At 35.1% G+C, this 72,089-nt stretch overlaps 5 protein-coding genes, 2 long non-coding RNA genes and 2 pseudogenes across 8 annotated transcripts in view; all 9 read right to left on the reverse strand.

Moving 5' to 3' along the window:
• Positions 1 to 2,447: 2,447 nt before the first annotated feature.
• Positions 2,448 to 5,705, reverse strand: LOC132254546 (receptor-like serine/threonine-protein kinase SD1-8; annotated as a pseudogene).
• An 8,810-nt stretch (positions 5,706 to 14,515) lies between these two features.
• On the reverse strand, positions 14,516 to 20,993 carry LOC132254476 (uncharacterized). The gene is made up of 4 exons (XM_059740194.1): positions 20,852 to 20,993; positions 18,922 to 19,156; positions 18,374 to 18,777; positions 14,516 to 14,571 (listed from the first exon to the last, which is right to left on the reverse strand). The coding sequence occupies exons 1-4, from the start codon at positions 20,991 to 20,993 to the stop codon at positions 14,516 to 14,518; spliced, it is 837 nt and encodes a 278-aa protein (XP_059596177.1).
• A 7,178-nt stretch (positions 20,994 to 28,171) lies between these two features.
• LOC132254542 (uncharacterized) lies at positions 28,172 to 30,156 on the reverse strand. The gene is made up of 3 exons (XR_009466835.1): positions 29,771 to 30,156; positions 28,922 to 28,979; positions 28,172 to 28,240 (listed from the first exon to the last, which is right to left on the reverse strand). It is a non-coding gene; the product is annotated as an uncharacterized LOC132254542 (long non-coding RNA).
• Positions 30,157 to 34,851: 4,695 nt separating this feature from the next.
• On the reverse strand, positions 34,852 to 36,797 carry LOC132254491 (uncharacterized). The gene is made up of 3 exons (XR_009466776.1): positions 36,576 to 36,797; positions 35,697 to 35,754; positions 34,852 to 35,014 (listed from the first exon to the last, which is right to left on the reverse strand). It is a non-coding gene; the product is annotated as an uncharacterized LOC132254491 (long non-coding RNA).
• Positions 36,798 to 39,453: 2,656 nt separating this feature from the next.
• Positions 39,454 to 42,055, reverse strand: LOC100853235 (G-type lectin S-receptor-like serine/threonine-protein kinase At1g11410). The gene is made up of 7 exons (XM_010648805.3): positions 41,509 to 42,055; positions 41,283 to 41,411; positions 40,823 to 41,025; positions 40,486 to 40,696; positions 40,096 to 40,333; positions 39,868 to 40,018; positions 39,454 to 39,789 (listed from the first exon to the last, which is right to left on the reverse strand). The coding sequence occupies exons 1-7, from the start codon at positions 42,053 to 42,055 to the stop codon at positions 39,484 to 39,486; spliced, it is 1,785 nt and encodes a 594-aa protein (XP_010647107.2). The 3' UTR covers positions 39,454 to 39,483.
• Positions 42,056 to 42,106: 51 nt separating this feature from the next.
• LOC132254548 (G-type lectin S-receptor-like serine/threonine-protein kinase At1g11410) lies at positions 42,107 to 42,787 on the reverse strand. The gene has a single exon (XM_059740420.1). The coding sequence runs from the start codon at positions 42,785 to 42,787 to the stop codon at positions 42,107 to 42,109; it is 681 nt and encodes a 226-aa protein (XP_059596403.1).
• A 3,691-nt stretch (positions 42,788 to 46,478) lies between these two features.
• LOC104877339 (receptor-like serine/threonine-protein kinase SD1-8) lies at positions 46,479 to 49,718 on the reverse strand (annotated as a pseudogene).
• Positions 49,719 to 56,955: 7,237 nt separating this feature from the next.
• Positions 56,956 to 61,067, reverse strand: LOC100254695 (G-type lectin S-receptor-like serine/threonine-protein kinase At1g11410). Of its 2 annotated transcripts, XM_059740419.1 has the most exons (7): positions 59,099 to 61,067; positions 58,871 to 58,999; positions 58,411 to 58,613; positions 58,074 to 58,284; positions 57,684 to 57,921; positions 57,456 to 57,606; positions 56,956 to 57,377 (listed from the first exon to the last, which is right to left on the reverse strand). In XM_059740419.1, exons 1-7 carry the CDS (start codon positions 60,360 to 60,362, stop codon positions 57,072 to 57,074), a joined length of 2,502 nt encoding a protein of 833 aa, XP_059596402.1. In that variant the 5' UTR covers positions 60,363 to 61,067; the 3' UTR covers positions 56,956 to 57,071. The 2 variants fall into 2 exon arrangements, with proteins under 2 accessions (XP_059596402.1, XP_010646737.2); XM_010648435.3 differs by lacking the exon at positions 56,956 to 57,377 and having other exon boundaries at positions 57,481 to 57,628.
• Positions 61,068 to 71,828: 10,761 nt separating this feature from the next.
• Positions 71,829 to 72,089, reverse strand: part of LOC100855362 (G-type lectin S-receptor-like serine/threonine-protein kinase RKS1) — a 4,379-nt gene continuing 4,118 nt past the window's right edge. The window contains exon 5 of the mRNA XM_019218331.2: positions 71,829 to 72,089. This exon is cut by the window's right edge and continues 158 nt beyond it. Coding sequence (XP_019073876.2) covers positions 71,951 to 72,089 — 139 coding nt within the window. The 3' untranslated portion in view covers positions 71,829 to 71,950.

Consider the following 72,089-nt stretch of genomic DNA (forward strand, 5'->3'; position numbering starts at 1 on the left):
GCTCATGTACTAAACATCCATCTACTGACTTCCGTGTTACCGATGATGAGCGCTGGTGGAAGAGACAGAGCAATTATACAACACAAACCAACAAGGCATACCATGAAGGAACGAGTGGAGCAAATGACAAAAGCTTTAGACAGAGTTGCATTTGTACTATCTCCACACCACATTTATGAATGGGACAAAGTTGAAGTTGTATTAAACGTATCATAGCATTGATCAGTTCAAAATTGCACCTACCCAACGGTTAACCTTCAATTTTGATGCAACTTGCGAGTGGCGGCTACGTTACGGAGCTTAATGATAATAAATAAGGTTCAAAAGTGAAAATGATATCTACATAAAACTGAATCGATTTAAGATATTTGAAGGGTGGAAGAAGACATTACTTAAAAAGGTGGTTGGCAATGGCCAATTGCTCAAATTGTTCAAGTTCCCATGGGAAGATAAGGCTGGCACTAGCGTACTCGATGCCAAGTCAAGGGAAAGAAATTTTATTGACCACATCGACGTATACTACGTAATCACATGTTGAGTTGGTCAAGTTAATGTTATTTTATGTTTTCACCTGTTTTTAGGACCTCCAAAAAACATAAGACCACAATTAAATCCTTCAATGTTAAATGTCAATATTGCTTTTCAATTGTGCAAGCCTATCGTCACGTATGTTACGTTTTGGAAATGGAAAAGTGTGGTTTCGTAAGTGTATCGGATATTTGGATAAATACTTTGAGTAAATAATGCGAGTAACCAAAAAAATGAGTAACTATCCCATTTCCTCACCAAATTGGGGAGCTTTATTCGCTAAAAAATGAGAATTCGAGTTCATACTCATCACGAGAAGGAATATTTCTTTGTTATTAAGAACATTTTCCAAGATAATCCATGTGTCAAAGATCGACAAAACTATAGATATATGAAGTAATTCGTGGAAAAAGACCATTGAAAAAATAAAGAATACCAAAACAATAAGCATTTAATAGTAAATCGGATAATAAAAACTAAATTTTAAAAATTCTAAATTTAATACATTTCTTTAGAAATAATTAAATTTTGTAATTTTATGTTGAGATATTTTTTATTCACATAAATATTAATTTTTAATAATATAAATATTAAATCCACTAAATATTAGAAATAATGACTTCTAGCATATAGTCCTTTTACTCATGTTCTTTGGTGCCCTAGGTTGTATGTAGTATAAATGTTTGAGAAGTTTATGAAATTTTTTATTGAAATATGTCTTGAGTGTTAACGGGCATAAAACACATATTGACTTCAAATCCTATAAGTTTAAGCTTTTAGGAAAATTAGTTGTGCAACATAATAACAGAGTTCGGTTTCTTTCAATCTCTATATGTTGGATATGAATCCAGATAATATACTCATGCAACATATATTCGTAGTAATAACACAATAGAGAAATTATTGACTTATGTTCAAACTTCTCTATTTTGATATCATCTATTATGTCTGAGATTTTCCATTTGTAAAGAAGTTCATTTTAAAACATGAGGGAAAGTTTGAAAAACGAATAAGAGTTAAAAATGGCTTAAGGGTAATCTTGAAAATTTTGCAAATGATTAGCTCAAAATACCATCATTGCATTTGTGTTTTAATTTATACAAACACCCAATAAGTACTATGTTTGTTTTCCTCCAAAAGTTTGAATTGAATTTTGACAAATTTCCTAAGTGAAAACCATTGATATTGATATTTCAATCAAGCATAAGAATACTAATGCAAATACCCATTTCCAAATTAGAATTGGTCACCTAAAAACCCTACTGAGGAGATCAATTAAGCTTTCAATGGAGTGATTATGTTTAATCAATCGTTCGACTTTGTTCCATCTTTGAGCATACATTTATGTATTTAGAAGCCTTGCAAAACCTGATGGGTCAGTTTATGGAAAAAAAAAAAAGTAATCATTTTATTTGTCATCCACATAAGCATATATAAAAAGTGATTTATAAAAATAAAGAAATTTAATGATATTGTGTGCACAATTTCTTGTCATGATAAATAAATTTACATATGAGAGCTTGAGCATTTAGCGTGCATCCATAGTTATTGTTACCTTATTTACAGAATTGACTCCTACACTAGATGAGTTTGCACCATTATGACATGTTTTCATAACAAATGTAGGTTGATTAGGAGGAGGAAGAGTAGAGTTGTTACCCAACATGAAAATAACTGTCAACATGGTAAGTCGATCTATTGTAGATTCTTGGACACATAAGAGTCCAATTTGGATGCATCTCAATACTTCATTTGCATGATTTTACTTTTCTAGTGATGGATCTACTATATCCAAGGCCTTGTCTTCTCTCCATAGGCTCCAAACCTAATTTTTTTTCTTCACTATTAGCTAGCTTATATAAGTAAATAAAATAAGGAAAAATAGAGCAACAAAGGTTCAATTTACTCACATATCCAACTAAGTTGAAAGAAGGACTATCATAATAATAAGCTGTATTTCTTCTCCCAGTAATAATCTCTAGTAGCAAAACCCCAAAGCTATATACATCAGACTTGATTGAAAATAGTCCTTCCATTGCATACTCAGGTGACATATAACCACTGTATCAACAAATGAGAAAAATTATTAAGATTTAATCATGTGTTCCTTATTACTACCTTATATATAATACTCACTATGTTCCAACAACCCGATTTGTGCTTCCTTCAATTTGATTCTTGCCAAATAATCTAGCCATACCAAAATCTGAAAATTTTGGGATCATATCAATGTCTAATAGAATATTGCTTGCTTTTAGGTCTCTATGTATGATTCTTAATCTTGAGTCTTGATGAAGATATAAGGTCCCTTAAGCAATTCCAATAATGATTTCAAAGCGCTTATTCCATGCCAACATTGATTTTTTTGTTTCATCTATACAAAATATACGAAACATCAATTACTAATGAATGAATAGTTAAAATAGCTTCTCCAAGTGATTATGCAAGAACTAGAGATAAAAGAGATCAACAAAATGGTATAAGATAAGACATTGATACCAAAAATGAAAGAGTCCAAACTTTTGTTCGGCAAGTACTCATAGATTAGCATTTTCTCTTCTTTTTCAATACAACAACCTAGAAGCTTTACAAGATTCTTGTGTTGGAGTTTTGCAATTAGAGTGACTTCATTCTTAAATTCTTCTACTCCTTGTCCTGAATCCTTTGATAATCTTTTCACAGCTATTTCTTGTCCATTGGATAGTAGGCCCTAACAATCATCAATATATATATATATATATATATATATATATATATATATATATATAGATTTAACTAATTCATTGTTTAAATATAGTGAAAAAGTCAACTTAATTAATATAATGACTATCATGAAACATGCATGTAAATTATCATTGATGATGACTACCTTATAAACTGAGCCAAAACCACCTCGTCCAAGTTTGTTAGTAAAAGAGAAATTATTTGTTGCTGCAATTACAATGCTTAGATCAAAGAATTGTAATTTAGAATTTGCTCCACTTTCATCTAGATCCTTTGCTTTTGAATAGTGACTGAGCCTTATAGCTTTTGAGCTCATATTAAATGACATTTTACAATGTCTTCCTTTGCCCGCATGATTTCAGGATCACCAAAAAATTATCAATACTTAATTGTTATATTTTCTAGTACTTAAGAGTTTTTGGGTTCATTATACTATATTTTATTGTAATCCTAAAAAAGGAAGGTAAAATAGATGAAATTTTTCATTACTTCATTACCACAAACTTTTCAATACCTTTTCTTTTCTTCATTATCAACCAAGATGCAGAGATCATAGAAATCATGAAGAAAACAACCCCGACTGCGAGAACCACTATCATCCTTTTCTTATGAAAGAAAGTTTTTTTTCTTTCATTTTCTACTATAGAAAGGAGAAAAAAAATATGTAGAAAATCATCATTAATCTTAGAAGTCTTAAAACCTTTGTTCGATGTAAGGGTGATGAAAACCATATAACATGATAATAAGACTTAATAAAGGAAAGTGCTAGGGTGGCAACATCAATAGATGAGCCTCAAATTTAGAAAAACACAAAGTTAGGTTTCATTGATGGTTCACTAATACAACCTCAAGTCGAATCCAATCTAAACATTTTATATATTTTTTACATCAATATATTCGTAATTTTAAAATTCACAATTTGAATACTTTTTAAAAATGTATTAAATATATATAATAGTATTTGATATTTTACGTAACATTAGGTTAATTTTGTCTTTACTTTTTTCATATTTAATCATGAAGTCGGAACAAAAAATAAATAATCATATTTAATCATGAAGTCGGAACAAAAAATAAATAAAGTCAAGTATAAAACAAAAATAAGTCATCTTTTATAATAGTTATAAACATGATATTAAAATAATGTATACTAAAATTAATTTCTTTTATTATATATAATTATATTATATTGTTGTCATAGCATATTACGTATGTTATCTTTCTTCCTTTATAAGTACATTAGTTATCAAATTCATTTTGCAAGTACATTTAGTTGATTAAATATGTGAGTGGTGTTATAATTAATATCACAAAGTTTATTATTCATTTAATAAAAATGAATTATTTGATCCATTTGTCCTAATCTATCCTTGTATTGGCTTACAATATAAAATTATAAACTTTTTTTTTTCCTATTTGATGTAGGATATCAATTTGGAGTTAGAATATGGAAAGAAATAAGTCATTGTATTTAATTTCTTTGAATAATTTCAAGATAAGCTTGGATAATTAATTTTGTGAGTAAGTAGGAACGCATACCTAAAATAATAGCATCCACGCGAACAAATAAATCTTGGCCCCCTTGGGCTAAGGTTCTTATGTCCATTAAATCCCCGTACCAAGACAAGCACCCACTTCCTCCTGCGCTCACATTAGCGGTAGCGTATGCACGGCAGTTACAGTCATTCAAGCACTCCTTTTCACAGCCTTCCAAGTTTAAACTATCGTTGACACGTGCCGTCGATGCATCTGGTGGCTTCACTCCTACGAGTATTCGCGCCTTGGCTCCTCTCACACCCACCCGACCCGTCTCTCAAGGACCAGTCACGTAGCGACTTGGGCTCGAATCCCGCAAGGCATGTACACTCAAAGCCAGCTCCTGTATAGACGTCGCAGTTGCTGTTGGGCCCACACCGGCCGTAGTTGTCGCAGGGGTCCCTCGCCGCTGACCAGATCGCTACCAATTGGTGGTTTCGTTCGTCCAACGTGTAGCGCTGGTAGAGTCCATCACTGCCCAACTTAATGCTTGAGAAAGAAGAAGAATTCACGAGGGTGAATTCCATCGAGACCTCATCCACAGTGTTCCAAAACCGGATATCGAATATGAAGGTAGTTAACATCTCCGGCACACCCACGAATCCAAGACCGTTCCAGGGGCCCGTTCGCCAAATCCACTCAGAACCCATAGACAAGAACAGTTGAGAAGATCCACTCACATCCAACTTAAACGAGTATTCACCGGTTCCCGGGTCTTCCGGTGACTTCCAAGATGTTATGAACCGATTCAACCTAGTTCTCCGGTCAAGTCCTAGCTTCATGTGGGGAAGCATGGTGTCTGTCGCGTGGCGACTACGTGACGGAGCTTAATGATAATAAGGTTCAAAGAATCAGAAGTGACAATGATATCTACCTAAAACTGAATCGATTGAAGAGATTTGAAGGGCAGAAGAAGTCATTACTTAAAAGAGGTGGTTGGCGATGGCCAATTGCTCAAATCGTTCAAAGTTCTCCGATATTTGGTGCATTTGCTGTCTCCCACGGGAAGATAAAACTGGCACGAGCCTAGGGGATGTGAAGTCAAGGAAAGGACCCACTGATTCATATTGCTTGTAGTTGTGTGGGTTCTATTGCTCAAATTGTTGAAAGTTCTCCGATATTTGGTGCATTTGTCGTCTCCCACGGGAAGATAAGGCTGTCACGAGCCTACCCAACGGTTCAACTTCAATTTTGACGCATGGATTGAACTGGCGAGTGGTGACTTCGTGACGGAGCTTAATGATATGAAGTAAGGCTTAAAAATGACAACGATATCTACCTAAAACTGAATCGATTTAAGATACTTGAAGGGTGGAAGATGACATTACTTAAAGCGATGTTTGGCAATGGCCAATTGCTCAAATTGTTCTCCGTTATTTGATGCATTTGGCGTCTCCCATGGGAAGATAAGACTGGCACTAGCCTACTCGATGCCAAGTCAAGGAAAGGACTCACCGATTCATTGCTTGTGGGTTCTATTGAGCACAGTGATGCTTATATTGATGTATACGATGTAACGACGTTGAAAAGGTCAAGTCAATCTTATTTTATGTTTTCACCTGCTTTTAGGACCTTGAAAAAACCAAGACCACAAGGGTGTTGCTTTCGAAGTTTGCAATCCCGTCCCCGCCCATACGTAGTAATTAACCATTTCGAAAAGGAAAAGTTTGGCATTGTTTTTGTTGGTGTTTTCAAAATCTGTTTTTTTTTTTTATTTTTTAGAATAGGTAAGAGAATGTTTTTTGTTCTTTCAGTGTTGTCCATGTTTTCTAAAATCCGATTTTCAGATAACAAAAAAAATTGTATTCTCTATGTTTTAAAACTATTTTGACAATAAAAAAAAATGGGATGCTCTCCTTATTTTCAATTAATATTCTTCATTTGTTCTCTATGTGTTATCGTTTCTTTTTTGCACAATTAGGAAAAATTGGTTTCACAAAAATTCGATATTAACAGACCATTTTTGGATTTTTTTTTTGGTCATTTTTATTTCAACATTTTTTTTGGATATTTTAGGATTGTATCACCATATGATTTTTCAAATGCATTTCAAACCCAAAATCTTCACAATTTCTTGAATTTTCTAGAAACCAAACAAAACAAACAAAAACACAAAAGACCAAGAATGCAAAAATTAATAATAATAATAATAATAATAAAACCCTAACCAAGAATCTGTGCATCAACCACATCTCTTGATCTTGATCTTGGTCTTGGTAACTAATGTCGATCTAAAGAGGAATGATTGAGCCTCAAAGAATAAAGTTTGAATCTTGAAAGAGAAATGGAGAACAAGAGGAGATAGGGGAAGGGAAATAGAGGATTAGAAAGACAATAGTGGAGATAGAGGACTGAAGAAAAAAAAAATGATAAGATATTTGATCTTGATTTGTATCCAAAAAGGTATTAAAGTAGTAATATATATGAATATATATAAGTAGAATATATAAATATAATATATCTATACACTTAAAATATTAAAAATTAATAAATTTCTATAAATAAATTAATTTGATTTACTTCAAGAATGTTTTATCTTTCATATAATAATTAAATTAAATTTTAAACAAAAAATTATCATAAATATATCATTATTAGTTACATTTTTTATATCATTAAGTAGAAAAAATAGATCATGAGTTTCCAAGTATGATGCATTATTATTTGATATTATAAATTTTATCTTCATAAAATCCAATCATTGATATTTACCATATTTTAATGGGATTGTTTTCCGATTATTGAAATCAAACATAGTTAGGCAAGTTTACAAAGTAATCTTTGAAAAAAAAATTAAAGCCGATGTAAAAAGTTTTCAAAATGGAACAAATTTTTATTTTTTATGAATTGTAAATGTAAAATTATTTATATATTTGTAAAGTCAAGTTAATTGAAGAAATTTATGTTTTTTTTTTTAAAAAAAAAAAACAACTTTGAAATAAGTTTTTTTTTTTTTACTTTTTCCTAAAAACTGTTTTTATTAACTCAATCAAATATGTTTTTTTTTTAAACAAAAATTGTTTTTTATAATTTAGTTCCCAAATACATTTTTTTTTAAACCACAAAATATTATTTTTAAAAACACTTCCTAAACATACCTTTGGTTTCCCAAATATTTCAAAAAGATCACAAAATAAAAACTCATTCTTAAAAAATTCAAAATTAATACATTTTTAAAAAAAATAATTAAGATTTTATGTAATTTTCCATGAAGGCATTATTTTTAGTGTTATTTAATTAAAAGGGTGATGGACAACTCAAATTTGAAAATTTAACCCTTTATAATTTTTTAACCTCATTTTAATAAAAATACTTTCACTTTTTTCTTATAAAAATAATTGTTTCTTTTAAAATTACGTGTAAATGCTTAAAATGAATAGAGATATTATTTGAAAAATATGTTACTTTTCAAGTAAAACTATGAAAATTGTTAAATTTATAAATATGATCATTATTTTATCCTGATTAATCCTTTTTTTTTTAATAAATTATTTTTTAAAAGGTTTTATTTTGTGGTTATTTCCGAATGTGTGTACGAAAGGAAATGGGATTGAATTGATTGAATTGATTATGCCTCTTTAAAACAAAGAACCATCGGTGGAATTGGCTTGCATTATATGGCCCCACACTATGGGATGGATGTGCATGAAGGGCCTCAAAAGAATGCATCATCCGCCCCAATTTGCTGAAGCCCAATCCAAGCCTCGAGCCTGGAGGTACCATCTCTGTATACATTTTGCTCCTCATTTCTGATGTGGAATTCTCTTCCACAAAGATTAGAAAAATCATAAATCCAAAAGCACACCACCAGGACTTAGAACTCTGGTAAAGCTGCTCTTAGTTTCATAAAATGCATATTACTTATATATACTAGTTTATAAAATAAAATTTATTATTATTGAGTTTTTGAGTTTTTCCTAATATTTTTATGATTTTTTTATTAATTTTCATCCCCTGATATTTTATGTAAAAATATTCATCGACATTTCCTCGATATATTTAATGTATCTATAAAATCTAAGTATTAATATATCTTTAATTATTAATAATTTTATTCTTACTTATATGAATATTACCATGACAAATATTTCTATCGTTGTATGAATGACTTATAATAGATTAAAATAAAATTAACTTCTCATTCATAAAACATATTAAGTAATAAAATTAAAAAATTTAAAATTAATAATATGTAAATAAAAAATTAATGAAACGCGAATGAATTAATAATAAATTTTGTTAATAATTAGATATTATAATTTTATTATAATAAAATAAAAAAATATTAACATATTTACATTTTATTTTTAACATGAAACTATTAAATAAAGACACAATCATAAAATATTTTAAAAAATTTAATTGTCTCTATATCATTTTATTTTTTATAATTAGTTTTAAATTTAATAATATATAAATTAAATATTTATAATATGATACTTGCTGTCACGCCCCAAGACCCACTCCAAGGGCGTGACGGTCATTTCACACCTCAAACCCGAAGGCTTAAAGTATAATCTGACCCAAACAGTCATATTGTAACTGGATGTTACCAATTACCAAATACCTGCTCAGAGTAGCGGAAACAAAATTTAAAATCCTCAAAATTCAATTTCCAAATAACTTCCAAATATCATGTGGACCCGCGTTTTTCACGTGCGCCCCCACTTGATCGGCAAGACTCGCTTTTTATTTGTGAAAAATTAATTTTTGGAAAAAAGTTGGAGTCGCCACTTATTTTATTTTTATTTTAAAGGGAAAATAAAACAAGAAAGAAAAACCCTAAAAAAGTGACTCCATAATTTTTGGAAAAGCATGTCTTTGAAAACCCAAGTCTTGGTTCGGGGATCAGGTTACTTATTGGGAAGGTACCTCTAAAAGGTAGCACCCCTCTAAGCCCTATGAAGGTCTCTACTAACTAAGTTAAGGGGAATGTGGCAATTAATTGATTAACTAAAGGTACCTAGGTTGACTAAGGTGATCATAAAAAAATGGCATGTCTAACAAGAAAATCTGATTACAAGATAGAGTCGAAGTGCGTACCTGAACGGCTTCTCAAGCGCCATCATAAAACATAAAAGTTAGTGTAAAATTGTAGCACACAACATATGTTTTATCCAAGATAATAAAACAAGCATCAAATATGCATCAAGGCAATCAGGCATGTCATCAAGCAAGGGCATGGTACACAAAGATATGGATATTCATGGAATATCGAAAGTGGGGAGATGGAGAGTGTACCTGGATAGCAAGCTAATACTCCTCTATGGGAAGCAAAGTTAGCTCAATAACTAATTCAAAATAATCTCATATATAACTCAAAGAGGAAGCACAATCAATCAATTATCAAACAAACACTATCGAAGAGAATATCATGAATGTCGGGCTCCCACCAAGGCCCTAATTAATTTTGCATGAATTGATTCCATAAATTCCATGATTTGGAATTATGAAGTTTGTTCATGCTTGAGAAAATCGAGAAAAATCAAGAAAATCATGAAAAATAGTTGAAAATGGTGAAAATGCATGCCGGAAGGGAAAATGGCAGCAAATAGTATGTTAAAAATCTGGATTTTAGTGACTAGAAGGGCTCTAAAGATTGATTTCTCAAAGCTGGAAATGTTTAATTGAGAAAAAGATTCAAAGATTCAATTTAAAATAGTGAATTCCTAATCAAAGAAACAAAAGGAGGAGGTGTGTGTAGCAAGGTAGGTATGATGGAGGGGAGTTGGGAGGTTTGGCTGTGACTGCATTGCTGGTGATTGCAGGTGTTGCTGTTATTCTCTCTAAATTTTTCCTTTCTACTCTGGTTGCATGCATTCCAGCACCATACGTCGCTGCATTCCCGGGCCTTTTCCGATTCCTTGAAATTCCTTATATGCGGACTTACTTCCAAGAGCTTTGGCATTAATTCCCCATATGAATCTCTGAAATTTGCTGAGAAATTTAGTCTTTCTGGACTGCCATTTCTGATAACTAGAGCACTTCATATTCATCTGTTAGCAGCCTGTTTCAAACTATCCCGTTATTGCACCAAGGACTTCCCTTTTCTAACTGCAACATTTAACTTCTTTCGCGAAGAAGCTGACTTCTGCTCCTCCTGATCAAGTGGAACTTGCATCTCCTTCCTTTTCTGATCCAATGCTTCAACTTCACATAGCAAAGATTGCATCTTCTCCATATACCTATCTCTCTCCCCTTTGCTTCTTTCTTTTCTTTTCAATGTTGCTTTTTCCCGCGCTCCCCAATATACTCTCAGTGTAAATACCCTAGAATAATCGAATTCCAAGGAGCCACATCTCTAATCCCCATATGAACTCACAAATTTACGTTATGGTAACCAAACTTAGCAAGTGCAATAAACAGCCAACATACCCTTCGGACAATCTTCTCTAGATCCCATATTGTGATAGCAGTTCCAGAATTTTGAAGCGTTTGACCTCTTTTCTGAAACTCATGACTATATGCCCATGTTTTAAAGTCACCCCCATGTGAAAAGCTGATGGCCGTGTGATGGGTAGGAAGAAAAGGCAAAACAGATATGGTAGAGAGTAGAGGAAACAATGGGAAAACAGACATGGGAGATTAAAAGAAAATAAAAGCACATCTCATGATTTTTCAATAGGCTCCGGTTAGTGGGAACTGGCATGGAGTTACATGCTTCCGAAGACATTAATGACATCCAAAATCAAAACATGGCAAACAGGCAAGTAACCAATCTCAACAAAGCAAATTGTGGCCCTTTTCGTCCACACAAAAATCAACAAGACAATCAAATACTCAGGAATCGAATACACGGAAAAATCAAATATAGATAAGAATTCCAAAAGCAACGGGGTGCATACCTGGATAGCTTTGGTTGCAATGGCTCGGCTGCTGGCTATCTTTTCTCTTCCTTCTGAAGACAATTCCCAGATAAAAATCCTCTTTTTTGCTTGTTCTTTCTTCCTCTTCCTCCCTCTCTCTAGATTCCAATACGTGCTGCTCACCAAAAAAAAGAATCTCCCCCCACCTTAAAAAAAACTCCTCTTCCGAAAAGGAAAATTCTCCTATTTCTTTTCTTCTTCTCTTCCTTTTTTAAATCTTCCAATCAAAAGCAATCTTCTCAATTTCAAATTCCCCTCCAAAACCTTCCAAGGAGAGTCCCACCTTCCTTAAACTCCAATGGTAAGTTTCCTTGCAAAAACATGAAATTCTTGAAGTTAAATCATTGAATGAATAAATAAGCGAGTAAATAAATTAGGAAACGGTAAAAATAAATAAATAAATAATAAATAAATAAATAAATTAAGGAAAATAATATAATGAGGAAGATAACCAATAAAAAGTGAACTAAAAATAAAATAAAATAAAATAAAAAAATAAACCAATAAACGAAAGCTGAGCCCAAAAGCCATGTAACCATGCAAGTCATACAAGTCACACTAAAAATGTCCAAATGGGTCAAGTGTGCCTAAATGGGCCTAGGGTGGTGCCTAATGGGCCAAGTGTATCTAAAAGCTATCCTAAAAAAAACAAGAAAAGCCTAAGTCTAAGTTCGGGCTGCCAAGGGTCACAATAAGGGATCAAATAATCCCTCAACCAAAGTCTCCAAGGTGACTCAGAAAAAGGTAAGTGGTGAGCAGTACTGGGCTACCAAGGAACTACTGTGGAGTACTGAAAACGAACTTAAAGACATGTGTTAAAGGGACAAAATTGAGGGTCTACAAATATGCCCCTCTTCGGTATAGATCACGAGTGTAGAGAATGTGAGTAGAAATACGAGTAATGAGCAGAATGAAGTGAACTATACCGAAGAATTAGAGAAGGACCAGAGATTTTGTCCTAGCACATGAAGAGGTAAGATCAAAAGATGGGGTCTCAATGACATGGATGGGACAACTCTATGCGGGGGAAAATGACAATAAAGAGAGAAGGCATGTGATGAGTAGCACAAAGATGGAAAAAGGTGAAAAGGATGATTCAAAGTCATGGATGATATGAATGACTGTGGATCATGGACAAAGTGAACGACTCTGGATCTAAAATAGGATAAAAGACTCTGGGTCATGATGGAAAACGACTCTAGGTCGAGAGCCCTAGGCTCTAAATGGAAAAAACATGACTCTGGGTCAAAATGGAAAATGACTCTGGGTCGAGAGCTTTGGGCTTTAAATAGATAGCCGATCAGGATACTTTCCGACTCAAGGTGTCGGGTCGAGGCCACTCACAAGTGGCTAGAACGATGAAATCAAAACATCTCAGGGATGTCAATGATGCAATTGACTCCGGGTCGTGAGCTCAGGGCTCGGGGTGCTATGAATGACTCTGGGTCAAGATGGAAAATGACTCTGGGTCGATGAATAGCTCAGGGCTATGAGCTCCGGGCTCTATGACTGATCGGCTAGAAGGAGGATGCGATATGCAAACTCCAGGTCAAACCACTCATGGGCGACCAAATGATGAAAGCTCAGCTAAGAGCTGGAAAGACTCCGGGTCTATAGGAAATAATAGCTCAGGGCTAGCGGGCTCAGGGCCTAAGGGAAAGTGACTCTGGGTCGAGAGCTCCAAGCTCTAAAATAGGAAATAATGACTCTGGGTCGAAATGGAAAGTGACTCTGGGTCGAGAGCTCCGGGCTCTAAATGGAAAGGAATGACTCTGGGTCAAAATGGAAAATGACTCTGGGTCGAGAGCTCCGGGCTCTAAATAGAAAGGAATGACTCTGGGTCAAAATGGAAAATGACTCTGGGTCGAGAGCTCCGGGCTCTAAATAGATAGCCGATCAGGATACTTTCCGACTCAAGGTGCCGGGTCGAGGCCACTCACAAGTGGCTAGAATGATGTAAATGACTCCGGGTCGTGAGCTCAGGGCTCGGGGTGCTACAAATCACTCTGGGTCAAGATGGAAAATGACTCTGGGTCGAGAGCTCTGGGCTCTAACTAGGAAAGAATGACTCTGGGTCAAGATGGAAAATGACTCTGGGTCGATGAATAGCTCAGGGCTATGAGCTCCGGGCTCTATGACTGATCGGCTAGAAGGAGAATGCGATATGCAAACTCCAGGTCAAACCACTCATGGGCGACCAAATGATGAAAGCTCAGCTAAGAGCTGGAAAGACTCCGAGTCTATAGGAAATGATAGCTCAGGGCTAGCGGGCTCAGGGCCTAAAGGAAAAGGATAGCTCAGGGCTATAAGACTCAGGGTCTAGAAGGAATGGATAGCTCATGGCTGCAAGGCTCAGGGCCTAAAAAAAGGATAACTCATGGCTAGCGGGCTCAGGGCCTAAGGGAAAAAGGATAGCTCAGGGCTATAAGACTCGAGGTCTAGAAGGAATGGATAGCTCATGGTTACGAGGCTCAGGGCCTAAAAAAAAAGGATAGCTCAAGGCTAGCGGGCTCAGGGCCTAAGGGAAAAAGGATAGCTCAGGGCTATAAGACTCAGGGTCTAAGGGAAAAAAGATAAGACCAACTCGAAAATGGACACGAAATAAATTGGCTTAAAGTCATATACTCAAAATGTCAAGGGTCGGACTACTGAAACCAAGAAGGGAAATATGCCCCAGTATCCAGGGTGCTCACACTGCCGAAACAACCAGTAAATCAATCATCCGCTGAAATCAATAGGTCAGAAACTGATGCATCGTGACAAACCTCTGAAAAGTCTAAACTGAAGGAACCCTCTATATCTGAAAAGCTGCTCTGTCGGTGAATCTCAAAAGGTAAATCTCAAAGAGTGTATATCATGGCTCATCTAAAAGTAAACCTCAAAGTACGTAAAATGCTGCTCATCTGGATAATCCAATCTGCAAGGTAACAATGATGAAAACAAATCTGTCTCATGAACATCTAGCTAAAGGATCCACCCACGCTCCTCGGGTGAAACCTGATGCGATCCATCTCTATCTCAACAAATCCATGTAGGGAGGCCCTGATACAGTCGATCATCAAAAGCTCTGGGCTAGTGCTCAATCTAAAACCAAGCTGGCCACTGTCTCAATCTCAAGGATACTCAAAGAAAATGGGGGAAATATGCCCCAGTATAAGATCTAATGTCAAAGTCGTGAGGCAAACAACAAACAATGATCGTCCATCCTCATACCACTGCCCAAACACAATCTCATCAAGGAGAAGGGAATATGCCCCAGTGTGGATAATCTAATGTCGAAGTCGTGAGGTAAACAACAAACAATGATCGTCCATCCTCATACCACTACCCAAACACAATCTCATCAAGGAGAAGGGAATATGCCCCAGTGTGGATAATCTAATGTCGAAGTCGTGAGGTAAACAAACTAACAATGATCATCCATCCTCGTACCGTATACAATAACAGATAAGAATCTCGGAGGAAGGGGGGAATATGCCCCAGTGTGAATGTATGATGCATAACCAAAGGATGAATCCGACATCATCAATCAACTATCCTCAGCTCAACAATAATCCGCTAAGAAGTCAGAATGATGTATCGACCAATGCCTCAAGGGAGACACTCTAAATCTAATCTCAAATGAATAGCCAAAATGATGAGGAATGTGGTAATCTCAAAAGTAGAAACATGTCTCTGATGAATCCCTGACTGAATCTGATAGGAATCTGGTAACCTCAAAATGGGGAAATATGCCCCAGTATGCCTGGTCTATACACTGCACCGAAAACTGCCTCCAACTAGTAATAATCCACTAGTCTATCTTAGAAGCACTCCGGGAGTGGAACCACTAGGGTCCTGAAAACTGTCAATGAGCTCAATAATGCTCCACTGGAACTGATATCATCTCAACATGCTCCACTAGGAATCTCGGATCAATGAAAAAATGCCCGGACTCAAAGAAAGCGCTCCACTAGAACTGATATAGTCTCAACATACCTCACTAGGGATCTCTGATCGGTGAAAATGCTCAGACTCAAAGAAAGTGCTCCACTAGGGGCTCATCTCAACCAAATGAAAGGGGAATATGCCCCAGTATGGATATCTGATGTGCAGTAGAATGGGAAGCCAAACAACGTCAAATATCATCCATAAAAATGAAGCAATCGTCTACATCCAACACTAGATCACCTCCAAGCATCAAAGAAGCATCTCCTAGAAGAAGAAACAGAACGACGTCTATATATCAACCAAATCCCAAACACCAGCCTAAGTAGAGGCTGTCAAAGATAACATCTGATCTCATAGCCTCAGGGTGGTCTTAAGACACGGGACGTAACGTAGGCCAGGGTGATAGGGTGAAAGAAATGAAGGGAAACTAGGCTCAAATACCCAACGATCAAACCCGTACCCTCGTGTACAAGATGTAATGCATAGAAAAATCTCATGAGTCATGGACTTAGAAGTAACCAAAGGGAATGCTGATAACGAAATGAGAGAAAGGATGAATGGTCAAACCATCAATGAAATATGTGAATGATGTGAAGAAGGTATCAAATCAGTAATGGGTATCAATATGTAGGGAATGAATAACAGGTGAAACAAAGATCTGGAATGCGGTAATGGGATACAAAAGAAAGCAATGAGAAAGTGGAATGAGTGATGATCAACCCATGTTAGTACAATAAAGGAAAGTCATATCACCAATGATGGAATGGTCGGTAAGACAATGATCCGGAGACCCTAGTAAAAAGGTCACTCATCTCTCATACCTAATATATATCAATCATGATCCAAACAGCATAGGATCTCATAGAACTCTCACATGAACCCTTGACACTCCAAATGCGTAACAAGAGTGGCTCAAGGAGTGAAAACTCATATAAACATCCCACAAGAACCCACAATGTCAAATATACCCAGTAAATAGACCTCAAAAGGTGATATAAGTACCTAATGGAGCAAGATACCATACACAAACATGTCATTGCGCTTTTTTTTTCTTTTTTTTTTTATTCTTCTTTTTTTTTGTTTTTTTTTTTTGTTTGTTTTTTTTTTTGATTTTTTTTTTTTTTTTTTTTTTTTTGCGCATGCTCTGATCATCAATAAATCAAACTCCAATGGAAAAATATAAGGAATGAACAAACTCTCTCTGACCACTGATGAATACATGAACCCCAACCCATGAGACAACCTCTCAAACTAAGATCTCCGAATCAATGTCAAATGATGGAATGAATAGAGTGATATGACTGCCTTCTTTGCACTAAGACGTGAAGAATCATCAACCCAAGGAAGAGAATAATAAGATGAAGCAAATAATGATAGGGAAAAGAAAGAGAATGAATATATGATGATAATAAAATAGAATAAATAGGGTGATAAGAGGATGGTAACAAAATGAGAAGATAGACCTATAAGTCTAAAGCTCATGAGACTTTCCTAGCAAAGCATCCATGTACATCAAAGGGCCCCAACCCGGGTGTAGAAATGGTAATCAAAGCTATAAGAAAGAAATAAGGCTATAATATACCACGTGAGGCTCAATGGGCTAGCAATGGTTTAATATTTCAATAAAGGTGATAAGGTGTAAGGTTAACCGAAATTATGGCCACCCATCCTGCGACTACGGTCTCAAACATAATACTTCTTCAGCTGATCCACGTTGGTAGGCTCTGAAAATTGGTTTCCATCTAAGTCTGTCAACCATGCAGCCCCTTCTGGAGTCAACTCTCGGATAACATAAGGCCCACTCCAACTAGGTCTAAACTTTCCTCTAGGGTCTCCAATCAAACATCTGAGAATCCTCAAAACTAAGTCCCCTTTTTGCAATGGTCTAGGCTTGACACGTTTCTTGAAGGCACGAGCCATCTTTCTCTGATAGGCTTGAACATGATCTGCCGCTCTCAATCTCCTCTCATCTAAAAGGTTAAGCTGATCAAATCGAGCCTGAGCCCACTCTGTCTCAGGTATCTGCTACTCAAGGGCTACTCTCAATGAACCCATCTCTGTCTCGACTGGCAAAACAGCCTCCATACCATACACTAGAGAGTAAGGCGTAGCTCTTGTAGAAGTACGAAAAGAGGTACGATATGCCCACAATGCAAAAGGAAGCTTCCCTGACCAATCTCGAGAAGTCTCAACCATCTTCCTCAAAATCTTCTTAATATTCTTGTTTGCAGCCTCTACTGCCCCATTGGTCTGTGGCCTATATGCTGAAGATCTATGATGTCGGATGCCATACTCCTGCAACAAAGTGTCTACCTCAGCTCGGAAGTGCGCCCCTCTGTCGGAAATCAACTCATGAGGAACCCCATAGCGGCAAATGATGTGTGATCTGATGAAACTAGCAACCCTAGCAGATGTCAACCTCGCATATGATGCAGCCTCCACCCACTTGGTGAAATAATCTATGGCAACCAGGATGAACTCATGACCACTGGAAGATTTTGGTGAAACCTTCCCAATAATATCAATACCCCATACTGAAAACGGCCATGGCGAGGTCAAAGCGTGTAATTCTGATGGTGGTGCGTGTATGAGATCACCATGAATTTGACACTCTAGGCATTTCTGAACAAACTGACAGCAATCTGTCTCCATAGTCAACCAGAAATAGCCCGTCCTCATAATCTTACGGGCTAGCATGTGTCCTCCCATATGCGGACCACAAACTCCTGAATGAACCTCTCTCATCACTCGATCTACAGAGGCTCGATCTAAACGCAATAAAAGCATACCATCGGCCGATCGTCTATACAAGGTATCTCCGCAAATCACAAATCTAGTAGCCAAATGCCTCAGTGCTCTCCGATCCTTGGTAGTGGCTACCTCAGGGTATGTGCCAGATCTAAGGAACTGATAGATGTCATGATACCAAGGTAGGTCATCTTGGACCTCTGTCTCTCCAATCAAACAACAATAGGCGGGTGCAGACCTGGACTCAATCAGTAATGGACGTATGACTACATCAATCGGAATGTCCACGGAGGAAGCTAAAGTGGCTAAGGCGTCAGCAAATCGATTCTGCGCTCTAGGCAGATGAACATATCTCAAGTCGTCAAATCTCGCAACCAACAACTCTAAATAAGCATGATATGGCCTAAGCTTCACGTCCCTAGTCTTCCAATCCCCCTGAATCTGCCTGAGTACCAAATTGGAGTCACCAAACACCTCCATCTGTCTAATGTCAAGCTCCAATGCAGTCTCTAAACCAAGGATACAAGCCTCATACTCAACTATGTTATTCGTGGCAGGATGTCGATCAGAGAATGCCAAACGAACGGACCTCGGAATATGATCACCCTGAGGGGATACCAATAGAACACCTATCCCATACCCTGACTGATTGGCTGCACCGTCGAAGTACATGCACCATCCTGATAAGCTGGTCATAGCAACAAACTCCTCATCTGGAAAATCATCATCAAATGGTCTATCCTCAGATGTCGGTAGTGAGGCTAAGTGATCGGCGACAATACTCCCCTTAATAGACTTCTGAGAAACATACTGAATATCGAACTCTGTCAAAAGTACAAGTCATCTCATCAATCTACCAGTCAATGTAGGTCTATCAAACAAGTATCTCAACGGGTCCAGGCGGGATATCAAATGTACTGAGTACTCTGTCATGTAATGCCTCAATCTCCTAGTAGCTCAAACTAGTGCTAAGCATAGGCGCTCAATCATAACATATTTCATCTCATACTCCAACATCCTCTTACTTAGGTAGTAAATAGCTCGCTCCTTTCCTAAGTCATCAATCTGAGCTAACATACATCCCAAGGCCATGTCTGAAACTGACAAATATAGAAGAAGTGGACGTCCTGGCGTAGGAGGCACTAAAACAGGAGGAGAAAGCAAATACTCCTTGATCTTCTCAAATGCAAACTGACAGTCATCATTCCAAACTGTTGGCTGGTTCTTCCTCAAAAGACGAAAGATAGGCTCACATATGTCTGTCAATCTGGCTATGAACCGACTAATGTACTGTAATCTACCCAGAAAACCTCTAATCTCTTTCTCAGTCTTTGGTGTAGGCATGTCAAGTATGGCTTTGATTTTATCTGGGTCGACCTCTATGCCCCGTTCACTGACTATATGTCCCAATAACTTCCCAGAAGTCACTTCAAATGTACACTTCTTGGGATTCAACCTCAATCTAAACTTCCGGATCCTCTCAAAGAATCTCTCTAAAGCATCTAGGTGATCTGCTCTACCTCGGGATTTCACAATCATATCATCCACGTAAACCTCGACATCCCTATGCATCATGTCATGAAACAAAGTGGTAGCGGCTCTCTGATAAGTGGCTCCTGCGTTCTTCAACCCAAATGGCATAACTCTGTAACAATAGGTACCCCACTCAGTAATAAAGGCTGTCTTCTCCATATCCTCTGGAGCCATCAAAATCTGATTATACCCTGAAAACCCATCCATGAAAGACAACATCGAATGGCCTGCGGTGCCATCAACCAACAAATCAATATGTGGAAGGGGAAAGACATCTTTAGGGCTGGCTTTATTGAGATCTCTGAAGTCAACACAAACCCTAACTTTGCCATCCTTTTTAGGAACAGGGACGACATTAGCCAACCACTCTGGATACTCAACTACTGATATGAACCCAACACTGAGTTGTTTCTGAATCTCCTCTTTTACCTATAGACTCCAACGTGGATGCAACCGTCTCAATTTCTGCTTAACTGGTCTAGCATGTGGTAGGGTAGGTAAATGGTGCTGGACTATAGAGGGATCAAGACCTGGCATGTCCTCATAAGACCATGCAAAGACATCCAAGTATGACCTGAGTAAATGGATGAGTCTATCTCTCTCATCTGTAGATAGGGGTGAACCAATCTTCAGCTCTCTAGGCTGATCCTCCGTGCCAAAATCAACAGTCTCAATGTCCCCTGCAGCAGGTGAAACTCTCTCATCTATGGGACCAGAGTCATGATAAAAAAAGTCCCTATCCGAACTGGGATGTGCAATCTCATCATCTATATCAAATATCTGTGTAATGGGTGAGTGAGATGCAGATGTAGAGATACTATCACAAGAGACAGGCGAATACTCAAAAATGCTCAAATCCATAAATGAAGCAACAGAAACATCGTCAGAGCGGGAGACAAATCCCGATAAAACATCAAAAGAAAGAGGTGGGTCCACAACGTCGGACGCTCCCTCAACTGGGCTAACAATGCCCTCAAACAAACTACTATCATCCTCTGGAAGCTCTGGAACAGGAAGAGTCTGAGTCCCCTCAAACACCTCAATGGTAGACACCCCAAACATATCAAATGCTGAAACAGGCTGAAACTGAACAATGCCGGCAATCTGGCTCACGGTCATCATGTCCATCTCATCACGGTACTCATCATGGGGAACAACTCCATCAATCACCTCAGTAGGATCAACAATCACCCCATCACTCGTGATCTCCTCTGGAAAGCATAGAGACAACATGCTAGCTCGACCTGGAGACGTGGGAGTAATCGTCAAAGGGAAAGAAGAGTCGGGAGCCCCATCACTCAACTATAGCTGGTGAAATAGATGCTGAAACTTGGTCTCTCTGTCTGTATGAACCACACTATCAATCTCCTCTAGATGAGGTCGAGTCTCTGATCCTCTAACAAAGTAGTCAGCCAAACTCATCCTATAGGGTCGAATAGGATAATCAAATGGTGTGTGGGATAAACGGGCTCTCACCTTCTCCTTGCGCAGCCGCGCCATGTGACGGTAATCGGCCTCAGTAGGGATGAATCCAAGTCCAAATGTCGTATCATGGTCAATGGAAGCTATGAACTTGCTCGGTCCCTGCTGACGTCGTCCTAACCCCATGCCAGGTAGAAAGGTCATACCCCTCATCATATCAAGGACCACCGTGCTACTGTGCTGATCAAATGACATAGCCACAAAGTCTCTATGAAAATCCTCAATATCGAGAGTTTGTATCTCATCAAAAGTAAATCCAGTCAAAAATAGGTCATCCTCACTGTGACTAATCTGAAGTACCGGCTCAGAAGCGGCAAATATATCCCTGGTAGAGCGCACTGTGATGACCTGCCCATCATGAATAAACTTCAGCTTCTGATGAAGGGAAGAAGGAATAGCTCCAGCTACATGAATCCATGGTCGGCCTAGTAACAGGTTAAAGGATGCAGGAATCCTCAAAACCTGGAACAAAGTGGAGAATGTGGCTGGACCAATCTGTAAATCAATCATCAAGGTACCCATAACCTCCCTCTTGGTGCTATCATACGCCCTGACTGTCTGAGTAGAAGGACCAAAATCTGAAGGCGCGAAACCAAGGGCTATAGCATTGGCTAAAGGGCAAACATTCAGGGCTGAGCCGTTGTCCAATAGGACAGACGGGACTCTACGACCTGAGCATCCAACTGTGATGTATAGAGGGCGCACGTGGTCTGAACCATCAGGTGGCAAGTCATCATCTGAAAATACAATGCAAGTGGCCCTGCCAGCCGTCATCATATGAATCAATCCCTCTGGAGTAGTGGTAGTCTCTACTCTGATCTGACTCAAGGCTCGAATCAAAGCATCTCTATGAGTACTGGATGATGCTAATAAACTCCAGATGGAAATGCGAGCCTGAGTGCTCTGTAGCTGTCTCAAAACCTCATCATCCTCTCTTCTAACCTCCTCATGAGAGGCTGTACCCTCAAATGGTCTGACTGCTGGTGGTGGTGGCTGAGCTATCCTCCCACTACGAGTCACAATCTATATCTCTCTCCCCTCTGAATCATCATCCTCTGGCCATAAGGTGAAAGGGACAAAAGTATCCTGACATCCGATAACTAAGGGTGTAGGATGAGTCAACTGGAATGGTGCCTCGTCCGGGATCAAACTGAATGGTGCAGGAGTCTGAGGGACCAATGAAACCCCATCAATCTCATAGCTGTCATGCAAAACAATCGGCTCGGGTAATCCATCATCCCAACTCAACATGTGTATACTGTCATCCTCTATAAGGTCCATGTGATGAATATCTCCTGAAGATGGATGCACTGCGTGTGTAGAATGAGCAGGAAGAGGGTTAGTGGTCACACTTGGCTGCCCCAAGTTGACCAAACCCTGATCTATCAAATCCTGAATAGCATGTCTCAAAGCAGTGCAATGGTCCGTGTCATGCCCTGGTCCCTGATGGTAGGAACAATGTAAGTCCATCCTGAAGCGAGGTGGTATGGGTTGGGGTAAAGGCCTGGATGCTAATGGAATCAGTAATCCACCCTCTGTGAGCTTCTGAAAAGCTCGACTCAAAGGCATACCCAACTGAGCAAACTGACGTGGTGGCCTCTGCACATAAGTAGTGGTCTGTGGAGCTCGGGGTCGAGTATATGGGGCAGGAGGCCTCTCTGCGACGTGTGCAGCAAAAACAGGCTGTGAGTCCGGATGCAGATAAGTAGGAGTCATAGGTCTGGAAGGAGCGGGTGGTCTGTAATGCGCATGAGGTGAAGGTGGATAGTAGTACCCAGGAGTCTGCCCAACTGTCTGATAGCGTCTAGAAGGTCTCATCCCTGCTGAACTGATAGCACCAACATCTCCTGATCTCTGTCCTCCTGAAGGCCTCTTCCCCTTAGAATCAGTAGGGGAAGACTCAGACCATAGTCCTCTAGCAATGCCCTCCTCTATACCGTACAAAGCCTGTACCAAAGATCCAAAATCCGTATGGGGAAATCCCATCAAGTGTCTAGCAAATCTAGGCTGCAAGCTCCTCATGATCATGCTAATCTGATCTCTCTCTGAAGGACGATCTATAATCTGTGAAATCTTCTCCCTCCAGCGGGAGATAAATGAAGTGACTGACTCCTCCGGCCTCTGTCTCAAAGCCTCCAACTCTCTCCTCGAAATATCAATGACAGTGTTAAATGCAAACTGTCTCAAAAACTCCTGGGCTAAGTCATCCCAAGTCCTACGACGTGATACCTCCAATGAAGCGAACCAATGCTGTGCAGCTCCACTCAATGACATAGGGAAGAGCATAACCATCTGGGCATCATCCAGCCCATGGGCCCTCATAACAGTACTATAGAGTCTCAAATGGATGCGAGGGCATCCCATGCCTGTGTATCTCTCAATCTCAGGCATCCTGAACTTGGCCGGTAGACTGGCCATTGGTGCTCCATCAAAATCTTCCCAAGTAATAGCTCCCTCTGAAGTCCTCATCTGTCTCAACTTCTGCTCAAGTTTATCCATACGAGCATGTGGGTCCTCTGAGATCGGAGTAGGCACTATGGCAGGAGGTGGTGCAACCTCAGTCTGACTATGCAGAGTAAAAGGTATAGTCTGTGGTGCTGGCTAACTGTGCGAAGGTGGTGGTGGTACTGTGGCATCAAAATGGGTATCCTCCTGAACTGGGACCTGTTGGGCCTGCTGCCCATCTATCCTCTGGCCAAGGCTAGCTATAGCCTCCTGGATCGAAGCCATGGCCGCAGCAAACTGGTCAACGGTAACTATCTGAGAATCCATATCCCCCTGATCTGATCTCCGGTCTAACTGGTCTGATGCTCTGGTCAATCTGCCTCCAACTCTAATCCACAACGGTGAATCCAGATCGGTCAAAGTAAATCCTCCTACAAATATGGAAACACTGGATAAGGTGCGGTACGAGGGTGACTCTGTATGAATCAAAGGCGTAGAAGCAAAGCCCAAATATACTCAATCTGATACCCTCCTCTGATTACACCAAAAGGAGACTAAGGAAGGGATAACCAAATCCAATTGTGACCAAGGCAGCTCTGAAGGTCCACAGATGCACCCACGTGTAGGAATGAAATCTTAATTGGGTCTAGGCTAACCTACAAGGTTAAGGTGGCTCTATAAGATAAAATGGGCGGGTCAAAGGATCCCTAGCAGAAGCGATCGTACCCTCCGGCGGTACGCAACCCTCTGCACGCCTCCAAGGAGACGGGGTGCTTCCATGCAAGGTGGTCATCACCTCCACACATGCACTTCCTCGCGTTCCCAGGGGGTTTCTTAATGGTGAAGGCTCTCCCATCTCTCAACACTCAGGGATAATCTAAAGTGCACAATGAAGGATGTGGGTGCATTCGAAAAACCTAAGATCTAAAGTGAGATAGTGAACAAAGACAAGCAATCATACGAATATGCAAAGGAAAGGGATGTCATGCAACAAGCAGTCATATCAAGTAGATGAATATCATACAATCAAAGTCCTATCTAGCATATGTGAGAGTAAATCATGCTGAAGTGAGCAAACAATCAAGTGATCATCCAAGGCAATCAAACATGTTAAGATAGCAAACCAAACAAGCAAGCAAAATGAATCACCTTGCCTAAAAAAGAGGTACCCCCTAATCAACCAATTAAACGCCACATTTTCCTCAACTAGTGTTCAAGCTTGATCCTCAAAATCCCCAGTGGAGTCGCCAATTTGTGGACCCGCGTTTTTCACGTGCGCCCCCACTTGATCGGCAAGACTCGCTTTTTATTTGTGAAAAATTAATTTTTGGAAAAAAGTTGGAGTCGCCACTTATTTTATTTTTATTTTAAAGGGAAAATAAAACAAGAAAGAAAAACCCTAAAAAAGTGACTCCATAATTTTTGGAAAAGCATGTCTTTGAAAACCCAAGTCTTGGTTCGGGGATCAGGTTACTTATTGGGAAGGTACCTCTAAAAGGTAGCACCCCTCTAAGCCCTATGAAGGTCTCTACTAACTAAGTTAAGGGGAATGTGGCAATTAATTGATTAACTAAAGGTACCTAGGTTGACTAAGGTGATCATAAAAAAATGGCATGTCTAACAAGAAAATCTGATTACAAGATAGAGTCGAAGTGCGTACCTGAACGGCTTCTCAAGCGCCATCATAAAACATAAAAGTTAGTGTAAAATTGTAGCACACAACATATGTTTTATCCAAGATAATAAAACAAGCATCAAATATGCATCAAGGCAATCAGGCATGTCATCAAGCAAGGGCATGGTACACAAAGATATGGATATTCATGGAATATCGAAAGTGGGGAGATGGAGAGCATACCTGGATAGCAAGCTAATACTCCTCTATGGGAAGCAAAGTTAGCTCAATAACTAATTCAAAATAATCTCATATATAACTCAAAGAGGAAGCACAATCAATCAATTATCAAACAAACACTATCGAAGAGAATATCATGAATGTCGGGCTCCCACCAAGGCCCTAATTAATTTTGCATGAATTGATTCCATAAATTCCATGATTTGGAATTATGAAGTTTGTTCATGCTTGAGAAAATCGATAAAAATCAAGAAAATCATGAAAAATAGTTGAAAATGGTGAAAATGCATGCCGGAAGGGAAAATGGCAGCAAATAGTATGTTAAAAATCTGGATTTTAGTGACTAGAAGGGCTCTAAAGATTGATTTCTCAAAGCTGGAAATGTTTAATTGAGAAAAAGATTCAAAGATTCAATTTAAAATAGTGAATTCCTAATCAAAGAAACAAAAGGAGGAGGTGTGTGTAGCAAGGTAGGTATGATGGAGGGGAGTTGGGAGGTTTGGCTGTGACTGCATTGCTGGTGATTGCAGGTGTTGCTGTTATTCTCTCTAAATTTTTCCTTTCTACTCTGGTTGCATGCATTCCAGCACCATACGTCGCTGCATTCCCGGGCCTTTTCCGATTCCTTGAAATTCCTTATATGCGGACTTACTTCCAAGAGCTTTGGCATTAATTCCCCATATGAATCTCTGAAATTTGCTGAGAAATTTAGTCTTTCTGGACTGCCATTTCTGATAACTAGAGCACTTCATATTCATCTGTTAGCAGCCTGTTTCAAACTATCCCGTTATTGCACCAAGGACTTCCCTTTTCTAACTGCAACATTTAACTTCTTTCGCGAAGAAGCTGACTTCTGCTCCTCCTGATCAAGTGGAACTTGCATCTCCTTCCTTTTCTGATCCAATGCTTCAACTTCACATAGCAAAGATTGCATCTTCTCCATATACCTATCTCTCTCCCCTTTGCTTCTTTCTTTTCTTTTCAATGTTGCTTTTTCCCGCGCTCCCCAATATACTCTCAGTGTAAATACCCTAGAATAATCGAATTCCAAGGAGCCACATCTCTAATCCCCATATGAACTCACAAATTTACGTTATGGTAACCAAACTTAGCAAGTGCAATAAACAGCCAACATACCCTTCGGACAATCTTCTCTAGATCCCATATTGTGATAGCAGTTCCAGAATTTTGAAGCGTTTGACCTCTTTTCTGAAACTCATGACTATATGCCCATGTTTTAAAGTCACCCCCATGTGAAAAGCTGATGGCCGTGTGATGGGTAGGAAGAAAAGGCAAAACAGATATGGTAGAGAGTAGAGGAAACAATGGGAAAACAGACATGGGAGATTAAAAGAAAATAAAAGCACATCTCATGATTTTTCAATAGGCTCCGGTTAGTGGGAACTGGCATGGAGTTACATGCTTCCGAAGACATTAATGACATCCAAAATCAAAACATGGCAAACAGGCAAGTAACCAATCTCAACAAAGCAAATTGTGGCCCTTTTCGTCCACACAAAAATCAACAAGACAATCAAATACTCAGGAATCGAATACACGGAAAAATCAAATATAGATAAGAATTCCAAAAGCAACGGGGTGCATACCTGGATAGCTTTGGTTGCAATGGCTCGGCTGCTGGCTATCTTTTCTCTTCCTTCTGAAGACAATTCCCAGATAAAAATCCTCTTTTTTGCTTGTTCTTTCTTCCTCTTCCTCCCTCTCTCTAGATTCCAATACGTGCTGCTCACCAAAAAAAAGAATCTCCCCCCACCTTAAAAAAAACTCCTCTTCCGAAAAGGAAAATTCTCCTATTTCTTTTCTTCTTCTCTTCCTTTTTTAAATCTTCCAATCAAAAGCAATCTTCTCAATTTCAAATTCCCCTCCAAAACCTTCCAAGGAGAGTCCCACCTTCCTTAAACTCCAATGGTAAGTTTCCTTGCAAAAACATGAAATTCTTGAAGTTAAATCATTGAATGAATAAATAAGCGAGTAAATAAATTAGGAAACGGTAAAAATAAATAAATAAATAATAAATAAATAAATAAATTAAGGAAAATAATATAATGAGGAAGATAACCAATAAAAAGTGAACTAAAAATAAAATAAAATAAAATAAAAAAATAAACCAATAAACGAAAGCTGAGCCCAAAAGCCATGTAACCATGCAAGTCATACAAGTCACACTAAAAATGTCCAAATGGGTCAAGTGTGCCTAAATGGGCCTAGGGTGGTGCCTAATGGGCCAAGTGTATCTAAAAGCTATCCTAAAAAAAACAAGAAAAGCCTAAGTCTAAGTTCGGGCTGCCAAGGGTCACAATAAGGGATCAAATAATCCCTCAACCAAAGTCTCCAAGGTGACTCAGAAAAAGGTAAGTGGTGAGCAGTACTGGGCTACCAAGGAACTACTGTGGAGTACTGAAAACGAACTTAAAGACATGTGTTAAAGGGACAAAATTGAGGGTCTACATATCAAATGATCCAAATTAACATAACTAATAGTTAAACAAAATCCAACATAAAATCCTAAGTCAAATCCTAATGATGACCATTTCTCAGCCTAGCCATCACTCCTCACCCGAACTAAGAGTACCTGAAAAATTTTCAACAATTGGGAATGAGCTCACAGCCCAATAAGGAATATTAATGCAATTCATGGATCAAATATTTTCATTTCAAATAGGAGATATCAATTTTTTTTTTTCTCATCAAATATCAGAGTTCCAAAAATACCAATATATTCAAAATTCAACCAACCAATTTCATATCAAATTCAAACACTTTCACATCAGACTCAATCAAATCTATTCAATTTTTCATTACTCTGGTTATCAAATATCAAATGCCCAGTTAGGTGGGACTTTTCAAATGGGTGGCTAGCCTCAAATTGTTCCTGGTGGACGGAACCAAACACTACTAGTACTAGTAACCTCTAACCGAAACCCCTAGAGGCTGGGGTCCAAATCAATTACATTCCCACCATGAAATGTAAAGGTCAACTATTATATCCCGTTGACAGGGCCGAATAGCCAACTATTATATCCCGTTGACAAGGGCCAAATAAACCAGAGTGATGTTTTTGTTCAAGTATTCAAATTTACACAACATAATATCTCCCTATTTTGTGTCATAAATAAAACAAAGTATTCCAACATACATTTAGTGCAAAATAATTTGATCCATGCATGGTAACAAAATATCATTTTCTTTTCCACAATTCAAAATAACATATAAAATAATTTAATTTTATAAATATTGCATTAACTTCCCTTACCTCAAAAGAAGTCCTCAAAAACTTTGGAGAAAAATAATCCTTAAAATCTACTCTTCACCTAACAAAACATAAGAGGAACAATTATTACTATTTATTTATAATTTAACTAATCTATTCCTTATTTAAATAAAACTAATAAATTCTCAATTTGTTTCTAATAACACATTACTAATTTAATTAAATTATAACTTTATTTCGTTATAAAATTCTATATATATATTGCTAAATCTCTTATTCTATTTATTACAAAAATACCATTATTACTATTATCTTATTTATAAATCTAAAACTAAATATTATTATTTAATTAACCAATTCCAAACCACTCAACCTCGGGTACACCAAACCAAAAAGCAAAATTATTTTTTATTTTTTATTTTTTTTTCATTGCCCTCATGATCCATTATATACATATATATATATATATATATATATATATATATAAAAGGGGGGCTTCCGACACACGCCCTTTTTTTTTTTTTTTTTCCATGCTTCCAGTAGCACAGTGCACACGCCCTTTTTCTTTCTTTTTTTTTTTTTTTTCCATGCTTCCGGTAGCACAGTGCACGTACGCCCTTTATTTTTATTTTTTTTTTATAATAAAATTAACCCTAACCTAAAATCGAAACTTTCCAAGAATTTTTTTTTTTTTTTTTCATCTAATAAAACTTAATATCTCCCAAATTCCAATAATAAAATCAAAATCTTAGATTTTCACTGTTTGATATTAAAACGAATTAAAAAAAATAATCTAACCCTAATCTAGATTTGGGGTTTTCCAAAAAATATATCTAATGCTTGAAATTAACTAATGAATCTAAAATAATAATCTAGGGGTTATAAACTTACCTATAGAGATCTGTTCTTCAACCCTGAAATCTGACTCCAACCTTACGTTCTCTGGAATTCTGCGAACAGGAACTCTATTCAGAAAAGAAGGGAAAGAATAAAATTTCTAATTTATACCTAGGGTATTTATTCGTAAAATTACACTTTTACCCCTCTTCCACTTTATTAAATTAATTAATCAATTAATTTAATTATTAATAACAATTTCCTAAATTACCCTTAAGAGAAAATGCTTGGGCGTTACATCCTCCCCTCCTTAACAAAAGTTTAGTCCTCTAAACTTGACATACCTGAGTCTTGAAATAATTGAGGATGCTTTTCTCTCATCTCTTCTTCTAACTCCCAAGTAGCTTCACGAACACTATGATTGCTCCACTGGACCTTTACCAACTTGACAACAGCATGTTGTAGTACCTTATCCATCACATCCACAATTTGAACGGGTACCTCTTCATAGGTCAAGTCTTCAAAAATTTGAATAGGCTCCAACTCCACAACATGAGAAGGATCATAAATATACTTCCTTAGAGTCGAAACATGAAACACATTATGAACCTTAGACAGGCTTGGGGGCAAGGCTACTTTATATGCCAAAGTGCCTACTCTTTCTAATATTTCAAACGGACCCACAAAACGAGGACTAAGTTTTCCTTTTCTCCCAAATCTCATCACAGACTTCATAGGTGAAACTTTCAAGAACACATGATCACCCACCTCAAACTCCAAATCTCGCCTACGCTGATCAGCATAACTCTTATGTCTACTTTGAGCTGCTTTTAATCTTTCTTTAATCAAAGCAACTTTTTCAACAGTCAACTGCACAAGTTCAGGCCCCAATAGTTTCCTTTCTCCAACATCATTCCAACAGATAGGAGATCGACATTTCCTACCATACAATGCCTCAAAAGGTGCCATCCCAATGCTAGCTTGAAAACTATTGTTATAGGCAAACTCTACTAAAGGTAAATGATCATCCCAATTACCTTGCAGGTCCAAAATACAAGCTCTCAATAAGTCTTCCAAAACCTGAATTACCCTTTCTGATTGGCCATCAGTTTGAGGATGGAAAGCAGTACTAAAACTCAACTTAGTGCCCAAAGCTTTTTGTAGACTATGCCAGAATCTAGAAGTGAAACGAGGATCTCTGTCAGACACTATAGAAACTGGTACTCCATGCATTCTCACAATCTCCTTCACATAAAGAGAAGCTAAACGATCTAAAGAAAAGTTGACTTTCATAGGCAAAAAGTGAGCAGACTTTGTCAACCGATCAACAATCACCCAAATAGCATTATTACCCCCTAAGGTTCTTGGCAATCCTATCACAAAATCCATGGTAATATGCTCCCACTTCCACTCAGGAATAGCAAGTGGCTGCAAAGACCCTGCTGGTCGCTGATGTTCATCCTTCACCTGTTGAGACACTAAACACTGAGCCACAAATTGTGCAATATCACGCTTCATACCTGACCACCAATAGTTTTGCCTCAAATCCTTGTACATCTTTGTCCCTCCTGGGTGGATTGCAAACTTGGAACAATGAGCTTCCTCTAAAAGCTCCCTCCTTAAGTCTTCATCATTTGGGACACAAAGTCTAGTCCCAAATCTCAAGATCTCATCATCCGACAAAACAAAATCAGGCTTACTGCCCCTCTTAACTTCCTCCATAACTTGCACTAATCGGGAATCATTCTTTTGTAGGGTCTTAATTCTCCCAACTAAGTCTGGTTGTACTCTGAAATTTGCTACAAGTGCTCCTAAGCCCATAACTCGAAAGTGGACTTGTAAACTCCTCAACTCTTCAAGTAACTGCCCTTGACAGCCTCTAATAGCTGCTAGAGAACCAACTGACTTCCTACTCAAGGCATCAGCTACAACATTCGCCTTCCCAGGACGATACTGAATAATACAATCATAGTCCTTAAGTAGTTCAATCCACCTCCTCTGTCTCATGTTCAATTCCTTTTGGGAAAATAAATACTTCAAACTCTTATGATCTGTGAATATCTCACAAGTTTCACCAAAAAGAAAATGTCTCCAGATCTTAAGTGCAAAAACCACAGCAGCTAACTCCAAATCATGAGTAGGGTAGTTCCTTTCATAAGGCTTCAATTGTCTAGAAGCATAAGCTACAACTCTCCCATGCTGCATAAGAACACAACCCAAACCCTGATGAGAGGCATCACTATACACCACAAATCCTCCTGAACCTGAAGGAATAGTCAAAATAGGAGCTGACACTAATCTATTCTTCAACTCTTGGAAGCTACATTCACAATCATCAGACCACTCAAACTTAACTCCCTTCTGTGTCAACTTAGTTAAAGGTAGGGCAATCTTAGAGAACCCTTCTATAAACCGCCTATAGTAACCAGCAAGTCCCAAGAAACTTCGAATCTCAGTCACAGTACTAGGTCTTCTCCAATTAGCTATAGCATCTACCTTGCCAGGGTCAACTGAGATGCCATCATTGCTTACCACATGCCCAAGGAAAGAAATTCGGTCTAACCAAAACTCACACTTCTTCAATTTAGCATACAACTGCTTATATCTAAGGGTTTGTAATACAATACTCAAATGACTCTCATGCTCCTCTCTACTTCTTGAGTATACCAAGATGTCATCTATAAAAACCACCACAAACTGATCTAAATAGGGTTTGAATACCCTATTCATCAAGTCCATAAAAGCAGCAGGTGCATTAGTCAAACCAAAAGGCATAACAAGAAACTCATAGTGCCCATACCTAGTTCGAAAAGCAGTCTTGGGTACATCTTCCCCTCTAACCCTCAACTGGTGATAACCCGATCGAAGATCTATCTTAGAGAACACACAAGCACCTTGTAATTGATCAAACAAATCATCAATCCGAGGAAGGGGATACTTATTCCTCACTGTCACCTTATTCAACTCCCTATAGTCAATGCAAAGTCTCATTGAGCCATCCTTCTTTTTCACAAATAGAATAGGAGCTCCCCAAGGTGAAACACTAGGCCTGATAAAACCCTTGTCTAATAACTCCTGAAGCTGAACTTTCAACTCCTTAAGCTCCACAGGTGCCATCCTGTATGGGGCCTTAGACATAGGACCTGTTCCTGGTACCACATCAATGGTGAACTCCACCTCTCTCTCTGGTGGCAAGCCAGACAAATCCTCTGGAAAGACATCAGGATACTCTCTTACTATGGGTATGTCTTCCAACTTCAAATCACTTTCATTACTCACCACACTAGCCAAAAATCCTTGGCAACCCTTCTTAAGCAAGCTACTAGCACGCAAGGCCGAGATCATACGCAGTGGTCTGTCCACATGCTTCCCTTCAAAGCTAAACTTAGGCTGACCAGGAATACTAAATGTCACTCTTTTCTCAAAACAGTCAACAGAGGCATGGTAGGAAGCTAACCAATTCATCCCCAAAATCACATCAAAATCCTGAAGGTCAAGGAGTACTAAATCAACTGGCATTTCCATATAACCAATCATCACAATACAATTTCTAAGCATTCTACTAGCCACAACAGAATCTCCCACAGGAGTAGCAACAATCAAATCAAAGTCCATGCTAGCAACAGGCAAACCCAACAAACCAGCAAAAGATACTGAAACAAAAGAGTGTGTTGATCCAGGATCAATCAAGACTCTAGCAAATAAGGTGTGGATTCGGAGAGTACCTGTCACCACATCAGAAGTGGCCTGAGCATCTCGATGAGTCATAGCAAACACCCGTCCTTGGGCTTTGGGTTTTTGTTTATCCTCCTTATTTTCCTCCTTAGGCTTCCCAGTGATGAACTTCCTATTCTCTGGACAATCTCTGATCAAATGTCCTTGCTTCCCACAACCAAAGCAAGCTCCAGTCTCTCTATAGCATGGCTTACCCCCATGCTTCTTACCACAAGTAGGACAAGCCCCATCTAGATTCTGCATTGCCTTCCCTTTATTCTGATTTCTTCCTGATGTAGACCTTCGCTGTGCTTGATTACCATGAGCACCATCACTCCTATTTCGCTTCCTTTGCTGTTCCCTATACTGATGAAGCTCTTCATTATCTTTCTCTGCTATAAGGGCTCTGTCAACAACCTCTGAATAGACACCAAGCTTCAGAATAGATATCTTGTTCTTCAAATAAGGCTTCAATCCATCCTGAAACTTTAATGCCTTTTCCTCCTCTGTAGCAATCAACTGTGGGGAAAAACGTGATAACTCTGTAAATTTGGCCTCATACTGAGCCACAGTCATATCCCCCTGTTCCAAACGAATAAACTCTCCCACCTTCTGCCGTTTAACACTGTCAGGGAAATACTTCTTGTAGAAAGCCTCCCTAAATTGTCTCCATGTTATGGGCCCCTGATCCTCCAAAAGTCTCCTAGTCATACGCCACCAATAATCTGCCTCTTTATCTAACATAAAAGCTGCATAAGAGGCTTTTTGCTCCTCAGAGCAATCTATGACACCAAAGAATTTCTCCATCTTAAGGATCCAAGCCTCTGCCTCTGTGGGATCTATAGCACCAGAAAAATAAGGAGGACCCAATTTCTTGAAGTCATCAAAAGAGCTACCCCTAGAAGATGAAGACTGTCCTTGAACATTAGTCCCAACAGCTCGAGCTTGGCGTTCAACTAAACCAGCTAGTGTCCCAAGATACCTATAGATCCCTTCTGCACTCACGGGAGGCAAACCCTCAACTGGAGGTACATCATCATTAGCCTGACTGTTTTGTGAAGAAGCTGCTCTTCTTGGTGGCATGATGTCCTAAAATAACAAGGCATAACTAAATTAGTCACTAAATAACCCATTAGGAAATTTCCAGATAAAGAAAGAATTGGAATTTATACTAAATGAAACTAAAACTTAAACAAAGGCGTCACTCATCTATCCCTAATCTAAACCAATTCAAATTCCCATCAAGATCAAAACCTAGTGCTCTGATACCACTCTGTCACGCCCCAAGACCCACTCCAAGGGCGTGACGGTCATTTCACACCTCAAACCCGAAGGCTTAAAGTATAATCTGACCCAAACAGTCATATTGTAACTGGATGTTACCAATTACCAAATACCTGCTCAGAGTAGCGGAAACAAAATTTAAAATCCTCAAAATTCAATTTCCAAATAACTTCCAAATATCAAATGATCCAAATTAACATAACTAATAGTTAAACAAAATCCAACATAAAATCCTAAGTCAAATCCTAATGATGACCATTCCTCAGCCTAGCCATCACTCCTCACCCGAACTAAGAGTACCTGAAAAATTTTCAACAATTGGGAATGAGCTCACAGCCCAATAAGGAATATTAATGCAATTCATGGATCAAATATTTTCATTTCAAATAGGAGATATCAATTTTTTTTTTTTCTCATCAAATATCAGAGTTCCAAAAATACCAATATATTCAAAATTCAACCAACCAATTTCATATCAAATTCAAACACTTTCACATCAGACTCAATCAAATCTATTCAATTTTTCATTACTCTGGTTATCAAATATCAAATGCCCAGTTAGGTGGGACTTTTCAAATGGGTGGCTAGCCTCAAATTGTTCCTGGTGGACGGAACCAAACACTACTAGTACTAGTAACCTCTAACCGAAACCCCTAGAGGCTGGGGTCCAAATCAATTACATTCCCACCATGAAATGTAAAGGTCAACTATTATATCCCGTTGACAGGGCCGAATAGCCAACTATTATATCCCGTTGACAAGGGCCAAATAAACCAGAGTGATGTTTTTGTTCAAGTATTCAAATTTACACAACATAATATCTCCCTATTTTGTGTCATAAATAAAACAAAGTATTCCAACATACATTTAGTGCAAAATAATTTGATCCATGCATGGTAACAAAATATCATTTTCTTTTCCACAATTCAAAATAACATATAAAATAATTTAATTTTATAAATATTGCATTAACTTCCCTTACCTCAAAAGAAGTCCTCAAAAACTTTGGAGAAAAATAATCCTTAAAATCTACTCTTCACCTAACAAAACATAAGAGGAACAATTATTACTATTTATTTATAATTTAACTAATCTATTCCTTATTTAAATAAAACTAATAAATTCTCAATTTGTTTCTAATAACACATTACTAATTTAATTAAATTATAACTTTATTTCGTTATAAAATTCTATATATATATTGCTAAATCTCTTATTCTATTTATTACAAAAATACCATTATTACTATTATCTTATTTATAAATCTAAAACTAAATATTATTATTTAATTAACCAATTCCAAACCACTCAACCTCGGGTACACCAAACCAAAAAGCAAAATTATTTTTTATTTTTTATTTTTTTTTCATTGCCCTCATGATCCATTATATACATATATATATATATATATATATATATATATATATATATATATATATATATATATATATATATATATATATATATAAAAGGGGGGCTTCCGGCACACGCCCTTTTTTTTTTTTCCATGCTTCCAGTAGCACAGTGCACACGCCCTTTTTTTTTTTTTTTTTTTTCCATGCTTCCGGTAGCACAGTGCACGTACGCCCTTTATTTTTATTTTTTTTTTATAATAAAATTAACCCTAACCTAAAATCGAAACTTTCCAAGAATTTTTTTTTTTTTTTTCATCTAATAAAACTTAATATCTCCCAAATTCCAATAATAAAATCAAAATCTTAGATTTTCACTGTTTGATATTAAAACGAATTAAAAAAAATAATCTAACCCTAATCTAGATTTGGGGTTTTCCAAAAAATATACCTAATGCTTGAAATTAACTAATGAATCTAAAATAATAATCTAGGGGTTAGAAACTTACCTATAGAGATCTGTTCTTCAACCCTGAAATCTGACTCCAACCTTACGTTCTCTGGAATTCTGCGAACAGGAACTCTATTCAGAAAAGAAGGGAAAGAATAAAATTTCTAATTTATACCTAGGGTATTTATTCGTAAAATTACACTTTTACCCCTCTTCCACTTTATTAAATTAATTAATCAATTAATTTAATTATTAATAACAATTTCCTAAATTACCCTTAAGAGAAAATGCTTGGGCGTTACACTTGCACTATAGTCTGATCATGGTTTAATCATCCATCTTACTATTAAATTCGTATTTCAGCAACTTTTTTTTATTTAATGAAAGAAAATACTTGAATATTGAATTTCAAGGTGTTAAAAAAATAGTTAGGGAATATAAGAAATTGATGATAAGTACGTTTGAAGATATCATAGCTAATTATTATTTATACATGTGGCCTCGTGGTTGGTGTGACAATATACAAACATGTTTGGTATGACGGGAGTAGAAGGAATCAATCCATTGAGCTTTGTCCCATAATTTTGTCCTAAATATAATTCATTATAAATTCGGTTATATGCTAGCAACTTGGCATCATGACCAGTTGGTGTCACTAGTCATCTCTTGTAAGTTATGTATGGCTGCTGCTGTGACAAATAAAACAAACTGGAAAGATTTGTTCAATGTTGTATTTTGGCATTGGATGCATGACACTATGTTCCAACCACCAGTAGAATATTAATTGCTTGCTTTTTATATCCCTATGTATGGTTATGTCTTGATGAAGATATAACCCTATATTCGGTTGTTGGAAGATTTGATGAAAATGTAATAGAAAGAAAGAGGGAGGAAAAATAAAAAATTAAATAAATAAATAAGTGAAGAAAAATAAAAGATAGATTTAAAGTTAATAAATTATTTTTCTTTTCTTTATAAAGGTTAATTAATTTAAAAATACATTAAAATTTTTATTAATTTTAATTATATTTAAATTTTTATGGTATTTTTGTTTTTATAATAAATTAAATATGAGGAAATCATTTCTCCTAATTTTTTTTTTCATATTATTTTCAAGAAACCAGATGTAACTTTAGATTTTTCAAGCAATTCTAACAATTATTTTGAAGTTTCTTATCCAATCAAAAATTGACATTTTTGTCTCATCAAAACAAAAAGTATGAAAGTTTCCTCGCTTTCAACTACAGGTTTTCTAATGGTTTAAGCAAATTATAATTTTTTTTAAAAGCTTAAATTTATTGGATTTTGGTTTATAATGTATATTATGTTTTTTGATGTCCTTCCTCAGGGGCGAATACCCATAAACAAATAACTATAAATTAAAAAATAAATATATGATAAAGCTTAAACACATGATCTCTCGTTAAATGAAGCTTTGACACCGTATTAAAATACCATTATATAGTTTTTAAGTAAAACTTCTCCATGTGATAACGTAAGACCACAAGCAAAAGAGATGGAGAGACGTAGAAATTGTCAAAAATTAAAAACATATACTGGATGGAAATAAAAGAGTTTAAACTGTTGTCGGTAAGAACTATATTCATATTTTCTTAAATTCCTCTACTTTTTATCCTAAATTATAATTTATTCTACTTACACGATACTTCTTTGTTCTTGGAGAAAATTTTTTGGAGGCATGTAGCAACAAGGCTCAAATTATAACATTTTTTGTTGTCTTGCTTCCCTTGTGCCCCACCTTGAAGTAATAGTGTCTTTTTAATTATTCTTTTAACACGTATTGTCGTTCATTTGTCAATGAGATTAAAAAAAAAAAATCAAGGAAAACAAAGAATAAATCTTCTCATTAGTCAGTACTTAAAAACCAACCAAATTAGGGATGCCTTAAAGTCTTTAAACCAATCCATTTTTCATCTTAAAATTATGAATATGCCGGCTTTCCCTCTTTGAACTTAACTCAATCTGTCAAGGGTTGGATGGCCCAAGTATCCTAATCAAGAGTAAAAGTCAGTTTTTTTTCTCTTTGAAGTCTTCATCATTATCATTTCTCAAATCTTTTTCCATTTCCCAATGATATTTCCCCCCTTGATTTCACATAATCAGTTCTTAACTTTGAATTTTAAGATGTTATGGATTTGAAGCCATACCTTGTACCCATGTTCGACCATCTATAGTATTTTAGAGAAAGTGGAAATCTGATGAAGAATGTATTCAAAATTTGTAAAATTATTTGCAATGAAGATGCTCATGTACTAAACATCCATCTACTGTCAAATTTGATCTCATTTGCCTTGCCCAAAACAGAAAAACATATATAATTCCCTTGTTTTCTTTTCTTTTATTAACTACCTCAAGAATCAGGACAACATTGAGATGCCTTATGGTCAAGGCAACCAACTATCCAAAATTCAAATGGGCATATATTCCCATGGTCACTCATTGCTTGATAGGAAAAGGGAATGACCCTAATAATTCATTTTAGGAACCACAGGTATGCCCTGAATATAAAAGAGGATGTCGATTTGACCATTCTAGCAAAAACGAAAATATGAGAAACATCTCATGATGGTTTTGAACCAATGCATTGCCTCCTTCCAAGTTCTTCCATTACCCATATGGGCTATTTTGTTTATCATTTGATAGATCCTATTTAGCATATCATGTGTAAAGAATTAGCTCAATTTGAACCATGTTAGTTGTATGATTGTAAGGCCTTAATGTTGAAACAGTTTATGCTCATAAATTCAATGGGGCTGATCATATTTAATCGATTGTTTGATTGTACCTACAAGTTTCCATACTCGCCCTATCTTTAAGCATACACTTAAAGAGTTGGTTAATTATCTAACTATGATCATTAAATCAAAAGGTGTTCTCTTAGTGATATCATGTATACAATTCATTGTCATGGAGGATAAACATACAACATGTGAGAGTGTAAGCATTTAACGAGGTTGAAGCAAAGTCAAGGTCACATTATTTACAGATAAAAGTCGTTCACCAGAGGATGATAAATCTTCACCCTTGTGAGTTGTTTTTGAAATAAATGTAGGCCGTTTAGGAAAAGGAAGAGCAGAGTTGTTACCCAACATGAAAATAATTGTCAACATGGTAGGTCGATCGATTGCAAATTCTTGCACACATAAGAGCCCAATTTGGATGCATCTCAATACTTCATCTATAGGGTATGACTTTTCTAGTGATGAATCAATTATATCCAAGGCTTTATCTTCTTCCCATAGGTTCCAAACCTGAGAATTTTACCATTATTAGTTTATTGTAAAGAATGAAAAGAAAAAGGTCATGCAACACACATTCAGATCACTCACATTTCCAACTAAGTTCATGGATGGGTTGTCCCGATAATGAGTGCTATTTTTTCTCCCAGTAATAATCTCTAACAACAAAACTCCGAAGCTATAAACATTGGATTTTGTTGAAAATAACCCTTCCATCGCATACTCAGGTGACATGTAACCACTGTAATAGCAAATAAACCAAACTATTAAAACATATTAACTATTATGTTTCTTTGGCATCTCAAACATAACACTTACTATGTTCCAACTACTCGATTTGTGTTTTCTTCCATTTGATTTCCTCGAAATATTCTAGCCAAGCCAAAATCTGAAATTTTTGGAAGCATTTCGGCATCTAGTAGAACATTGCTTGCTTTTAGATCTCTGTGTATGATTCGTAATCTAGAGTCCTCATGAAGATATAAGATTGCTCGAGCAATTCCGACAATAATTTCAAAGCGTTTCCTCCAATCTAACAATGACCTCTTTGTTTCATCTGGCCCAAAGATATATAAAATATCAATCAGTAAAACAATGTTAGGATATACTGATAATGATTTTTATTAGGCAAATAACTTCTCCAAGTGATTATGCAAGAACCTTAGAAGATTAAAGAAATGAAAATGGAAAAGAAGAAATGGTACACACCAAAAATGAAAGAGTCTAAACTTTTGTTTGGCAAGTACTCATAGACTAACATCTTCTCTTCTTCTGTAATGCAACAACCCAAAAGCCTCACAAGATTCACGTGCTGGAGTTTTGCAATAAGCGTAGCTTCATTCTTAAATTCTTCTTTTCCTTGTCCTGAATCCTTTGATAATTTTTTCACAGCTATTTCTTGTCCATTATATAGTTGACCCTGATAATCGTCATGTAGAATTAGCTTATTCATAGTTAGGAAAATTCAGCTTAGCGTAGTGTTTGTGCAATGAAAGAAAGTCCAACAATTTCAATAGTCATCACAGATTTGAGAATGACTGACTACCTTATAAACTGAGCCAAAACCACCACGTCCAAGTTCATTCTCAGAAGAGAAATTATTTGTGGCTGCAACTATGGTGTTCAGATCAAAGAATTGTAATTCAGAATTGGTTGTACTTTCATCACGCTCCTTAGCTCCTGGAGAGTCTTGCCACCATGTAGCGCCAGGTCTCGAATTATACAACATTTTGTTTTGTCTTCCTCTCCCTGTCATGGAAGTATAACAATAAATAATGTTTTTTTGATTGTGGGGGAAAATAAATGGGAAAAAAAAAGAAGAAATAATACAATTCCTTAATACCATGAAAGCAAGGAAAAAAGACTCAACCCCATATTAATTCACTGGGTAACTAAGCTTAGAAATGTTTGACTTTTCTTATTAATCTCTTCATGTTAATCCATGCCCAAGACACAAACATTGGATAGAAGGCTTAAATGAACCATAAGAATTTTTGTTTGATTACCTTTCATCTTCTTCCTTAAGAACCAAAATGTGGAGACCAACAGAACCATAATCACGGTAGCCCCCACCACCAAAACTGCCATCATCCCCTTTTTCGCAAGGAAACCTTTTGACTGCTTTTGATTTTCAGCTAAAAAAATACAAGAAAAAAAAAAACATCATAAATGATCTCATAAATCTGGGAGAGAAATCATTCAACGAATCCTGACAATTAACTGCTAGCATACCTAGAGTGATGGCATCCACACGCACATATAAATCTTGGCCCCCTTCAGGAAACACTCTTGTATCCACCAAATCCCCATGCCAAGACAAGCACCCACTCCCACTTCCACTCACATTTGCAGCCGCGTATCCACTGCAAGAACACTCCTTCAGGCACTCCTCTCTACACGCTTCCACGCTGATGTTCATGTTCACACGTGCCACCGATGTATCTGGAGGCTTCGCACGTCCCACCTTCACAAACCCTTCCCCGTTCCCGCACACCTTCGCTCCTTCCTTCCTCAGACATCCTGCTGAGCCGTCTTTCAAGAACCAGTCACGTGGCGACTTGGGCTCGAACCCCGCCAGGCACGTGCACTCAAACTCGGCCTGGCTGTCGTCGCAGTTGCTGTTGGGTCCGCACAGGCCGTACCTGTCGCACCTGTCCCTTGGGGCTGTGTAGAAGCTGAACCATTTGCCTTCCCTTTCCTGCCACATGTTCCGCTGGAGATATCCCTCGTGGTCCACCGTCACCCGCTGGAGAAACGACGCGTTGACCATAGTAAACATCTCAGAGATTTCATCTTGATTGTTCAAAAAGATAATTTTGAGTTCGGATATTTACATCATCGCCGGCAGACCGCTCCACCGGAGCCCGTTCCAGTTACCGGTTCTCCATAGCGGCTCTGAACCCTGGTACAAAAATATTTGTGGAGACCCACTGGCGTTAATCCTATACGAGTATTTCCCTGTTCCTGGGTCGGTTGGGGACTTCCAAGAAGTTAGGAACACGTTGAAACCGGTTCTCCGATTCAGTCCGAATTTCATGTGGGGAATCCAATTATCTGTGGGATAATCAAAGCCTTGCCACACAACCCTCTTGTCACCGTTATGGATCAAGACTAGGTTTCCTGTATCTAAGAGCTGAGCCACAGTAGGGTTCACTGATGAGATGGAAACGTTTGTGGACCATACATGAGTGTTTCCGCGGTGCAGAAGGAGGTTTCCAGAAGTGTTGATGGAGAGGACTCCGGAGCTATCGTTGATAGGATGGTCTCTGTTAAGAACCCATACAACGGTTTGTTCACGAATTGTGTTGTACCAAACTCCAATATATCGGAGTGTAGAATTCCGTGGACTGAAGAAGCCAAGAGCGAACCTGGACTGTTTAGAGACTAGAAGGTCACCATCTCTGAAGGGTTGGTTGGGAGTTATGGTGTTAGTGGAGCTGCAAAGTGGGAGCATAAGGAATAGAAGCAAGTACTGAAGAAACATCTTTACAGGATGCATATGTGACTTCATGATAAAGTGATGACTTCCGTGTTACCGATGCTGAGCGTTGGTGGAAGAGACAGAGCAATTCTACAACACAAACTAACTAGGCATACCATGAAGGAACGAGTTGCAGGTGGATTGAAGTACTAGCGCGTGGCGACTACGTGACGGAGCTTAATGATAATAAGTAAGGTTCAAAGAATCAGAAGTGACAATGATATCTACCTAAAACTGAATCGATTGAAGAGATTTGAAGGGTAGAAGAAGTCATTACTTAAAAGAGGTGGTTGGCGATGGCCAATTGCTCAAATCGTTCAAAGTTCTCCGATGTTTGGTGCCTTTGCTGTCTCCCACGGGAAGATAAAGCTGGCACGAGCCTAGTGGATGTAAAGTCAAGGAAAGGACCCACTGATTCATATTGCTTGTAGTTGTGTGGGTTCTATTGCTCAAATTGTTCAAAGTTCTCCGATATTTGGTGCATTTGCCGTCTCCCACGGGAAGATAAGGCTGTTACGAGCCTAGTGGAATGCTCTCCGTATTTTCAATCAATATTCTTCATTTGTTATTTGTGTTCTTGCCTCTACTTTGCATTGTGAGGGAAAATCAGTCTCACAAGAATTAGATATTATCCAACTATTTTTCATTAGAATTTATTCTACTTACACGATACTTCTTTGTTCTTGGGGAAAAATTTTTGGAGGCATGTAGCAACAGGGTTCAAATTATAACACTTTTTGTTGTCTTCCTTCCCTTGTGCGTTGCATCGAAGTAATAGTGTATTTTAATTGTTCTTCTAACATGTATGGCCATTCATTTGTTAATGAGATTAAAGAAAAAAAATTCAATGGAAAACAAAAAAACAAATCTTCTCATTAGTCAGTACTAAAAAACCAACCAAATTAGGGATGCCCTAAGGTCTTTAAACCAAACCATTTTCCATCTTAAAATTTTGAATATGACGGCTTTCCCTTTCTCAACCTAACTCCATCTAGTGTCGATGGTTGGATGGTCCAACTATCCTAATCAAGAGTAAAAGCTAGATTTTCACTCTTTGAAGTCTTCGTTATTATCATCTCTCAAATCTTTTTCCATTTCCCAATGATATTTTCCCTCTTGATTTCACATCATCAGTTCTTAACTTTGAACTTTTAAATGTTTTGGATCTGAAGCCATACCTTATACCCATGTTCGACCATTTACAATATTTTAGAGAAAGTGGAAATCCGATGAAGAATGTACTGAAAATTTGTAAAATTATTTGCAATGAAGATGCTCATGTACTAAACATCCATCTACTGACTTCCGTGTTACCGATGATGAGCGCTGGTGGAAGAGACAGAGCAATTATACAACACAAACCAACAAGGCATACCATGAAGGAACGAGTGGAGCAAATGACAAAAGCTTTAGACAGAGTTGCATTTGTACTATCTCCACACCACATTTATGAATGGGACAAAGTTGAAGTTGTATTAAACGTATCATAGCATTGATCAGTTCAAAATTGCACCTACCCAACGGTTAACCTTCAATTTTGATGCAACTTGCGAGTGGCGGCTACGTTACGGAGCTTAATGATAATAAATAAGGTTCAAAAGTGAAAATGATATCTACATAAAACTGAATCGATTTAAGATATTTGAAGGGTGGAAGAAGACATTACTTAAAAAGGTGGTTGGCAATGGCCAATTGCTCAAATTGTTCAAGTTCCCATGGGAAGATAAGGCTGGCACTAGCGTACTCGATGCCAAGTCAAGGGAAAGAAATTTTATTGACCACATCGACGTATACTACGTAATCACATGTTGAGTTGGTCAAGTTAATGTTATTTTATGTTTTCACCTGTTTTTAGGACCTCCAAAAAACATAAGACCACAATTAAATCCTTCAATGTTAAATGTCAATATTGCTTTTCAATTGTGCAAGCCTATCGTCACGTATGTTACGTTTTGGAAATGGAAAAGTGTGGTTTCGTAAGTGTATCGGATATTTGGATAAATACTTTGAGTAAATAATGCGAGTAACCAAAAAAATGAGTAACTATCCCATTTCCTCACCAAATTGGGGAGCTTTATTCGCTAAAAAATGAGAATTCGAGTTCATACTCATCACGAGAAGGAATATTTCTTTGTTATTAAGAACATTTTCCAAGATAATCCATGTGTCAAAGATCGACAAAACTATAGATATATGAAGTAATTCGTGGAAAAAGACCATTGAAAAAATAAAGAATACCAAAACAATAAGCATTTAATAGTAAATCGGATAATAAAAACTAAATTTTAAAAATTCTAAATTTAATACATTTCTTTAGAAATAATTAAATTTTGTAATTTTATGTTGAGATATTTTTTATTCACATAAATATTAATTTTTAATAATATAAATATTAAATCCACTAAATATTAGAAATAATGACTTCTAGCATATAGTCCTTTTACTCATGTTCTTTGGTGCCCTAGGTTGTATGTAGTATAAATGTTTGAGAAGTTTATGAAATTTTTTATTGAAATATGTCTTGAGTGTTAACGGGCATAAAACACATATTGACTTCAAATCCTATAAGTTTAAGCTTTTAGGAAAATTAGTTGTGCAACATAATAACAGAGTTCGGTTTCTTTCAATCTCTATATGTTGGATATGAATCCAGATAATATACTCATGCAACATATATTCGTAGTAATAACACAATAGAGAAATTATTGACTTATGTTCAAACTTCTCTATTTTGATATCATCTATTATGTCTGAGATTTTCCATTTGTAAAGAAGTTCATTTTAAAACATGAGGGAAAGTTTGAAAAACGAATAAGAGTTAAAAATGGCTTAAGGGTAATCTTGAAAATTTTGCAAATGATTAGCTCAAAATACCATCATTGCATTTGTGTTTTAATTTATACAAACACCCAATAAGTACTATGTTTGTTTTCCTCCAAAAGTTTGAATTGAATTTTGACAAATTTCCTAAGTGAAAACCATTGATATTGATATTTCAATCAAGCATAAGAATACTAATGCAAATACCCATTTCCAAATTAGAATTGGTCACCTAAAAACCCTACTGAGGAGATCAATTAAGCTTTCAATGGAGTGATTATGTTTAATCAATCGTTCGACTTTGTTCCATCTTTGAGCATACATTTATGTATTTAGAAGCCTTGCAAAACCTGATGGGTCAGTTTATGGAAAAAAAAAAAAGTAATCATTTTATTTGTCATCCACATAAGCATATATAAAAAGTGATTTATAAAAATAAAGAAATTTAATGATATTGTGTGCACAATTTCTTGTCATGATAAATAAATTTACATATGAGAGCTTGAGCATTTAGCGTGCATCCATAGTTATTGTTACCTTATTTACAGAATTGACTCCTACACTAGATGAGTTTGCACCATTATGACATGTTTTCATAACAAATGTAGGTTGATTAGGAGGAGGAAGAGTAGAGTTGTTACCCAACATGAAAATAACTGTCAACATGGTAAGTCGATCTATTGTAGATTCTTGGACACATAAGAGTCCAATTTGGATGCATCTCAATACTTCATTTGCATGATTTGACTTTTCTAGTGATGGATCTACTATATCCAAGGCCTTGTCTTCTCTCCATAGGCTCCAAACCTAATTTTTTTTCTTCACTATTAGCTAGCTTATATAAGTAAATAAAATAAGGAAAAATAGAGCAACAAAGGTTCAATTTACTCACATATCCAACTAAGTTGAAAGAAGGACTATCATAATAATAAGCTGTATTTCTTCTCCCAGTAATAATCTCTAGTAGCAAAACCCCAAAGCTATATACATCAGACTTGATTGAAAATAGTCCTTCCATTGCATACTCAGGTGACATATAACCACTGTATCAACAAATGAGAAAAATTATTAAGATTTAATCATGTGTTCCTTATTACTACCTTATATATAATACTCACTATGTTCCAACAACCCGATTTGTGCTTCCTTCAATTTGATTCTTGCCAAATAATCTAGCCATACCAAAATCTGAAAATTTTGGGATCATATCAATGTCTAATAGAATATTGCTTGCTTTTAGGTCTCTATGTATGATTCTTAATCTTGAGTCTTGATGAAGATATAAGGTCCCTTAAGCAATTCCAATAATGATTTCAAAGCGCTTATTCCATGCCAACATTGATTTTTTTGTTTCATCTATACAAAATATACGAAACATCAATTACTAATGAATGAATAGTTAAAATAGCTTCTCCAAGTGATTATGCAAGAACTAGAGGTAAAAGAGATCAACAAAATGGTATAAGATAAGACATTGATACCAAAAATGAAAGAGTCCAAACTTTTGTTCGGCAAGTACTCATAGATTAGCATTTTCTCTTCTTTTTCAATACAACAACCTAGAAGCTTTACAAGATTCTTGTGTTGGAGTTTTGCAATTAGAGTGACTTCATTCTTAAATTCTTCTACTCCTTGTCCTGAATCCTTTGATAATCTTTTCACAGCTATTTCTTGTCCATTGGATAGTAGGCCCTAACAATCATCAAAATATATATATATATATATATATATAGATTTAACTAATTCATTGTTTAAATATAGTGAAAAAGTCAACTTAATTAATATAATGACTATCATGAAACATGCATGTAAATTATCATTGATGATGACTACCTTATAAACTGAGCCAAAACCACCTCGTCCAAGTTTGTTAGTAAAAGAGAAATTATTTGTTGCTGCAATTACAATGCTTAGATCAAAGAATTGTAATTTAGAATTTGCTCCACTTTCATCTAGCTCCTTTGCTTTTGAATAGTGACTGAGCCTTATAGCTTTTGAGCTCATATTAAATGACATTTTACAATGTCTTCCTTTGCCCGCATGATTTCAGGATCACCAAAAAATTATCAATACTTAATTGTTATATTTTCTAGTACTTAAGAGTTTTTGGGTTCATTATACTATATTTTATTGTAATCCTAAAAAAGGAAGGTAAAATAGATGAAATTTTTCATTACTTCATTACCACAAACTTTTCAATACCTTTTCTTTTCTTCATTATCAACCAAGATGCAGAGATCATAGAAATCATGAAGAAAACAACCCCGACTGCGAGAACCACTATCATCCTTTTCTTATGAAAGAAAGTTTTTTTTCTTTCATTTTCTACTATAGAAAGGAGAAAAAAAATATGTAGAAAATCATCATTAATCTTAGAAGTCTTAAAACCTTTGTTCGATGTAAGGGTGATGAAAACCATATAACATGATAATAAGACTTAATAAAGGAAAGTGCTAGGGTGGCAACATCAATAGATGAGCCTCAAATTTAGAAAAACACAAAGTTAGGTTTCATTGATGGTTCACTAATACAACCTCAAGTCGAATCCAATCTAAACATTTTATATATTTTTTACATCAATATATTCGTAATTTTAAAATTCACAATTTGAATACTTTTTAAAAATGTATTAAATATATATAATAGTATTTGATATTTTACGTAACATTAGGTTAATTTTGTCTTTACTTTTTTCATATTTAATCATGAAGTCGGAACAAAAAATAAATAATCATATTTAATCATGAAGTCGGAACAAAAAATAAATAAAGTCAAGTATAAAACAAAAATAAGTCATCTTTTATAATAGTTATAAACATGATATTAAAATAATGTATACTAAAATTAATTTCTTTTATTATATATAATTATATTATATTGTTGTCATAGCATATTACGTATGTTATCTTTCTTCCTTTATAAGTACATTAGTTATCAAATTCATTTTGCAAGTACATTTAGTTGATTAAATATGTGAGTGGTGTTATAATTAATATCACAAAGTTTATTATTCATTTAATAAAAATGAATTATTTGATCCATTTGTCCTAATCTATCCTTGTATTGGCTTACAATATAAAATTATAAACTTTTTTTTTTCCTATTTGATGTAGGATATCAATTTGGAGTTAGAATATGGAAAGAAATAAGTCATTGTATTTAATTTCTTTGAATAATTTCAAGATAAGCTTGGATAATTAATTTTGTGAGTAAGTAGGAACGCATACCTAAAATAATAGCATCCACGCGAACAAATAAATCTTGGCCCCCTTGGGCTAAGGTTCTTATGTCCATTAAATCCCCGTACCAAGACAAGCACCCACTTCCTCCTGCGCTCACATTAGCGGTAGCGTATGCACGGCAGTTACAGTCATTCAAGCACTCCTTTTCACAGCCTTCCAAGTTTAAACTATCGTTGACACGTGCCGTCGATGCATCTGGTGGCTTCACTCCTACGAGTATTCGCGCCTTGGCTCCTCTCACACCCACCCGACCCGTCTCTCAAGGACCAGTCACGTAGCGACTTGGGCTCGAATCCCGCAAGGCATGTACACTCAAAGCCAGCTCCTGTATAGACGTCGCAGTTGCTGTTGGGCCCACACCGGCCGTAGTTGTCGCAGGGGTCCCTCGCCGCTGACCAGATCGCTACCAATTGGTGGTTTCGTTCGTCCAACGTGTAGCGCTGGTAGAGTCCATCACTGCCCAACTTAATGCTTGAGAAAGAAGAAGAATTCACGAGGGTGAATTCCATCGAGACCTCATCCACAGTGTTCCAAAACCGGATATCGAATATGAAGGTAGTTAACATCTCCGGCACACCCACGAATCCAAGACCGTTCCAGGGGCCCGTTCGCCAAATCCACTCAGAACCCATAGACAAGAACAGTTGAGAAGATCCACTCACATCCAACTTAAACGAGTATTCACCGGTTCCCGGGTCTTCCGGTGACTTCCAAGATGTTATGAACCGATTCAACCTAGTTCTCCGGTCAAGTCCTAGCTTCATGTGGGGAAGCATGGTGTCTGTCGCGTGGCGACTACGTGACGGAGCTTAATGATAATAAGGTTCAAAGAATCAGAAGTGACAATGATATCTACCTAAAACTGAATCGATTGAAGAGATTTGAAGGGCAGAAGAAGTCATTACTTAAAAGAGGTGGTTGGCGATGGCCAATTGCTCAAATCGTTCAAAGTTCTCCGATATTTGGTGCATTTGCTGTCTCCCACGGGAAGATAAAACTGGCACGAGCCTAGGGGATGTGAAGTCAAGGAAAGGACCCACTGATTCATATTGCTTGTAGTTGTGTGGGTTCTATTGCTCAAATTGTTGAAAGTTCTCCGATATTTGGTGCATTTGTCGTCTCCCACGGGAAGATAAGGCTGTCACGAGCCTACCCAACGGTTCAACTTCAATTTTGACGCATGGATTGAACTGGCGAGTGGTGACTTCGTGACGGAGCTTAATGATATGAAGTAAGGCTTAAAAATGACAACGATATCTACCTAAAACTGAATCGATTTAAGATACTTGAAGGGTGGAAGATGACATTACTTAAAGCGATGTTTGGCAATGGCCAATTGCTCAAATTGTTCTCCGTTATTTGATGCATTTGGCGTCTCCCATGGGAAGATAAGACTGGCACTAGCCTACTCGATGCCAAGTCAAGGAAAGGACTCACCGATTCATTGCTTGTGGGTTCTATTGAGCACAGTGATGCTTATATTGATGTATACGATGTAACGACGTTGAAAAGGTCAAGTCAATCTTATTTTATGTTTTCACCTGCTTTTAGGACCTTGAAAAAACCAAGACCACAAGGGTGTTGCTTTCGAAGTTTGCAATCCCGTCCCCGCCCATACGTAGTAATTAACCATTTCGAAAAGGAAAAGTTTGGCATTGTTTTTGTTGGTGTTTTCAAAATCTGTTTTTTTTTTTTATTTTTTAGAATAGGTAAGAGAATGTTTTTTGTTCTTTCAGTGTTGTCCATGTTTTCTAAAATCCGATTTTCAGATAACAAAAAAAATTGTATTCTCTATGTTTTAAAACTATTTTGACAATAAAAAAAAATGGGATGCTCTCCTTATTTTCAATTAATATTCTTCATTTGTTCTCTATGTGTTATCGTTTCTTTTTTGCACAATTAGGAAAAATTGGTTTCACAAAAATTCGATATTAACAGACCATTTTTGGATTTTTTTTTTGGTCATTTTTATTTCAACATTTTTTTTGGATATTTTAGGATTGTATCACCATATGATTTTTCAAATGCATTTCAAACCCAAAATCTTCACAATTTCTTGAATTTTCTAGAAACCAAACAAAACAAACAAAAACACAAAAGACCAAGAATGCAAAAATTAATAATAATAATAATAATAATAAAACCCTAACCAAGAATCTGTGCATCAACCACATCTCTTGATCTTGATCTTGGTCTTGGTAACTAATGTCGATCTAAAGAGGAATGATTGAGCCTCAAAGAATAAAGTTTGAATCTTGAAAGAGAAATGGAGAACAAGAGGAGATAGGGGAAGGGAAATAGAGGATTAGAAAGACAATAGTGGAGATAGAGGACTGAAGAAAAAAAAAATGATAAGATATTTGATCTTGATTTGTATCCAAAAAGGTATTAAAGTAGTAATATATATGAATATATATAAGTAGAATATATAAATATAATATATCTATACACTTAAAATATTAAAAATTAATAAATTTCTATAAATAAATTAATTTGATTTACTTCAAGAATGTTTTATCTTTCATATAATAATTAAATTAAATTTTAAACAAAAAATTATCATAAATATATCATTATTAGTTACATTTTTTATATCATTAAGTAGAAAAAATAGATCATGAGTTTCCAAGTATGATGCATTATTATTTGATATTATAAATTTTATCTTCATAAAATCCAATCATTGATATTTACCATATTTTAATGGGATTGTTTTCCGATTATTGAAATCAAACATAGTTAGGCAAGTTTACAAAGTAATCTTTGAAAAAAAAATTAAAGCCGATGTAAAAAGTTTTCAAAATGGAACAAATTTTTATTTTTTATGAATTGTAAATGTAAAATTATTTATATATTTGTAAAGTCAAGTTAATTGAAGAAATTTATGTTTTTTTTTTTAAAAAAAAAAACAACTTTGAAATAAGTTTTTTTTTTTTTACTTTTTCCTAAAAACTGTTTTTATTAACTCAATCAAATATGTTTTTTTTTTAAACAAAAATTGTTTTTTATAATTTAGTTCCCAAATACATTTTTTTTTAAACCACAAAATATTATTTTTAAAAACACTTCCTAAACATACCTTTGGTTTCCCAAATATTTCAAAAAGATCACAAAATAAAAACTCATTCTTAAAAAATTCAAAATTAATACATTTTTAAAAAAAATAATTAAGATTTTATGTAATTTTCCATGAAGGCATTATTTTTAGTGTTATTTAATTAAAAGGGTGATGGACAACTCAAATTTGAAAATTTAACCCTTTATAATTTTTTAACCTCATTTTAATAAAAATACTTTCACTTTTTTCTTATAAAAATAATTGTTTCTTTTAAAATTACGTGTAAATGCTTAAAATGAATAGAGATATTATTTGAAAAATATGTTACTTTTCAAGTAAAACTATGAAAATTGTTAAATTTATAAATATGATCATTATTTTATCCTGATTAATCCTTTTTTTTTTAATAAATTATTTTTTAAAAGGTTTTATTTTGTGGTTATTTCCGAATGTGTGTACGAAAGGAAATGGGATTGAATTGATTGAATTGATTATGCCTCTTTAAAACAAAGAACCATCGGTGGAATTGGCTTGCATTATATGGCCCCACACTATGGGATGGATGTGCATGAAGGGCCTCAAAAGAATGCATCATCCGCCCCAATTTGCTGAAGCCCAATCCAAGCCTCGAGCCTGGAGGTACCATCTCTGTATACATTTTGCTCCTCATTTCTGATGTGGAATTCTCTTCCACAAAGATTAGAAAAATCATAAATCCAAAAGCACACCACCAGGACTTAGAACTCTGGTAAAGCTGCTCTTAGTTTCATAAAATGCATATTACTTATATATACTAGTTTATAAAATAAAATTTCTTAGTATATATGTTATAAAATAATTAAAATAAAATTATTTTAAATAGGTTAAATTTAATTATAGTAATTAAATACAAAAAAATATGAATTTGTAAATAAAATTATTAATATTTTAAATAAAAATGATTTTAAATATATATAAAAAAAAATTTCTTTTATATTCTCTAATATATCTAAATTAAATGCATTATATCTTTCCGTATATATCAAATTTTTTTGTTAAAATAACTTTAGTATATGTATTATTATTATTATTATTGAGTTTTTCCTAATATTTTAATGATTTTTTTTTATTAATTTTCATCCACTAATATTTTGTGTAAAAATAGTCATCGACATATCTGTAAAATCTAAGTACTAATATATCTTTAATTACTAATATTTTTATTATTACTTATATGAATATTACCATGACAAACATTTCTATCGTTGTATGAATGACTTATAATAGATTAAAATAAAATTAACTTCTCATTCATAAAACATATTAAGTAATAAAATTATAAAATTTAAAATTTAAAATTAATAATATGCAAATAAAAAATTAATGAAACGTGAATGAATTAATAATAAATTTTGTTTCAATTTTGTTAATAATTAGATATTATAATTGTTGGGTTGGATTATTTCCTTCTTGTGAAGGAAAGCCTAAAGACCAAACATTTAAGACTTCTTAGGCCTTAATATATAAAAAGGAAGAAGAAACCGCTTTCTCTTCTTCTTGTTCATCTTTGCAACCCTAGGAGGAGAGTAAGAAGAAAAAGGAAGAGAAAGTTAGAGAGAAAAAAAAAGAGCCACTGAATTTTTGAAGTTAGAGAGAAGAAAAACGCTAATTTCTTTTCTTCTTTTTACTGTCCAGATTTCATCAAACGGCCGATCCCGCTTCGTGTGTGGTCCAATCGACCTGAAATTTGAAAGAGAGATTTTCAACTCATTGATCTCTAATCTGAATGGTGGAGATTGAATTTGGAGTTCAGGAAGGTTGTTGTTTCAGTCCTTGAACAGTGCGTCTTTGTTGTTGAATTTTTTCTCACCCGGGCAGTTCTGATCTTCAGCTTTAATCGAGATTAATCCGTGGTCTGATCGAGATGATTTTTGGTTGGCACGTTCTTAACTCATTGATCTTCATTTTGAACGATGGAGATTGGATTTGAAGTTTGGAACAGTGGTGATTTGTGTCCTGGAACAGTGACTCTGTTTTGGTGAGATCTCTCCATTGTTTTATGCAAGTTGTTTTGTATTTGCCAAGACTAATTGTCTTGAGATATGGTTGATGTAAATCTCTAGTTTCATCTAGAGAGAATTGTGTAACCCATTGATTATATTAGTAGAGGGTTTAAGTGGTCTAAGGGTCCCGTGGTTTTTACTTCTCACATTTGGAAAGGTTTTCTACGCTAAAAATCGTTGGTGTTCATATTCTTGTTGCATTGGGTGAATTGTTATTATTCTATTAAATTGATTCCTATTAGGTTCTCACAAGAGGGGATAAAATCTGGTTGTGCATTGTTTGCGTTTATCCCATCAATAATTTTATTATAATAAAATAAAAAAATATTAACATATTTACATTTTATTTTTAACATGAAACTATTAAATAAAGACACAATCATAAAATATTTAAAAAAAATTAATTGTCTCTATATAATTTTATTTTTTATAATTAGTTTTAAATTTAATAATATATAAATTAAATATTTATAATATGATACTTGCACTATAGTCTGATCATGGTTTAATCATCCATCTTACTATTAAATTCGTATTTCAGCAACTTTTTTTTATTTAATGAAAGAAAATACTTGAATATTGAATATCAAGGTGTTAAAAAAATAGTTAGGGAATATAAGGAATTGATGATAAGTACGTTTGAAGATATCATAGCTAATTATTATTTATACATGTGGCCTCGTGGTTGGTGTGACAATATACAAACATGTTTGGTATGACGGGAGTAGAAGGAATCAATCCATTGAGCTTTGTCCCATAATTTTGTCCTAAATATAATTCATTATAAATTCGGTTATATGCTAGCAACTTGGCATCATGACCAGTTGGTGTCACTAGTCATCTCTTGTCATCAGCCGACATATAAGTTGTATATACAAATAAAACAAACTGGAAAGATTTGTTCAATGTTGTATTTTGGCATTGGATGCATGACACTATGTTCCAACCACCAGTAGAATATTAATTGCTTGCTTTTTATATCCCTATGTATGGTTATGTCTTGATGAAGATATAACCCTATATTCGGTTGTTGGAAGATTTGATGAAAATGTAATAGAAAGAAAGAAGGAGGAAAAATAAAAAATTAAATAAATAAATAAGTGAAGAAAAATAAAAGATAGATTTAAAGTTAATAAATTATTTTTCTTTTCTTTATAAAGGTTAATTAATTTAAAAATACATTAAAATTTTTATTAATTTTAATTATATTTAAATTTTTATGGTATTTTTGTTTTTATAATAAATTAAATATGAGGAAATCATTTCTCCTAATTTTTTTTTTCATATTATTTTCAAGAAACCAGATGTAACTTTAGATTTTTCAAGCAATTCTAACAATTATTTTGAAGTTTCTTATCCAATCAAAAATTGACATTTTTGTCTCATCAAAACAAAAAGTATGAAAGTTTCCTCGCTTTAAACTACAAGTTTTCTAATGGTTTAAGCAAATTATAATTTTTTTAAAAGCTTAAATTTATTGGATTTTGGTTTATAATGTATATTATGTTTTTTGATGCCCTTCCTCACGGGCGAATACCCATAAACAAATAACTATAAATTGAAAAATAAATATATGATAAAGCTTAAACACGTGATCTCTAGTTAAATGAAGCTTTGGCACCATATTAAAATACCATTATATAGTTTTTAAGTAAAACAACTTCTCCATGTGATAACGTAAGACCACGAGCAAAAGAGATGGAGAGACGTAGAAACTGTCAAAAATTAAAAACATATATAGGATGTAAATAAAAGAGTTTAAACTGTTGTTCGGTAAGAACTATATTCATGTTTTCTTAAATTCCTCTACTTTTTATCCTAAATTATAATTTATTTTACTTACACGATACTTCTTTGTTCTTGGGGAAAATTTTTTGGAGGCATGTAGCAACAAGGCTCAAATTATAACATTTTTTGTTGTCTTCCTTCCCTTGTGCCCCACCTTGAAGTAATAGTGTCTTTTTAATTATTCTTTTAACACGTATTGTTGTTCATTTGTCAATGAGATTAAAAAAAAATTAAGGAAAACAAAGAACAAATCTTCTCATTAGTCTGTACTAAAAAACCAACCAAATTAGGGATGCCTTAAAGTCTTTAAACCAATCCATTTTTCATCTTAAAATTATGAATATGGCGGCTTTCCCTCTCCGAATCTAACTCAATCTAGTGTCAAGGGTTGGATGGTCCAAGTATCCTAATCAAGAGTAAAAGTCAGTTTTTTCGCTCTTTGAAGTCTTCATCATTATCATTTCTCAAATCTTTTTCCATTTCCCAATGATATTTCCCCCCTTGATTTCAAATAATCAGTTCTTAACTTTGAATTTTAAGATGTTATGGATTTGAAGCCATACCTTGTACCCATGTTCGACCATCTATAGTATTTTAGAGAAAGTGGAAATCTGATGAAGAATGTATTCAAAATTTATAAAATTATTTGCAATGAAGATGCTCATGTACTAAACATCCATCTACTGTCAAATTTGATCTCATTTGCCTTTCCCAAAACACAAAAACATATATAATTCCCTTGTTTTCTTTTCTTTTATTATCTACCTCAAGAATTAGGACAACATTGAGATGCCTTATGGTCAAGCCAACCAACTATCCAAAATTCAAATGGGCATATATTCCAATGGTCACTCATTGCTTGATAGGAAAAGGGAATGACCCTAATAATTCATTTTAGGAACCACAGGTATGCCCTGAATATAAAAGAGGATGCAGATTTGACCATTCTAGCAAAAACGAAAATATGAGAAACATCTCGTGATAGTTTTGAACCAATGCATTGCCTCCTTCCAAGTTCTTCCATTACCCATATGGGCTATTTTGTTTATCATTTGATAGATCCTATTTAGCAGATCATGTGTAAAGAATTAGCTCAATTTGAACCATGTTAGTTGTATGATTGTAAGGCCTTAGTGTTGAAACAGTTTATGCTCATAAATTCAATGGGGTTGATCTTATTCAATGGATTGTTTGACCGTACCTACAAGTTTCCATACTTGCCCTATCTTTGAGCATACACTTAAAGAGTTGGTTAATTATCTAACTATGATCATTAAATCAGAAGGTCATGTTCACTTAGTGATATCGTGTATACAATTCATTGTCATCAAGGATAAACATACAACATGTGAGAGTGTAAGCATTTAACGAGGTTGAAGCAAAGTCAAGGTCACATTATTTCCAGATAAAAGTCGTTCACCAGAGGATGATAAATCTTGACTCTTGTGAGTTGTTTTTGAAATAAATGTAGGCCGTTTAGGAAAAGGAAGAGCAGAGTTGTTACCCAACATGAAAATAATTGTCAACATGGTAGGTCGATCAATTGCAGATTCTTGCACACACAAGAGCCCAATTTGGATGCATCTCAATACTTCATCTGTAGGATATGACTTTTCTAGTGACGAATCAATTATATCCAAGGCTTTGTCTTCTTCCCATAGGTTCCAAACCTGAGAATTTTACCATTATTAGTTTATTGTAAAGAATGAAAAGAAAAAGGTCATGCAACACACATTCAGATCACTCACATTTCCAACTAAGTTCATGGATGGGTTGTCTCGATAGTGAGTGCTATTTTTTCTCCCAGTAATAATCTCTAACAACAAAACTCCGAAGCTATAAACATCGGATTTTGTTGAAAATAACCCTTCCATCGCATACTCAGGTGACATGTAACCACTGTAATAGCAAATAAACCAAACTATTAAAACATATTAACTATTATGTTTCTTTGGCATCTCAAACATAACACTTACTATGTTCCAACTACTCGATTTGTGTTTCCTTCCATTTGATTTCCTCCAAATATTCTAGCCAAGCCAAAATCTGAAATTTTTGGAAGCATTTCGGCATCTAGTAGAACATTGCTTGCTTTTAGATCTCTGTGTATGATTCTTAATCTAGAGTCCTCATGAAGATATAAGATTCCTCGAGCAATTCCGACAATAATTTCAAAGCGTTTCCTCCAATCTAACAATGACCTCTTTGTTTCATCTGGCCCAAAGATATATAAAATATCAATCAGTAAAACAATGTTAGGATATACTGATAATGATTTTTATTAGGCAAATAACTTCTCCTAGTGATTATGTAAGAACCTTAGAAGATTAAAGAAATGAAAATGGCAAAGAAGAAATGGTACACACCAAAAATGAAAGAGTCTAAACTTTTGTTTGGCAAGTACTCATAGACTAACATCTTCTCTTCTTCTTGAATGCAACAACCCAAAAGCCTCACAAGATTCACGTGTTGGAGTTTTGCAATAAGCGTGACTTCATTCTTAAATTCTTCTTTTCCTTGTCCTGAATCCTTTGATAATTTTTTCACAGCTATTTCTTGTCCATTATATAGTTGACCCTGATAATCGTCATGTAGAATTAGCTTATTCACAGTTAGGAAAATTCAGTTTAGCGTAATGTTTGTGCAATGAAAGAAAGTCCAACAATTTTAGTAGTCATCATAGATTTGAGAATGATTGACTACCTTATAAACTGAGCCAAAACCACCACGTCCAAGTTCGTTCTCAAAAGAGAAATTATTTGTGGCTGCAACTATGGTGTTCAGATCAAAGAATTGTAATTCAGAATTGGTTGTACTTTCATCATGCTCCTTAGCTCCTAGAGAGTCTTGCAGCCATGTAGCACCAGGTCTCGAATTATACAACATTTTGTTTTGTCTTCCTCTCCCTTCATGGAAGTATAACAATAAATAATGCTTTTTTGATTGTGGGGGAAAATAAATGGGAAAAAAATTAAGAAATAAAACAATTCCTTAATACCATGAAAGCAAGGAAAAAAAGACTCAACCCTAGATTAATTCACTGGGTAACTAAGCTTAGAAATGTTTGGCCTTTCATATTAATCCCTTCATGTTAATCCATGCCCAAGACACAAACATTGGATAGAAGGCTTAAAATAAACCATAAGAATTTTTGTTTGATTACCTTTCATCTTCTTCCTTAAGAACCAAAATGAGGAGACCAAGAGAACCATAATTACAGCAGCCCCCACCACCAAAACTGCCATCATCCCCTTTTTCGCAAGGAAACCTTTTGACTGCTTTTGATTTTCAGCTAAAAAAATACACGAAAAAAAAAAAAACATCATAAATGATCTCATAAATCTGGGAGAGAAATCATTCAACGAATCCTGACAATTAACTGCTAGCATACCTAGAGTGATGGCATCCACACGCACATATAAATCTTGGCCCCCTTCAGGAAACACTCTTGTATCCACCAAATCCCCATGCCAAGACAAGCACCCACTCCCACTTCCACTCACATTTGCAGCCGCGTATCCACTGCAAGAACACTCCTTCAGGCACTCCTCTCTACACGCTTCCATGCTGATGTTCATGTTCACACGTGCCACCGATGTATCTGGGGGCTTCGCACGTCCCACCTTCACAAACCCTTCCCCGTTCCCGCACACCTTCGCTCCTTCCTTCCTCAGACATCCCGCTGAGCCGTCTTTCAAGAACCAGTCACGTGGCGACTTGGGCTCGAACCCCGCCAGGCACGTGCACTCAAACTCGGCCTGGCTGTCGTCGCAGTTGCTGTTGGGTCCGCACAGGCCGTACCTGTCGCACCTGTCCCTTGGGGCTGTGTAGAAGCTGAACCATTTGTCTTCCCTTTCCTGCCACATGTTCCGCTGGAGATATCCATCGTGGTCCACCGTCACCCGCTCGAGAAACGACGCGTTGGCCATAGTAAACATCTCAGAGATTTCATCTTGATTGTTCAAAAAGATAATTTTGTGTTGGATTATGTACTTCATCACCGGCAGACCGCTCCACCGGAGCCCGTTCCAGTTACCGGTTCTCCATAGCGGCTCTGAACCCTGGTACAAAAATATTTGAGGAGACCCACTGACGTTAAATCCAAGCGAGTATTTCCCGGTTCCTGGGTCGGTTGGGGACTTCCAAGAAGTTAGGAACCTGTTGAAACCGGTTCTCCGATTCAGTCCGAGTTTCATGTAGGGAAGCCAACTATCTGTGGGATAATCAAAGCCTTGCCACACAACCCTCTTGTCACCGTTATGGATCAAGACTAGGTTTCCGGTATCTAACAGCTGAGCCACAGTAGGGTTCACTGATGAGATGGAAACGTTTGTGGACCATACATGAGTGTTTCCGCGGTGCAGAAGGAGGTTTCCAGAAGTGTTGATGGAGAGGACTCCGGAGGTATCGTTGATAGGATCGTCTCTGTTAAGAACCCATACAACGGTTTGTTCACGAATTGTGTTGTACCAAACTCCAATATATCGGAGTGTAGAATTCCGTGGACTGAAGAAGCCAAGAGCGAACCTGGACTGTTTAGAGACTCGAAGGTCACCATCTCTGAAGGGTTGGTTGGGAGTTATGGTGTCAGTGGAGCTGCAAAGTGGGAGCATAAGGAGTAGAAGCAAGTACTGAAGATGCATTTGTGACTTCATGATAAAGTGATGACTTCCGTGTTACCGATGCTGAGCGCTGGTGGAAGAGACAGAGCAATTCTACAACACAAACTAACGAGGCATACCATGAAGGAACGAGTTGCAGTTGGATTGAACTAGTGATAAAAGTAAGGTTCAAAAAAGATAATGATATCTACCTAAAACTGAATTGATTTAAGATATTTGAAAGGGTGGAAGAAGACATTTACTTGAAGAGGTATTTGGCAGTGGCCAATTGCTCAAACCATTCGAAGGTCTCCAACATTTGGTGCATTTGCCGTCTCCCACGGGAAGATAAGGCTGGCACGAGCCTAGTGGATGCCAAGTCAAGGAATGGAGGACCCACTGATTCATTGCTTGTGGGTTCTATTGAGCACAATGATGCGTAATGACGTTGAAAAGGTCAAGTCAATCTTATTTTATGTTTTCACCTATTTTTAGGACCTTGAAAGAGCCAAAACCACAACGGAGTGGGCAGATATTTCCATGTTAAACGTCGGTGTTGCTTTCCATGTTAACACGTTGGACCAGTCAACGCCGGGCGGACGCGGATGATATCATGGGCCAAAATGTGCTGATATTACAGCATGCATATGTAACTGCATGATAAAGTGATGACTTCCGTGTTGCCGATGCTGAGCGCTGGTGGATGAGACAGAGCAATTCTACAACACAAACTAACGAGGCATACCATGAAGGAACGAGTGGAGCAAATGGCAAAAGCTTTACAGAGTTGCATTTGTACTATCTCCACACCGCATTTATGAATTGGGCAAAGTTGCAGTTGTATTATATCTATCATAGAATTGATGACTTCAAAATTGCACCTACCCAACGGTTCAACTTCAATTTTGACGCATGGATTGAACTGGCGAGTGGTGACTACGTGACGGAGCTTAATGATATGAAGTAAGGCTTAAAAATGACAACGATATCAACCTAAAACCGAATCGATCGATTTAAGATACTTGAAGGGTTGAAGAAGACATCACTTAAAGCGATGTTTGGCAATGGCCAATTGCTCAAATTGTTCTCCGTTATTTGATGCATCTGTCGTCTCCAAGGGGAAGATAAGGGTGGCACGAGCGTAGTCGATGTCAAGTCAAGGAGAGAAGGACCCACTGATTCATTGCTTGTGGGTTCTATTGAGCACAGTGATGCTTATATTGACGTATACGATGTAATGACGTTGAAAAGGTCAAGTTAATCTTAGTTTTTAGGAACTTGAAAAAACCAAGACCACAAGGGAGTGGACAGATCTTTCCATGTTAAATGTGAGTGTGGCTTTCCAAGTTTACAATCCCGTCCCCACCCATAAGTATTGACCATTTTGAAAAGGAAAAGTGTGAGCTTTGGTTGGTGTTTTAAAAATTTGTTTTTTGTTTTTGAGAATAAAAAATGTGTTGGATAAGAAAATGTTTTTTGTTCTTTAAGTGTTAACTACGTTTTCTAAAGCCTGGTTTTTAGATAACAAAAAAATGTTCTTCCTATTTTTGCCACTATTCTGAGAAGAAAAAAATGTGATGCTCTCCATATTTTAAGTCAATATTCTTCATTTGTATTTTGTGTGCTCTCGCCTCTTCTTTGCTCGGAAAATCGATCTCACAAAAATTTGATATTATCTGACCATTTATCGATTTTTTGGTAATTTTTATTTCAATATTTTTTGGATATTTCGAGATTTTATCAGTATATGATTTTTCGGATGCATTTCAAACCCAAAACCTCTATAAATTTTAGGATTTCCTAGAAACCAAACAAAACATAAACAATAATACAAAAGGTCAAGAATGCAAAATAAAATAAAATTTAAAATAAGAAAATAAAAAACTAAAACCCTAACGAAGAATCCATGCCTCAACCACATATCTTGATTTTGGTCTTAGTGAGTAATGTTTTGATTTAAAGAGATATGATTCAACCTCAATGAATAAAGTTTGAATTTTGGAAGAGAAACAGAGAATAAGAAGAGATAGAAGAAGAGAAATCAAGAATAAGAGGAGATAGAGGACTAAAAAAAAGAGTGGAGATACTGAAGAGAAAAAAAAAAGGGAAAGAAATAAAAGCATTTTTTATCTTAATTTATGTCCATGAGGTATTAAAGTGGTAATATATATGAATATTATATATATTTTTTATGACGAGTAAATGTATATATATTTACAATATCAAGTCAAATGAGGAAAACACTACTCAATTTAAAATGAAAATAAAAAATTCAAACAACAACAATTTCGGAACAAGTTTTTTGTTTTACTTGTTCTTAAAAACTGTTTTTATTAACTCAATCAAATATGGTTTTTTTTTCAAAAAAAAAAAAACTATTTTTTTTTAAATTTAGTTCCCAAATACATATTTTTTTTTTAAGAACACAAAAAATTGTTTTTAAAAACACTTCCAAAATAGACCCTTGATTTCTCAAATATTTCAAAAAGATCACAAATAAAAACTCATTCTTAAAAAATTCAAAATTAATACATTTATTTTAAAATAATTAAGATTTTATATAATTTTCCATGAAGGTATTATTTTTTAGTGTTATTTGATTAAAAGGGTGATGGATAACCTAGATTTGGAAATTTAATCCTCTATCATTTTCTAACCCCATTTTAATAAAAATACCCTCACTTTTTTATTTTTTATTTTATAAAAATAACAATTTCTTTTAAAATTACGTGTAAATGCTTGACATTATGTGAAAAATATGTTACTTTTCAAGTAAAAGTATGAAAAAGGTTAAATTAACGAATATGAGAATTATTTTATTCTTTTTAACTAATTAATTCTATTTTTTAACAAATTATTTTTAAAAAGCTTTTATTTTGTGGTTATTTTCAAATGTGTGTAAAGGATATGGAATTGAATTGATTTAATTGATTCTCTTTGAAAGAAAGAAACACCGGTGGAATTGGCTTGCCTTATATGGCCCGATACCATGGGATGGAAATGCTTGAAGGGCCTCAAAAGAATACATTATCCGGCTCAATTTGCTGAAGCCCAATCCAAGCCTCAAGCGTGAAGGGAGCATCTCTGTATTCATTTTGCTCCCCATTTCCGATGTGGGATTCACTTCCACAAAGATTAGAAAAACCATAAACCCAGAAAGCACACCACCAGGACTTGAACCCTGGTATTCTACATCGAAGTTAAGTAAAGGTTGCAATGCTCTTAGTTTTATCAAATGCATATTACTTTTATAAAATAAAATTTATTAGTGTGTGTGTGTGTGTGTTTGTTATAGATTAATTAAAATAAAATTATTGTAAAGAAGTTAAATTTAATTATAGTAATTAAATACAAGAAAAATATAAATTTATAAATAAAATTATTAAAATTTTTAAATAAAAATACTTTTAAATAGATATATATAAACATTTCTTTTATATTCTGTAATATGTCCAAATTAAATACATTATATCCTTCAATGTATATCAAATTCTTTTGTTTAAATAACTTTAATATATGTATTATTATTGTTTATCATTTTTGGAGTTTTTCCTAATATTTTTATGATTTTTTAATTAATTCTTATCAATCAATATTTTATGTCAAAATATCCACCGATATTTTTATAATATATCTAATATATCCATAAAATCTAAATACTAATATATGCATAATTACCAATATTTTCATCCTTACTTATATGAGTATCATGACAAACATTTCTATTATTGTAGGAACGACTTATAATAAATTGGAATACTGTTAACTTCTCATACATAAAACATATTAAGTAATAAAATTATAAAATATAAAATTAATAATATGTAAATAAAAAATAAAAAATAAAAAATTAATGAAACAAGAATGAAATAATAGTGCAATTTTATTTCAATTTTGCATATCTTTTTAATAATTAGATAGTATACTTTTATTATTTAATAAATTAAAAAATATTAATATATTTACATTTTATTTTTAATATGAAAATATTAAAGATGCAATCATCAAAATATTTTAAAAAATTTAATTGTCTATATATAATTTTAATTTTTTATAATTAGTTTTAAATTTAATAATATATAAATTAAATATTTATAATATGATACTTGCACCATAGTTTGATCATGGTTTAATCATCCATCTTACTATTAAATTCATAGTGCCACAACTTTTTTTTATTTAATGAAAGAAAATACTTGAATATTGAATTTCAATTTTCAGGGTTCCCTAATCGATGGTGTTAGTTTCTTATGCTTTAAAGTTAAAATTGAGGGGTCTTTTTAGGGCATACGTAATCGTGTTAGGATTAGGCTTAGTTTAATTAGAGTATATCTAATTTTATGGGATGATGGGAGTAAATGAAAATAGGTTATAGAAGAATCAAACTTTATGTTTTTTGTTAAGCAGAGCTTTCAAGATTAATTACACTAAATGGTAGTAGAACCAAGAAAAACAATTGACAATGTGGAAGCCATGGTTGGAATGTTCATTTCTAATAAATATGGTTTAAGCAAGTTGTCAATAAAGTAAATTGATTAACTACTTCAATACTAACATATTAGAAGAGCTGTGCATATAATTAGGTGAAGGCTTTTCCGAGAACACATACGCATGATGACGACGTGTCTCAAGAAGACTAATTTATTTGAATTTGAGCCCAAGTGAATATGATTGAAAAATATCTCAAATTTCTACTTCAGATAATTACTTGATGTGGAAGATGGCTGATTAAATTAAGCAAATTAATCACCTTAGAGTGGGGGAAGGAAGGAAGGGGGTGAATGGAGTTTTATAAAACTTTTTAAAATTGTTTAAACAAATTCAATGAGACAAGTAGAGTTAAGTAAGACAATAGAAGAGTTAAGAGTAGAGAGAAAGAAAATGCAAACTATTTTATGGTGGTTCGAAAATCCATCTAAGTCCATTCTCTTCAAACGCCTAATCAAGTAAGAGTTCCGCTATCTCCAAGACTTAAAAGTTCAAGTTTTCAACCTTCTTTCGCTTAGATTGTAAGGTTTCAATGGATTTTCACTCTCTTCAAGTTTACATATATTTGAAGTCTTTTTTCTCAAGATAAAATAGATTAGGGAAGAATTTAATACTTTCAATCCTAGAAAGAATTTAACTTTCTTTCTGTCAATGTGGAGAGCCTGGAAAACCACCTATCCAAAACCAAGTAAATGGTCCAAAAGAGAATAGCAATACAACTTTCAACAACAACTAGTTTAAGAAAAATAACAATGAAAAAATGTTTCTCATACAAATTTATTTTCTTAAGAAAAACCCAAAATCATGTTTCCATTATTTTACTATTAATTTAACATGTGCTAAAATAAAATATAGCATAAAAATAAATAATAAAATAAAATATAACATAAAAAAAAATAAATAAATAAAGCAATTGCTCCCATGGCCTTAGGGACCTATTGTATAAATTTGGTAACCCATTTGGATAATCATCCAAATTTACCTAATATAATATTTGCAACACAAAGTAGGGTTAGTGAGTGTTTACAATCAAATCCTATGTTATTACATAAGTCCCCAAGATGCCATGACCCTTTTTCTTTACTGTGTGACCGTTATCATAAGCATTCGAAGGCCGCTCAAGCACCTAAAAAGTTGAGAAGGGTGTTGAAAGCAACTTTCATTACTACCGTTTGAGTGCTCGGGCACTTATTTAGCCGCTTGAGTGCTCAAACACTTATTTAGCCGCTTGAGCACTCGACGCGTATTTAGTCGCTTGAGCGCTTGACACCACCGCTTGAGCACTAATATAAGCATTCAAGCACTACACCCTTTTCTTATGTACCTGATACTACTACCATAACAATTTTTGGTCATTTTTCTATCTAAAAACTTACCTTAGCCAGTCCAAATCTCCATGTGGAACATGATGGCACGTTTAAAATGTTTTCTCCTCCTCTTTGGGTTATAAGATTGATAAAAAAACTAGAGCTTTTGCAACAAAAGTTCTTATACTTCTCAAAACAGAGTTTACAATCAATCTAATAATTAAAAACTAGATTTTTACAATATAGAAAAAATCTTATGCCCCTAAACATGAAGCTTACAACTCAATCTAAGAGAAAGCAAAAGAAAATTACAATTATAACCATCATATTAAAAAAAAAAAAAAACCATAAACATTCATCTTTGAGGCAATGGGATGAAATAAACAACCTTACAAAATAGAGTTAGCATACCTTAGAGTATATCTAACAAATAAAAACCTATCCTACAACTTGGATTCTATAGGGAGCATGCAAACTACCCTAGGCTTCTCTAGCTTTAGAAATTATTTTGATGAAAACAATGGTAATAAAAACCATATAGAATAATTATCTAAAGAAATAGAAACCATACCTAGATTTGGATGTTCCCAGATCAAATCCGTGTGGTGAAGATCAAATCGAAGTTGTTAAAGATCTCATCCACCTACTAGTTTTCTACATAATCTCTCCTCAAATGTAACTAGCAATGAGAAAAGTGTGGGTTTTTCTCTTTAGAGGGTAGCTAAGGTTTTTCTCTAGAGGCTTTCTTTAGAAAATGACAAGCAAAAATTGAAATCTTAGCCCCTAACAAGGGTATTTATAAGGTTTCTTGTAAACTTAAGTGACTTAAGCCCAAAATGGGTTTGGATAACCTAATCTAACCTAACTAAGTCCTAATTAATTAATTAACCCTTACTACAAAAACAGTTCAAAAAAACTAGTGCAACCTTACATTTTTATCAAAATGCCCTTATGCACACTTATGAACCAGAAACTCAAATCTCTCAAAATAAACATACATATATGTAATAGGAGCTTAAATGGAGACCACTGGGACTAAAAGGAAAATACTAGCTCTCTTATAATCTAATTATTAATCAACTACACTTTAGTATCCTATGAAATTACAATGAACATAGCTCGGATTTGTGCCCACAATCCACTACATGCAGACTTCATGAATTGATGTTTGTAATCTAACAAGGTAGTGTTATTACCTATTAAGATTACCTCTTTAATCCTTAAGTTACAAATTCTCTTTATTATGTGATCAATTAATATACTCTATCTCCAAGGAGCATATATCAAATTTGACTAAGTAAAATGATATGACCATAGTTTTTTAAATCACATGTCTTTTAGATCACCCAATGAAACACATTGTTTCAATACCATGAGATATCATGGTACCTTTATTGAGAATATCTACCTCCACTAACCTTCATCAACAATGACCCAATCCATAGGGATATAAGACCACTTTAGGGTTTTACCCATAAGTCAAAGCTTCTTGTTGATTTTGATGTAAGTTCAATACCATCTCAAGATTAAGAATCCACGCAGTATAGTAGCTTGGTGAATTATAAAAATTGATAGGCTTACGTCATGATTTATTATAGATCCTATCTAGTGTGCATCACATACACTATTGCACTCACCATGAGAAAACCATCTTGATGACTAAAACAAGTCATCTTTCTAATTATAAGGTAGTGCATTACAGTCTTAGATGGATTGCTTAAATGCCATGAACGGACTGTGAACTATTCATCACTTAGAAAGAAATCTATGTCTTAAACACTCACTATCCAAGAATCATTTGTCTTTCTTTAAACTCTACAAGACAAGTTAAGATAATCTAGATACTCATATTTTTTTGCATCCTTGGGGATTAGTGCACTTTGATTTTTCAACTCAAAACTTTTTTTTTTTTTTAATTTCTAAGAGAACAAGTTCTACTTATGTAACCTTCTCTTCCATAAAAGTTACAAATAGTGGATAGACTTGTACTAGATGTATTTTTGACAAAATAATTTTTGAAATATTTTTTCTTCTTAAATGACTCATAGCCTAATCCATTTTTATCAAAAATGCATTTTTGACTTGAAAGAATTAGGTCAAAGGATTTTTGTCTACAAGAAATGATTGAGAGAAAAGAGGTCAACCAATAATTTTTCATTTTCAAAATCTTATTTTCCTTTTTAAGAGAAATCTTTTCGTTTTCAACATTTGCAAAACTTTCTTACATATCCTTGCGTTCTTTTTCAATACGTAGGATTTTCCTTTTAAGAGACATTTTTTAAGGTCTCTATAGAGTTCCTCAAAAGCATCTTGCAAATCCTCAAATTTACCTCATCCACTTCATCAATTGCCATGAAGCACATGTTGATCACTTTATTTTCATTTTCCTCTTCCATGGAGTTGTCTTCACTATTACTCCAAGTAGTCACCATAGTCTTCTTTTTTTCTTTTCTTTTCTTTATTTTTGTAGAGAGGACAATCATACTTGATATGTCTAGGTTTCTTGCATTTGTAGCATATGAAGTCCCTTTTTTTTTCTCCATTTGTTAACTCCTTCTTTTGAGAGTTTTTCAATGGTTGGAATTTTTTTCCTTGTTCTTATTAGATCTAATAAACTTTTTATCTTCCTTTTGATGAGTGCAAGATCCTCACCTTCTTTGCTAGCTTCTTTCCCGTCAGTTTTTTTCATCAATGGTGGAAATCCTACTTTTTTTCTTTTTGTCTTCTATTTTTTTTTTTTATGACTTTTCATTATAATCTCACGAGTCATTAAGGATCCAATTAATTCCCTTAAAGGAAGTTTTGAGAGATCCTTGGCTTTGCAGTGATTTTTTATTTCCACTTTCCAAAAAAGATCTTAAAATCTTCACCACTTTCTTCAATTCTTTATAGATCTTTCACAATGCTTGAAGTCCATTGATGATATCGATGAACATAGTGATCATTTCCCTGATGGATTGGTTATTTTTCATAGAAAATAACTCATAACTATGCATAAGAATATTAATCTTAGATCCTTTGACATGATTGGTTCCCTCATTAGTTGTTTCAAGTAGTTTTCAAATATCCTTAATGGATTCACATTGACATACATTATTATACTCATTTCTATTTATTACACAATGTAAATAATAAATAACTCTTTCATTTTATTGAGTTTTCTTTTTATCAAGCTTGTCATATTCTTGACTTGGTTTAGGAATAACTACTCCATTTTCTACTTTAGTTGGAACATGGGAACCGTTTTGAATGAAATTCCAAATATCATAGTTAATGGATTTTAAAAACTATGTCATTTTAATTTCCCAATAAGAATAATCAACTCTCGAAAAGAATAGAGGTCAATTAATTGAAAGTCTTTCCATATGAGATGAGTTGTAAGAATTTGTTATATCCTCTTAGATTATTAAATTAAAAGAAAAAGTCCTACCTTTGATACTATGTCATGAAAGATGACTAATAAAATTAAGCAAATCATCCTAAAAAAGGTGAGAGGAAGGTGAATTCAATGTTATAAAACCATTTGAAAATGTTTTAAAAAGTTTAATGAGACAAGAAGAGTTAAGTAAGATAGTAGAAGAAAGTTCAAAGTAGAGAGAAAAATTGCGAACTCTTTTATAATGGTTTAACAATCCACCTACGTTCACTCTCTTTAAGTTCTTAATCGAATAAAAGTTTCACTATCTCCAAGACTTTAAGGCCAAAGTTTTCAACCTTCTTACTCTTGTATTACAAGATTCTGATGGATCTTCACACTCTCTTCAAGTTTCCATAGAGTTAAAGCATTTTTTTTCTCAAGATAGAACAAATGGGAGGAGAATTCAATACTTCCAAATCCTAGAAAGAATTTGGCTCATAATACAAGAAAAACTAGAATGGATTTTTTGGTGCACTAAGAAAGCAAGTTGAAATTCAATGCACTTAAATGAAAAGCTTTAAAAGTAAGAAAGTTGGTGATTTTCATTAATTCAATGAATGTGTGTGTGTTTTTTTTTTTTTAATAAATGTAGTAGGACTTCAATTTATAGAAAACAACTTTGGACACTTAAAACCACAAAAAGTAGCCTCAACCATTCTAGCTATAGTTCAAATGGTTGACTAGTCATGGATGCATTTAATACTTTGTAGGTGATCATTGATTTTTTGTTTTAAGTTTGACTAACCCTCGACTGATGCTTGACTGAGTGAGTCAAAACCTCAATCGATATCATATTAGCTACTAGAAGAGTGAAAATTTTGTGCACCATTAACCAGTCCTTGATCAGGTGAGCCTAATCGATTGAGTTGGTTTCTTAATTGGTTTGATTGATTCAGGTTACCCTCAACTAGTTACACCCAAAAGTGCATAAAAACTTTCAATTTTTTATTCCAATCTTCTATGAAGTAACCCCTTTAAAAACTTTTTAAAATCGGCTTAAAAAGAAATAGGCTTAAGGTTTTAAATTAAAACACATTCATCCAATTTTATTTTATTTTTAGCAAATTTCATTTTTAATCTTAAATAAGGATGAAGAAAACAAATTTAAAGTATATGAAAAAAAATTTAAACCTAAGTGTACCATAAAATACTATCTTATAGATTTCTTAGACACTTTTAAGTTTTCAAGGGATTCACATCTTCATGTTATTTGATTTTCTCTCAAGGTTGTTTAAGATTTCTCTGGAATTTTTCATTGAAACCTAAAAATTTCATGACTTGATTTAAAATGTTAATGAACTTAACCTTGTTTTGTAATAATTAAAACTTGATTAGGAGAATCCTTGGGCTAACACTTGATATATAATTATAGGTTCTTGTATGACTAAGAACCCAATTTAAATGTATCTCAAGAGTACTTGGAAAAACTGGAATACCACTTTAATAGTGATGAATCAATTATATCCAAGGCTAACTCTTCTTTTCATATATTCCATACCTAAAATATTTTATATCTTCTTAGAATTAGTGTTCACAAGGAGTAATTAGGTAAGTAAATGATTGAAATAACTATCCATTTAATTAATCACATGACCAACCAAAATAAATTAATATCAATCCATTTAATTGTACACATGACTAACAAAATGCAATGAGGAATTGTCTTGATAATAAGTAGTGTTTTTCCTCCACAAGTTATCTCTAATTGTAATGCCCCATATGGTAGGCACCAGAGTTTACAAAAAATAAATTTCTCATTACATATTCATATATCTGTTAATTGCAATAACACAAAAAAGAAACCATTGAGTTATGCTCAAATTTCTCTATTATGTTATCATTTATTATATGAAATTTTAGGATTTTTAATTTGTAAAAAAGTTCATTTTAAGACACAAGAAAAGTTCAAAAATCAAATAAGAGTCAAATTGGGCCCAAGGATAATCCTAAAATTTTTTCAAATTAGCTCAAAATAACAACATTGCTTCTGTGTTCTAATTTATATCGACACCCTACAAGTATTATGTTTTTTTTCAAAATTTGGAATTGAACTTCGACAAATTTCTTAAGTGAAAACCATTGATATTTCAACCAAGTATAAGAATACTAGTGCAAATGCTCATTTCCAAATTAGAATTGGTGAACTAATCAAAGACCCTGCTTAAAGGCTTAATTAAGCTTTCAATGAAGAAAATATGTTTGATCAATTGCTCAACTACGTATCCAAAAGCCTTGCAAAACAACAAGACTTGGTCAATTATGTAAATAAACAAATTATTTTATTTGTCATCCACATAAGCATATATATTACCTTATAATTGCATTTAATTAAAAAGGAAAAATGAGTTACAAAAGTAGAGAAATTTAATGATATTGTGTGCACAATTTCTTGTCATGGTAAATAAATTTACACATGAGAGCTTGAGCATTTAGCACGCATCCATAGTTATTGTTACCTCATTTATGGAACAAGCTCCTACATTAGGTGACTTTGCATCATTATGACATGTTTTCATGATAAATGCAGGTTGATTAGGAGGAGGAAGAGTGGAGTTGTTACCCAACATG

This window comes from Vitis vinifera, chromosome 10 (assembly GCF_030704535.1).
Source record: "Vitis vinifera cultivar Pinot Noir 40024 chromosome 10, ASM3070453v1".
Lineage (NCBI taxonomy): Eukaryota > Viridiplantae > Streptophyta > Magnoliopsida > Vitales > Vitaceae > Vitis > Vitis vinifera.

Excerpts from the sequence above, each read along its gene's own strand:
- LOC132254476 (XM_059740194.1), bottom strand. The coding sequence starts at position 20,993 with ATGGACATGATGACCGTGAGCCAGATTGCCGGCATTGTTCAGTTTCAG. Across the intron at positions 19,157-20,851 it reads AGAGCTTCCAGAGGATGATA|AGTTCGATATTCAGTATGTT; the intron begins GTAGTTTGTTTG and ends TACTTTTGACAG. Across the intron at positions 14,572-18,373 it reads GTATAGACGATCGGCCGATG|ATTGGATTATCCAGATGAGC; the intron begins GTATGCTTTTAT and ends GTTACCTTGCAG.
- LOC100853235 (XM_010648805.3), bottom strand. The coding sequence starts at position 42,055 with ATGTTTACTATGGTCAACGCGTCGTTTCTCCAGCGGGTGACGGTGGAC. Across the intron at positions 41,026-41,282 it reads CTTAAGGAAGAAGATGAAAG|GGAGAGGAAGACAAAACAAA; the intron begins GTAATCAAACAA and ends CTTCCATGACAG. Across the intron at positions 40,697-40,822 it reads GTTTTGGCTCAGTTTATAAG|GGTCAACTATATAATGGACA; the intron begins GTAGTCAGTCAT and ends GACGATTATCAG.
- LOC132254548 (XM_059740420.1), bottom strand. The coding sequence starts at position 42,787 with ATGAAGTCACATATGCATCCTGTAAAGATGTTTCTTCAGTACTTGCTT.
- LOC100254695 (XM_059740419.1), bottom strand. The coding sequence starts at position 60,362 with ATGAAGTCACAAATGCATCTTCAGTACTTGCTTCTACTCCTTATGCTC. Across the intron at positions 59,000-59,098 it reads TGTGGATGCCATCACTCTAG|CTGAAAATCAAAAGCAGTCA; the intron begins GTATGCTAGCAG and ends GTATTTTTTTAG. Across the intron at positions 57,607-57,683 it reads AATCGAGTAGTTGGAACATA|TGGTTACATGTCACCTGAGT; the intron begins GTAAGTGTTATG and ends TTGCTATTACAG.